The sequence below is a fragment of the Grammomys surdaster genome, unplaced genomic scaffold (assembly GCF_004785775.1).
Source record: "Grammomys surdaster isolate TR1022 unplaced genomic scaffold, NIH_TR_1.0 164, whole genome shotgun sequence".
Classification (NCBI taxonomy): Eukaryota; Metazoa; Chordata; class Mammalia; order Rodentia; family Muridae; genus Grammomys; species Grammomys surdaster.
The window spans coordinates 3,097,866-3,167,871 of record NW_021604612.1 but is presented as its reverse complement, the minus strand read 5'-3'; the positions used below and the strand labels follow the sequence as shown (position 1 = coordinate 3,167,871).

The 70,006-nt window shown below is 49.8% G+C and overlaps 2 protein-coding genes across 4 annotated transcripts; both read left to right on the top strand.

Annotated features, from left to right (window-relative positions):
* The first annotated feature begins 14,408 nt into the window (after positions 1-14,408).
* On the top strand, positions 14,409-39,383 carry Cabp1 (calcium binding protein 1). Of its 3 annotated transcripts, XM_028765436.1 has the most exons (7): positions 22,516-22,612; positions 27,751-27,930; positions 32,951-32,981; positions 33,528-33,671; positions 34,410-34,519; positions 34,619-34,766; positions 38,922-39,383. In XM_028765436.1, exons 1-7 carry the CDS (start codon positions 22,568-22,570, stop codon positions 38,945-38,947), a joined length of 684 nt encoding a protein of 227 aa, XP_028621269.1. In that variant the 5' UTR covers positions 22,516-22,567; the 3' UTR covers positions 38,948-39,383. The 3 variants fall into 3 exon arrangements, with proteins under 3 accessions (XP_028621268.1, XP_028621269.1, XP_028621270.1); XM_028765435.1 differs by lacking the exons at positions 22,516-22,612; positions 27,751-27,930 and adding an exon at positions 14,409-15,135; XM_028765437.1 differs by lacking the exon at positions 27,751-27,930.
* Positions 39,384-49,248: 9,865 nt separating this feature from the next.
* On the top strand, positions 49,249-64,137 carry Mlec (malectin). Its single transcript, XM_028765467.1, has 5 exons — positions 49,249-49,611; positions 56,279-56,457; positions 56,981-57,157; positions 57,235-57,292; positions 58,992-64,137. Exons 1-5 carry the CDS (start codon positions 49,383-49,385, stop codon positions 59,219-59,221), a joined length of 873 nt encoding a protein of 290 aa, XP_028621300.1. The 5' UTR covers positions 49,249-49,382; the 3' UTR covers positions 59,222-64,137.
* Positions 64,138-70,006: the final 5,869 nt, after the last annotated feature.

Here is a 70,006-nt window from a genome sequence, read left to right as displayed (position 1 = left end):
AGAAAGCAATGGAATACGTGTTTATTTTCAGGGTTAAATGTGCCTAACAGATGCAAATTGCTTCCAGTTTTCTGTGTGGTCTATAAATGGTAATTTCCTTTATCTTTCCTCTAAATTCCATTTCATAATTTTTGCTATTTCAGGAGCACGGAAGGCGAGCGATCCTCCCTGCAGACTGAGGATAAATTTCACTAGAAGGACAAGTCAATGTACCACGTGATTTGATTGGTTCAGGACATCAAAAGGTGCTTCTTTGGGGCTGTAGAGTTGGCTCAGTGGTTAAGAGCCCTGTCTGCTCTTCCAGAGGTCCTGAGTTCAATTCCCAGCAACCACATGGTGGCTCACAACCATCTGTAGTTGGTTCAGGACATCAAAAGGTGGTTATTTTACTAACTTATTATAAAAGAACAAGCCCTTCCTGATCAGGAAACGTACGGTTCGGTTTCTACAAATGAAATTTGCATCCAACTTTTTAAAAAATATTATTTCTAAATTCCGTGTGTTGGCGATGTGTGTGCATGTGAGTACAGGTGCCAGAGGAAGCCCAGAGGTGTCGGCACCTCTGGAGCTGGTGTTATAGGGCATCGTGAGCCATCTAACACAGGTACTGGGGCCTGAACTTGGACCTTCTGCAGGAGTCCTCGCCGTGAGCCGCCTCTCCAGCCCCAACTTTTTTGGTTCTAACCTTTTGAAACACAGGGTCTCATTAGGTTGCCCACCCAGGCCTCGAACCTGCATTCTCTGTGATTCAGGTGTCCTGAGTATGGGAGAACCTGTTATACATCCTGCTATAGTGGGCCCCGTTTTTTTTTTAAACATTTATCTGTGGGGGCAGGTTTTGGGGTATGTGTGTCATAGCACACCTGTGGAGGTCAAAGAACAACTTAAGAAGGTCAGTTCTCTCCTTCTGTCTTGTATAAACCTCAGGCAGTCAGGTTTGGTGGCAAATACGCTTACCCACAGAACCACCCCACCAGCCCAAATTCACCCTTTTCAAAGTCCATTCATTTCATAAAAATAAAACCCACTCCCACCCAGCTCGTGTCTGTGATAACTCCCAAAACCCACCGGCCAGCCACTCAGACTCTAGATTATTTGTTAGGTTGATTTAAATACTGGAATATATTTTCTGTTAAATCTTGACTCGGGGGCATCAGTTCTGGAGTTTTCTCTTTATAGTTGTGTTAACATGAATTCTGATGGCACGGAAAAGCTTGTTCTCAGAATTATATTTAGCTCACACAAACTCCACTGCACAAGTATGTTGTAAAGAGGGTTTAGACATTCTCCTTACGTTGTTATCATTGCTTTGGGGAAAGGTAAATGCATAGACTGGCGATATGAAGTCCGTCCATAGCCGGCTGTGTTGTTGGCTTTGTTTTTGAGTTTAACGAGGTGCAGGGTCTAGCACAGACTGATATGACCTGGTGGGTGTGTCACACAGGGTCTCTAGAAGAAACAGATGGCATGCTCAAATTAGACTATCAGAGGAGGATTTAATAAAGGGATGATTTACAAGGTTTGGGGAAGGCACAAAGAAACCGAAAGATGGGTATGATGTCCAAGGAGGTAGAACGAGCCGCCACCACTCTGAGATGTGACATCTGAGGAGGAAATTACAAAACTTAGAAAGGGAGGATTCTAGGAGCCAGGCTTCTTTGAGGAGGGACAGCCTTCCATCCAAAGAGGCCACCAACCTGAGGCTCGGAGGCGGGGAGGGAGCTGGGGGCATTGAGTCACTACCTTTACGCTCTTTCTGTTCTGTCTTCTGCTGCTCCCAAGAGCTGGAGATTGAGGAAGCACAACCCAGGACAGAGAATAGCGTGAAGAAGAGTAGGAAGGTGGATAGGATGGGCTGGAGGGGTACAGGGCAAAGATCCGGTGTTGAATAAAGATGCTTGGGGAGAGTACCAAGATGGCTGGCTCCATAGGTGACAGTGGTTGCTGCCAAGCCTGATGACCAGAGTTTGGTGCCCTGATACATGGTAGAAGGAGAGGACCAACTACCCCACCTACACACACACACACACACACACACACACACACACACACACACACACACACACAGAGTTTCCCTAGCCTCTAAAGCACTTTCTAGAGTTCTGAATAGTAATACGACCCTCCATTGGTTCCAAGATGAGATGTTGCTTCTCTGAAAGCAAGCAAGAAGAGGTCAGACAAGAGCTGGCAGGTTCTGAAGCTGGGGGTGGGGTGCCAGTTACGTTCCTTGCTATGGCTGTGCCCTTTAGGTACCGGCAGGACGGTCATTTCTCAAGCAGAGAAGCCAGAAAAGGATTTGCCAGCACAACTTTGGAAATGGACTTGTTTTTATGAATGGATTATGGTCTTGCATGTATTTATTTCTCGGCGGGTGGGGGTGTGCACTTGTGGGGGTCAGAGGACTGTTAGCTGAAGTTGGTTCTTTTCCTCAACCACGTGCATCATCCTGGCTCCGGCCCAAGCGCTACCGTTAGCATCTGAGCTGACTCGGTGAGTCCGGGTCTCCTATTTTCTGAGGGTGTGAAATCACTCCCCTCGTGGATGAGATCTTCCAGGAAGACGAGGGGGGACCGGTCTCCTTTAGTGACATGACTTTGACAAACAAATCAATTCGTTCCATTTGTCTCCTTCTTGAAAACAAGCAATCCTCCAGCTTTACATAATTGAATCTTCATGGCTCGCTGGTCTGTTCTGTCCTCCTGAGGAATCGGCAGATGGTGCCAAGGCAGAGACCCGCGCGCGCACGCCTCGCCAGCCTCCCGAGAGCCGCTCACAGTGTCTGCCTCAGCTGTGGGGTCCCTCGCTGTGTTTGTTTCCTCTGGATCAGTTTGCACTTTCTCATTCCTTAGGCGCCGCTGGGTTCTTGCCTTCAGCGACCATTAATTGAAAACGCTTACAGATGATAAAAAGAAAAAAAAAAAAAGCAGAAAGTGAAGTCAGAAGAGCTCCCCTCCCCAAAGCCCTCCTCCTCCGTTTTAGCTAGAGGCTTCTGCATCCAGCCTAGATCCTGTGTAGTCTGGATTGTTAAATTTTAGGAGGGTAGAAACGGGGCTGCCTGAACTCAGAGGGTAAGGAGATCTGTCCAGGGACATGGCGTCTCAAAAGTGTATACCAGAGCAAGTCACATCCTCGTGAAATGATTGTTCCCTAGATAGGGCGGTTGCCTTAGACCAGTGCTGTCCCCTTTGCTTAGAAAAAATGATGTCATGACTCTGAAAGGTGAGAGGCCTCCCAGCTAGGCCTTCAGACGGAAGCACAGTATTTAGACGTTCTCGCAGAGGCGCTGCGGTGTATGCCAGCTCTCTGAAGCAAAGGCGCCCAGCTTTGCGCGCCTTGCCCAGAGGTAAACACACTTTGGAGAACTCCAGGTGCCTCATCTGATAGATACTTCAGTCTGTTGAGAGGCTCCAGTTCTAGGAAATTCAAAGCCTATCTGCTTTTCCGTGTAGTGCCGTGGGCTTCTTTGTTATCAAACCCACTCTGTTTGCAAGCCATGCAGAACCACTAAGTATAGGGCTTCTTGATGCGGGGCCAGGCACAGCTCCAAGCGCCACAGATGTAACCACCCTGTTCCCAGACCTCAATGTTGGCTGACTCTGATCATGGGTGGAACCTTCCACCAGCGTTTAAAACACAGAACTCTCCTGACCGTGGCAAAAACATAGCTGGTCCTCGAAGGTCATCTGTACATCAATGGTTACAGGCCACTCAGGGTCCTGGCTGTGTATACAAAGGAAATGACCTGTCTGAGAGAGAGAGAGAGAGAGAGAGAGAGAGAGAGAGAGAGAGAGAGAGAGAGCTGTGGAGGCTTGTCTTTGCGTTACTATCCTCTACTGGATCTAAGCATAGGAGATTAATTCTTTTTCATTCAAGGATAATCTTGAATTCCTGATCCCGCTGCCTCTCTTAGTGGATGTTGAGGTTACATGCATGCAGGCCATATCACACTCAGGTTTATGTAGGCTGGTGCTGAACCCAGGGCTTTGTGCGTGCTAGCCAGTCACTCTACCTACTGAGCTGCATTTCAACCCCCAAGACTAATTAGAATTTTCTATAACATCTTTTTTTTTAAACACACACACACCACATATACACACACACATACACATATACACACACATACACACACATATACACACATACCACATACACACATACACACACACACACACACACACACACACTCAATCATGTAGCTCAGGTTTTCAGCTGGTTTTGAACTTGTTTTTGTTTTTTGTTTTGTTTTGTTTTTTTGTTTGTTTGTTTTTGTTTTTCGAGACAGGGTTTTTCTGTGTAGCCCTGGCTGTCCTGGAACTCACTCTGTAGACCAGGCTAGCCTCGAATTCTTGAACTCAGAAATCCGCCTGCCTCTGCCTCCCAAGTGCTGGGATTAAAGGCGTGCGCCACCACTGCCCGGCCTGGCTTTGAACTTGTTAGCTAGCCAATGATGACCTTGGACTATATGGAGCTACCCACTTCCGTCTCCCAAATGCCAGCCTTACAGGTGTTCTACGACCACCACATTCATTTTGACTCCTTTTTATTTGGTACTCTCTCACTAAGTGAGAGTTGATGAGACAGCCCAGAGAGTGACATAGCCCCAGAGACGCTGGACAACCTGCTTGATTCCCAAGACTCACACGGTGGAGAGAACCGACCCTTGAAAGTTGACCTCTGACCTCTGAATGCCGTGGCATGTGCTCATGTGTACACGTACGCACTAAATAAATTAACCTAATAGATTTAAAAATCAGTATGAGGGATAGAGAATGGCCGGACAGTTGAGAGTGCTGGCTGATCCTCTAGAGGACCCAGGTTCAATTCCCAGCATCCGCATGGCAGCTCACAACTGTCTCCGGGACATCTGATACCCTCACACAGGCATACCTACAGGTGGAACACCAATGTACATAAAAATAATTTATATATAAAAAAAATCAGGTGAGTGTCTATGATGCCGTTAGGATCTTTGTGCTAGGAGTTGGGTTGAGGGGGCCAGCTGTGATTGGAGTAGGCTTTCTGAACTTGGGTTGCGTTTTATCAATGGAGACTGGATCGCTCTCCATTAATGTGACGGTGACTTGTGTGTTGTGTGTGTTCTATATGCTTGGTGGATAGACCACCGGAGTGTATGATATGGTTAGGGTCCAAGAACTGCCGAAGAACGATACCCCAGACTCAAATTGTATGCAAAAGCAAAGGGTGTTTCTTCAGCTGAATTTCCAGCATGCCGGGGTCTGTCTCCCCATTTGGGAATGGAGACCTCTCGAGAATCACAGGCTCGGCTTTTATTGTCTGTTAGGGGAATTCCAGGATGGGGTATCTGCTCTTTTACCTTGATTGGTCAGCTCTATCTCTGGGCGGGGGGATCTAACTGAGTTTTATAATTGGTTAGGCTCTGGAGACATCCCAGGGGGTGGCTCACTCATTCTAGCTACCTATTCTACTTCAGGCTAGCTGCCTGAGGTGGTGGTTGGCTGACCACAGGTTCCTGGATCTGGGTTCTTGCTTCTGTGAAACAGAAATTTAGGCCTAGTCTCCCAAATGGCCAGTTTGCAGCCTGTCATGGAGTCAGTCTGGCTCTGGCCGACTCAGTTCAACATCAGGCTTGAAGAATTAAGGAGCAGGGAATGGTGGTGCAATCTGTAATTCCTGCCCTTGGGAAGCTAAGACCTAAGGGTTGTGAGTTCGAGCCCAGCCTGGGTAATAATATGTCACAAAAGGGCTGGGGCAGAGGAAGGCACTGGGGACTGTCATTTCCTGAACCAGACAAATTTCTCCTTAGGGAAAGAGGCGTATGCAGAATGGGACAGGAAGGTGGTGGTGTTTCCTGGCAGCTGGAGATCGATCGGGCAATGCTGGGAACGGGACCCGGACCCCTTGAGTGCCAGACAGACTTTCTACCCTCAAGTCACACCCACACCTTAGATGCTCCATTTTTATGAAAAGAGACCCAGTGCCAGCAAAACGGCCCATTGCTCGATCGATGCCGTGCCCAATGAGCTGAGTCCAGTCCCCGGAGCCTATGTGATACAAAGACAGAATGGACTTCAGCAAACTAACCTCTACGCGCATGCGTGGTGTGTTGTAGCCAGTGTTGACCCGGAGTTGTTTATTTTTAGGTGTATTCAAGCACAGCGCAGTCGGATGGAAACCATTTTGGGGGGCAATTGTTGTGCACTCAATCCGGAGCGAGCACACAACAGAACGTGCCTAAATCTCTCTGAGGAGCAAAGCGAGCCCAATGCAGATCAGACCCAGAGACATCAAAACTCTTAGTAAAGCCCATGGGACGCCGTCCGTAAAGACAGACTCTATAGATTGAGGAAGACAGGCTTATGGGCTGGATAGAACGTCCTGGGGCACACAGACTGCATAAAAGTCACCAGGTGGCTGGAGAGATGGCACAACGGTTAAGAGCACTGACTGCTGCTCTTCCAGAGGTCCTGAGTTCAATTCCCAGCAACCACGTGGTGGCTCACAACCATCTGTAATGGAATCCAATGTTCTCAGAGCAACAGTGTACTCGTATACATAACATACATAAATAAATCTTTAAAAAAATAAAAATAATGAGCCGGGCAGTGGTGGCGCATGCCTTTAATCCCAGCACTTGGGAGGCAGAGGTAGGCGGATTTCTGAGTTCGAGGCCAGCCTGGTCTACAGAGTGAGTTTCAGGACAGCCAGGGCTACACAGAGAAACCCTGTCTCGAAAAACCAAAAATAAATAAATAAATAAATAAATAAATAATAAAAATTAAAAAAGTCACCAGGTTAGATAACACATCTACTCCAGCCATCTGGGCAGAAAATGGTTTTTTTTTTCATTCCTTCCCTTAAAGGAACAACGGAAGGAACCATCCTGTGCGCGTGACATTCTGAGTTCCCCTACTGCGTGATCTGTAAGCACAAAGGCCCTCCCCCCGTGCTCCCTACGATAAATAAATAAACATGTAAACAAATACATAAATATAATGTAAGAAAAGAAATCAATACTCAGTATGGGACGGAATTTCTCTCTCTTTGGTAAGACTGTTTTGCTTAAGCATGGAAACAAAAAAACAGGCTTCTCTTTCCTTCATCCACGTAACAAATGAGTCTTGATGCCGCCATCTTGAAAACCACAGTTTATATCCTAAGGCTGTTCCAGTAGTCTGTTCTTGTCAGTATTGATTATTTTTGCTCAATTTCTCCTGTTTGTTTTGTGGTTTCTGTTGAATTATTTACGTATGGTGATGTGCTTGCCCTTAAACACGCCATTTGGTTTTGACCCAAATATGAATTCTCATAGCCTGACACTGTTTTTCATTTTACTTGGAAAATCTTTAAATCCTCTTAAGCCACGAACACTGATGGCCAAAGGCAGATTTTTTTTTTTTTTGAAAGAATCTTCTATTTAGTACCCCGACAGTCCCTTCCGCCTCCCAGGAGAAGATTCTCCTGCGTTCACCAATGAATGACCTCAGAGGACTTAGAGTCCCCAGAACAGTTTGTAATCCCAGATTTCTGAAACCTAACAGAGAGATTTGTGTGATCTGAAAACAAGGGGGAGATTAAGAGCAGAATTTGATTCTGACAACAGAGAGAAGCAAGCAGAGATGAGGCGTCCCAGAGAATTAATCCAGGCACCACTGTGTAAACGCCGGGGGCAGCCTTGAAAGACTGCAGCAGCCACCAGCCTGTCTCTGAAGGAGCTGGCTAGCTGCATGTCATCAAACAGCGGTGTTCCAAGAGAGATGGGCGCATGAACACGTCGGGAATGTGGCCTTCTCCTGGCCAAACTCCTTTGAGAGTTTTCTTGAGTCTTAAGACAGCCATACGCAATTCCTCTGGATGGATGCCATGGTCCAGCCCCTCTCTCCTGTCTCCGTGCCCTTTCGTGATGAGGAGGTTTCTTTCCAGAATGCCAAAAGCAGTTTTTTTTTTGTACACCTCTCACCTGGTGGGTCTCACAGTCAAATGGCGGATCGAAGTGTAATCACTTAACAATTAAAATATAGGTAACACCTAAGGCTGTACACAAGGCCTCATGGGTAACACCCAAGAGTGTCTGCAAGGCCTCACGGGAAAGTACTTTGAAAGCTAGAGAAGTGTGTGTATAATCCGAAGGGTTACTTGAAAATGACTTCTGCTGGGCAGTGGTGGCGCACGCCTTTAATCCCAGCACTTGGGAGGCAGAGGCAGGCGGATTTCTGAGTTTGAGAGTTCGAAGCTAGCCTGGTCTACAGAGTGAGTTCCAGGACAGCCAGGGCTACACAGAGAAAATCTGTCTTGAAAAACCTTTAAAAAAGAAAAGAAAGAAAGAAAACGATGTCTACATGCAGGGTACTTCATAGTAACTACATTTTCATTACATCTCCACACCACCATCTTCTCTTCTCACACCTATGCTTTTCTATACCTTAATAACACGTCTGCAATCTCCCTAAATTGGAACTCAATTCTTCATTAAATTGACATTACTTGTCTGTCAGACTTTTAAAAATCCATGAATAAACTAACTGAGGTGTGGTTCGTGATTGTCATCCCAGCTCTCAGGAGGCTGAGGTGCACGGATTGCTACAAGTTGGAGACCAGACTGGGCTATAATTCAGAGAATAACAGGCCAACTTGCCTATGGCATGAGATGCTGTATCGAAACAAAGTAAGCCACAGGTAAAGGCACTCTCCTCTGAGCCTGACAGACTTGAGTTCAACATCCAGGAAAATGGTGGGTGCCTTCAGCTTGACCTTTGACCTCCACGCGTGCATCTTGGCTTGTGTTCCCTCCCTTCATATAAATAAGTGAAACGTGGGGCTGGAGAGATCTCTTAGCAGTGAAGAACACTTATTCTTGCAAAGGGACCCAGATTTGATTCCCAGCACCCACAAGGTGGCTCACAACTGCCTATAACTTCAGATTCAAGGGGACCTGATGCCACTTCTGATCTATCCCACCCCCAGACTCCTATATGTATGTATGTATGTATGTATGTATGTATGTATGTATGTATGTATGTGGTGCATTCATACATTCAGACATACACATGGAGTAAACATGTTTTTATTTTATTTTTATTTATCATTATTTTTTTCTTGTTGCTTTTCAAGACAGGGTTTCTCTATGTAGCCCTAGCTGTCCTGGCACTCACTGTGTAGACCAGGCTGGCCTCGAACTCAGAAATCTGCCTGCCTCTGCCTCCCAAGTGCTGGGATTAAAGGCGTGTGCCACCACCGCCCAGCTAACATGTGTTTTGTTTTGTTTTTTAAAGATTCATTTATTTATATGAATACATGATCCCATTACAGATGGTTACGAGCCACCATGTGGTTGCTGGAAATTGAACTCAGGACCTCTGGAAGAGCAGCCAGTGCTCTTAACCCCTGAGCTATCTCTCCAGCCCAACTAACATGTTTTTAAATGTAAAAATCAAATACACTATCTATGAGGAAATGCGTGATATTTATTCCCAGTGCTTGGTGGCCAGTTGGGCATGCATGAATGCTTTGTTGTGGCTGAGTTTTGGGCATCTCAGTAAAAGTAATTTTTTTTTTCTCTTTGGGAACCAAACACTTGACATTTGGAGGTGTGAACTGGCCTTTAATGGCCGAGGTACCTCTCCAGCCCTTTATTGGCCTTTTGGAATGTAACTTTTTTTTTTCCTCTCGGGAAGAGTGATCCTATCATGCTGGAGCCAGCGTGTTGCTGTCTCTCTGCTGATTCTGTTTGTCCTCAGTGCAGCTTATCCTGTGCTGCTTCTGTGTGGTGAGGAACCTGACTTCCCGAGCTCCACGCTGAAGTCCAGGCCATAGACACCAATGCCTGGGTCATACTTGATGCTCAGATGAGTCTCTTTGTGGGTCCCCACATCAAGGCTTCCTGTGTCTTATTCTTTCCTAACTCATACTCCGAACCTTTGGACACTCCTCTAGGATTTCTTCCTCCCCCACCTCACCCCCGTGCGATATAAGCAGCAACCATCTTCTCTCTCCTGACGCCAGTTAATCTAGCTTTGGAGAACACGGTGGGTGGGTGGGGTGTCTGGTCCATGAGCTGCCAGGGTCTGTCTGTCTCTGCTATCCCCCACATAGACATTAAGGCAGAGCTGCCGGTTCAGAATTCCGGCATGGTTCTCCCTTTCACCCCAGTGGGTCCTGATGAAGGCGGGGAAGCTCAATCCATGAACTCCCTCTACTGCCATGAACCTAGTTGATCTAACTGACCTGGTGTTCCTGTCTTTCTAGTCAAATCCCCCAAAACGGTTGCTTAAAACAAACAAACAAAGCCGGGCAGTGGTGACGCAAGCCTTCAATCCCAGCACTTGGGAGGCAGAGGCAGGTGGATTTCTGAGTTCGAGAGTTCAAGGCTAGCCTGGTCTACAGAGTGAGCTCCAGGACAGCCAGGGCTACACAGAGAAACCCTGTCTTGGAAAACCAAACCAACCAACCAACCAACCAAACAAACAAACAAACAAAAACAAACCAAAAGAAAATAACAACAAATAATGCAGTTCTGTTAGCATTATCCCCCCCCCACACACACACCCACACCCACAGCTTCTTCAAGGATTCACCATCACTTGTGGGATAAAGGACAATCTCTCCAATGTCACATCCCAAACACCTTCCCTGGCCTGTGTCACAACCTTCATCGTGGCCTCCTCCTCAGTGGCTGGGCACTTTCCCAAGTATACTCAGCCATCCATGTAGGCAACATCCTGACATCCCCGTGTGGAACCACCTTCTCCTGACCCTCTTCAGTCAGTTGATAGAATTCACTCGCCCTTCAAAGAGGCAACTCAAATGTCACTTCTCTTTGCAGACTTCTCTAGCTCCCTGAAGGTTCTGTTTTGGGGCTTCTACAGAACCCAGCCTATAACTCCCTAATTGCCTGGTCCCCTTATATTGCAGTTGTCTTTCTCCTCGATTTGCTTTGTGTGTGTGTGTGATATATATATATGTGTGTGTGTATGTGTGTGTATACATATACATATACATATATATATACACATATATATATATTTCCTGGAGAACAAAGAACAATGATTGGCTCTTACATTTCATTTTGTTTGTCTTGCTTTGAGTCAGGGTTTCTTGTAACTCAGGCCCGTCTTGAACTCTGTGTGGCCAAGGATGATCTCCAACCCCAGGCCTCTCCAGTGTCAGCCTCCAGAGTGCTGGGATTTCAGGGGCTGGGATTTCAGGCACCTGCCACCCTGCCTGGCTGGACCTTACCATTCTTTAAACATTTCTTTCTTTTTTCTTTCTTTCTTTCTTTCTTTCTTTTTTTTTGGTTTTTCGAGACAGGGTTTCTCTGTGTAGCCCTGGCTGTCCTGGAATTCACTCTGTAGACCAGGGTAGCCTCAAACTCAGAAATCCGCCTGCCTCTGCCTCCCAAGTGCTGGGATTGAAGGCGTGCGCCACCACTGCCTGGCTCTTTAAACATTTCTTGAATCTCACCCCTTCCTGACACCTCCACCATCACCCCAGTCCTGGTCTCGTCACCTCTCACCTGTACTTTGGGGCAACATCTGCTGTTTTTCCACACTCATGCCAATGGTGACCTGGCTGTATTGTTATGAACAATCCTATGACTCAAGGTCGTGAAGTACCTGGTCCCTGCTTTCTCTTCTGCTACCTTCAAGCTCACTGCAGCCCTCCTTGTCTGGTGGCTTCTATTTTTTTTTAAATATTATTTATCTATTGTTATTTATACCAGTACACCGTTGCTGTCTTCAGACACACACCAGAAGAGTTCATCGGATCCCATTACAATGTGGTTGCTGGGAACTGAACTCAGGACCTCTGGAAGAACTCTTAACCGCTGAGCCATCTCTCCAGCCCAGTCTGGTGGCTTCTTGAACACAGCTAGCTCTCCTTTCCTCCAGATATTTCAATCTCTCTGCTCTGTCAGATCCATCTTTTTTTTTTTCAGATGAAGACATAACTCTTTTCCTTTCTATGCAGAGATGCCCCCTCTAATGTCCGATGACACTATCTGGTTTCGGGCACAGTGCACTGGCAGAATGGTTGCCCCGCATATGCTAGGCCCAAGCTCCAACCCTTGTACCTCTTGGCACAGGCAGGGACAAGTATTCATTGAATAAATGAACACATATTTATAGAGCAGATGTGAGGCACAACACCTGGTTGCATACATATGTATGGGATACCCAGGAAACTTCACAAATGTTACAAATTCCAGCCCACCTGCAGGATCATCTGAGATGTGAATACAGATGGCTCATCCATTTAGCCTATGAGCATAATTCTGATTTATTTCATTTGTGTTAATAACTGTGCGTGAGATAACCAGCCTCTTTGGGTTTCCAAAATGAGCGGCCGGCCGACAGAGATTTGTCTCAGGGGTATGTAGGCTTCAGGAAGGTTAGTGAGCGGCAGGCACAGCGCGGATTTACAGTCAGCCCCTGCTGCTTATCGGATTCCACTCCGTTCTTTATCTCCTGAGGTTTATGTTGCCTGTACATTGTCTTTAATCTTCCAAATGCTAGTTCAGTCCCTTGTTCATTTTCGTTCTGTGCAATTGCTTTCCCTGGCCATCCTGGGGTTTTTCGTTTGTTTGTATTTGTTGATTTGCTTGCCTGCTTGCTTTGAGATGTAGCCCTGACTGGCCTATAACTCTGGAGATGGCCTTATAGAGATCTGTCTGCTCTGTCTTTTTTTTTTTTTTTTTTTTTGGTTTTTCGAGACAGGGTTTCCCTGTGTAGTCCTGGCTGTCATAGAACTCACCCTACAGACCAGGCTGGCCTCGAACTCAGAAATCTGCCTACCTCTGCCTCCCAAGTGCTGGGATTAAAGGAGTGAGCCACCACTGCCTGGCCTGCTCTGTCTTCTGAGTGCTGGGATTAGAGATGTGTGTCACCTCACCTGTTCCGTTTATTTATTTATTTATTTATGTGACAGGGTCTCATGTAGCCCACCCTGGCCTGAAACTAATTATTCTAACCCTCCTGTTTGCAACTCCCAAGGGACTATAGACATGTGCCACTGCACCTAGATTCCCCCCTCCCCTCCCCCAAGGGTTAGAATAGTTAAACACGGTCTTACTCTGAAGCCAAAGCTGGCCTCAAGTTCACAGTGATCCTGGTTCCTCCACCTACCAAGCTCTGGGATTGCAGGCGCCTGCCGCCACATCCAGATCTCTCTCTCTCTCTCTCTCTCTCTCTCTCTCTCTCTCTCTCTCTCTCTCTCTCTCTCTCTTTCGAGACAGGGTGTCTCCGTGTAGCTCTGGCTGTCCTGGAACTCACTCTGTAGTCCAGGCTGGCCTCGAACTCAGGAATCCGCCTGCCTCTGCCTCCCAAGTGCTGAGATTCAAGGCCTGCGCCACCACTGGCCGGCTTCCATCTTTCTTTCTTGCACATGTGTAAATAAAAGTCCACCGGGGAGAAAAGAAGGCCCTCCTCGAAGCCCCTGTAATACTGGGAGTCTGCCCATCTATCCTGATGAGGCTGAGCAGTTAGCAGTTTGTAGGGTCAGAGCATGAGCAAAGTCTAGAACAGGGAGGGCCTCACCTCCAAATCTTAACTCCCCTACTACTAAGCACCTTGGTACAAGGGCCTCAGGAGGTGCAGACCGGAGAGAAGCAGCTAACCGCATGCGTGTGTGCTCTGTCCCAGCTCCGGCTCGGGTCTTTCGTATGTGCACCATGTCTTCTGATGTCGCCAGGAAATTAGTTTGGAAGAATCATTTGCATTTCACAGAGGAGGGGAAACAGGCTCAGGGAGGCTGATGACACTTGCCCAAGCTTCCCAGATGGCAAGCTGCAGAGCTGGGATTTGAGATTGAAACCAGCCCAGTGTGACTTCCTGGCTGCCTACCAAGGGCAGGAGTCTCTCCACAGCTAGAAGGGCAAGAGGTGGACGGATGGAGAAACCAGCATAGCAAATGGGCCCTACCTGGAACTTGAGCACCACCAGGCACTTCCGGGACAGGTAGCTGCAGCCAGATGCCACCTGGATCCTCTTCTGTCGTGTCAACTGTAAATTCCGTGGCTGGCTTGCCGGGGGAATCCTAGTCGCAGTACACTCTGTGGAAAGGTGGATGAACGATGCATAGATACGCTCCTAGCTTTATCCTTCCAGGTCATCTGGCTCCTGCGTTTGTCTGGGTGGTGTCACAGAGTGCCTGCATCCTGGCTGAGTCGCTAGCATCCTGCACCCCTTTGGTCCTATTGCCAAAGTTGTTCTCTCTGGAAAGTATAGACCCTTGCTTGACTTTGGGGGCGACCGGCCGATCCCGGGCACCGAGGGAATCCTCCGGGGGTGATGATAAGGGGGCTCCGCCAGTCTCCTTGGGGGAGGTTAGCCAGCCCCTTCCCTCCTGCTCATGTTCAGTGCCGCAGCGCCCCCTTGGCCACCAGAGGCGCCCGGAAGCGGGACTCCCTGAGCGCGGGGCGGGGCGAGGGGCGGGGCGCGGCGGCACCTGGGCCGCGGGAGAGCCGGGGGTGGGCTCTCGGGGGACAGCAAGCTACCCCCCCCCCCCAGATCTGCAGCGCCGGCCGCCGGGAGCTCGAGGCTCCGGGCGCAGAAGCTGCGCTGTCACATGGGCGGCGGCGACGGGGCCGCATTTAAGCGGCCAGGGGACGGCGCCCGCCTGCAGCGCGTCCTCGGGCTCGGCTCCCGCCGGGCGCCCCGCTCCCTGCCCTCCGGGGGCCCCGCGCCACCCCCGCCGGGCCATGCGAGCGCGGGCCCCGCCGCGATGAGCTCGCACATCGCCAAGAGCGAGTCTAAGACGTCGCTGCTCAAGGCGGCGGCGGCGAGCGGGGGCAGCCGGGCTCCCCGCCACAGCTCCGCGCGGGACCCCGGGCTGCGTGGCCGCCGGCTGCCCGGTCCCTGCCCCGGCTCGCCTCCACCGTGCGGGGACCCCAGCTCGCGGAGGCCCCTGTGCCGGCCCGTGCCGCGGGACGAGGGCGCGCGCGGGAGCCGGCGTGGGCTGCCCCAGGCGCACTGCAGGCCCCGGGAGACGCTACCGCCGGCCCGCGGGCGCGATGGGGAGGAACGGGGACTGGCGCCGGCGCTCGGTCTACGGGGCTCCCTGCGATCGCGGGGTCGCGGGGACCCGGCTCCCGCTGGCACCCCCGAGGCGGACCCGTTCCTCCACCGGCTGCGCCCCATGCTCAGCTCCGCCTTCGGTCAGGTAAGGGCCGCGCCCCTCGCCCGCGCTCGGGGCACCGGCGCTCGGGACCCTACGGCGGCGGCGCGTCCCCGGCCCTGCCCGCTCTGCCCAGTCGGGGCGCACCTCGGCTCAGCCTGTCCTCCCGCGGCCCTGGCGCTCCGCCACCCCCGTGTCTGATTCAGCACCCCGTGCGCTGTCCACACTCCGGGCCTCTTCCCGGGCGCCGCTCCGCCGAGCCTGCCTCGCACCTGCACCAGCGACCTCCGCAATCCTCCGGCAGATTTTTTTTTCCCCCGGGGTCGTGAGCAGCGCTCGGAGCAGGCGGCGCCAACCCGCTCCTCTGGCCTCTGGCGACCCATAAGAGCGAAGGGTTTGGAGTCTGAGCGGCAAAGGGGAGGGCCTGGGAGTACCCCGAGTTGTTTGCAGATGATTTATACTAACTGTGACTTAGAGTGTCCTCAAAGGTCTGGGTAAAGTTAGGGGATTGGAAAAATGGGGAGGAGGAGAGATGTCTGGGCAGGGATGAGGGTCTGTCCAGGGCTACGACTCCATCTGGAACTTGAGAGTGTTTTTAAGAAAGATGGTATTCCAGGGATGCCATCTGGATGGCAGTCAGGCAACTGTGGGATAATCAAACCCAGAAAATCCAAGCCTGAGTTGGTGTGCCTTCTAGGGTCAGGAAGGCCACTAAGAGGTCACCGGTGACTCTGTTTTTTTTTTTTTTGTTTTTTTTTTTGTTTTTGTTTTTTTTTTTTTTTGTTTGGTTCCTCGCACGCCTTTGCCCGCAAGGATTTCCAGTCAGCCAGACATTCATAAGCAGTTCAAGGCTACCGTATGGGATTGTGTCGCAGGGGAGACAGGAACCCGTGAACTTCTGAGCAAAGCCAAGATTTCCTCTAGTTCCGAGTCTGTGATCGAATCGAACTCACGGAGTCAGCTTCTGCGGTGGCTCGGTCAGAACGCTGGCATGGTTTTAGACGCAGGGGTTTCCTAAGCGTTTCTGTGGTAGGATCTAGCGCAAAGATAACCAACCGCCTCAAGCTCCCGGCTGACTGTGCGGGATCAGGAGGCCGCGTGTGTTTTTGCTTCAGATCTGCTCGCTTCTTTTCAAAAATACTACTCTTCAGTGGCTAATGCAGGTGGGGCTCTGTCATCAAGGCAGCTGCACGCGGATCCGGGTTGCACGGGACCGCTGTGATGCTGTGACGGGGGCCAGCGGCACACGGCTTTGTTCCTGCAGGGAGTCCTGTTAGCGGTACTCCGGAGTAGAGGTTTGGACGCAGAGCCCTGCGAGAAAGAGCCTGGCTACGTGCCAAGGGAGATGCTCACTGCAGTGGTTTGTGTGCTACCCGGAACCGAAGCGTGTTAGGAGTGATCTGTGGGTCTGGACTGGGTTGTCGCTCGAATGCTGTACTGCTGTGAGTGGGGAACTGGCGATTCACTCAGTCAGCAAGCGTTTCTTGAACACCTACTCTTCCCAGGCATTTGGTCGCACTGGGAAGGGAGAGGTGGGAGAGTCAAGATTTAGGCTGTTTTGGAGCTTTTGACCTAGCAGTTTGAAAGGTGCCCAGTCACCAGGTTGATTACTCGGTTTGCCAGTGATCTGGCGAAAGGACCGTTGCTTCCTTCCCCCACGCTTGCAGCCTTTCCTGCAGAGGCCCCTAGTCTGAGCTCAGAGCCTTTCAAATGGCCTCTTCTAACTTCTCAGCCATTAAGTGGAGACTGTTCTCCAGCCCCAGGTTCTGAAATGTCACAGGGTCACTCGAGTCACGAGGAGCTGGAAGGTCCTATGAAATATTTACTGCCTCCCTCTGGAAGCTCTTGCTTCTCCGGAACCGCAGACCTTCTCCCCCCCCCCCCCAAGCACATTCAGTTTGAGTTTCCTGGTGACTCCTCTAAGAGATAGATCCATGTGAATGAGAAAACAAACCCGTCTTGGGGGGGGGGGAGCGGGGGGGGGCGGGTCGTGTTAGAGCTTCCGGTCTCCTTTGACTAAGAGGAAGTAGAGTTTCTTTGACATCTCTTTCCTGCATTGAACATTCTGTCTTTAGAGACAGGGTGGGGACTTAGAGAAGGTAAAGTGGGGTCCTGAACGTAGAACTTTCCAGATGGATCCACTTAGGGCAAAGTGTATTTTGTTCCTACCCTTATTTATCTATTTTTTACTTTTTTTTTTAAACCTTAGGTGAATTGCTTTATCTCATCGGGACTTAGAATCTGGGATGTGACATGATTTGTGCAGGCCTAAGGTTATAGAGCTTGGTCCACTGTGTGCCGCCAGGCCAGGGCTGCGTCTAAGTTGGCGTTGCTGAGGCTGATCAACTCAACTATAAGGCTCCATTTCTTCTGCTTGTAGAGAGAGCCAGGATTGGGTGCACTAGAGGTATCCAGATAGACTCTCCACGCTTGGGGAAATGGGAAGTAAGATTCTCCCAAGCGACAACCCGGAGGTTCCCTGCTGCCTGTAGGGGGACACTGCAGCTTCAAGGCTGAGGTGTGGAATAGTGGCCAGGAAAGGTACCAGATCCCTAGCTTCCAACTTTGTCACTTTGTATCTCTGTAACCTTGGCACCATTTCCTCTCTGGATCGGTAAGCTTCTTCATCCAGGAATGAGACTGAGGAAAAACTGCCTTGCAGGGTTGTGACGAGGCCCACAGGAGATGAAGGATATCAGAGGCCCGGTTCATAGCGCTGGCTAAAGAGCAGCCAGCGTTCATGTGACTACTGTCATTAGTGGTCATTAAAAGAGCACCCCCCCGAGGAAGTGCTGTGCGGGGGACGCTGCCTCCGTGCCAGGCAAGCAATGGGCGCAGAGCTCAACATCAGTGAACTGTCTGTCCCTAGCTCTATCAGCTAAGGATATGTCATGTCACCCAGATGGGGCGTGAGACACGACCTTGAGTAGGCACGATATGAGGATTTGGGTCTTGGAAGACTCTGGTATGAACACACCTGCTCTTGCTTTAAATCTTGAAAAGAGACTAATGGTCCGGTCCCATCCTAGAGAAACATCTCTCTTGATCTGGAGGGACCAGCCCAGTGTCCGCACAACACGCAAAACCATCACAGTATTCGTGAGTGACTCATGGGGTTCCTCGTTCCTGTGGTACAGATGAGGAGATGGGCCAAGGTCATGATGGTCAGAGTAAGCTGCATCAGCCCGTGTCTTTAAGATGAGCATCGGTTCCACATGCTCTTCTCCATTGCCTTTCCTCTGAGGCCTGGGATGAGGGAAGAGAAGGTCAGCCTGTGGTTTGCATCAATCACGACGCTAGGAGTGGCTAGTCAGTGGACGAGCGTCCTCTGGGATGTCTGGATGTCTGTGTTTGGCTCCAGCTGTTTCCGGTAATCAGCAGGGGTACTCAAAACCTCAGTCAGTCGAGAATCCACGACAACATTACCAGAGCCTGTCCTTGGAGGGTTGGCGTCAACATCCCCCATCTTTGAAACGAGGACACAGGCTCCGGAGAGGGCGGTGCCTGCCAGAGATCACATAGTAAATAAATGGTAACACCTGTCACCTGAGTGACACTGGGCTGGCCAGGAAGGGAAGTCGTCAGAAGTGTCCACAGGACATCCCTCATGCTGGACCCCAGCCCAGCTCTCTCCCTGAGTGTCCCAGCACTGGGTTGTCACCCAAGTTCATATGCTGCTGGTCGATCTGGTCAAGACCTAAGTCCAGCCCCCCTCCTAATCAGGGATAACAAGTGACGGCTCATCCTTCTCACCCTCTGATCCTATTATTCTATTCAGAGTCCAAAGCATGGCTTCAGAGGCCCAGAGACTCTCAGGGGATAAGAAAGGTGTACGTCACAAAGTGCTTGTTGCTTCTTAGAGAAAACTCCCAAACTTCAGCCTTCCTGCATTTTTAAGGGAAGGTCAAACCTTCCGCCCACTGGCCAGTTTAGTTTCAGGAGGCTCTAAAACCCCATATCTGGTCCTTCTGGATCCCTAGCCGACCTTAAGCCTTAAGAATGCCAACCCCACTCTTACCCCAAAGCAGAATGGGCCTTGAACTTTTCTACACTTAGTTATTAAAAATGTGTGTATGTCAAGCATGGTAGTGCACACCTTTAGTCCCAGCCCTTGGGTGGCAGAGACATGCATAGTTGTGTGTGCGAGTGTGTGCGTGTGCATGTGTGTTTGTGCGTGCATGTGTGCATGTGTATATATGTGTGTGTACATGTGCACAAGTGTGTGTATGTGTATATATGTGTGTTTTTGTACGTGTGCACAAGTGTGTATGTGTGTACATGTGCACAAGTGTGTGTATGTGTATATGTGTGTGCGTGTGTTTGTGCATGCATATGTGCATGTATATATATGTGTGTGTACATGTGCACAAGTGTGTGTGTATGTGTATATATGTGTGTTTTTGTACGTGTGCATAAGTGTGTGTATGTGTATATGTGTGTGCACGTATGTGTGTGTGCATGCATGTGTGTGCGTGTGCTTGTGTATGTAGGGTGTAGTCAGAAAACAGCTTTCAGGAATCGATTCTCTCCTCGTACCTTGTGGGTCTCAGGAATCCAGCTCAGGTTACGAGGCTCAGCAGGAAACACTTTGACCCGCTGCTCAATCTTGCTGACCTGCAGAATGGGCTTTCTTTAAGCCTATGATTGGTTTTACTGTCTTCTGTTTCTAGTTTCCAAGGACAGAGGCATACAAAGCCAAGGTCGACAAGCACCTGTTCTATCTGAGACTGGCCTGCAGGGGGCAGGAGTCACCAGGACTGAAAAACTGGATAAGTCGATGCTGTATCTAGCCCTTTAAGACCAGTGCTAGGCAGAAGAAGGGGACAGGTTTTAGGTGCCAGACACTGGGCGGGGCCTCTTGTATTGTTTCATTAACCACCCATAAAAGCCCAAAGGAGGTGCTCTTAGTATCTAAGAGACAAGCTCCAGAAGTCCAAAGTGAATCAGATCCATCGCAATCCGTCTGACTGTGCAGACTATCCTCGGTATGTCTTTTATCTTTTTTTTAATTTATTTACCTATTTGTATTTTATGTGTATGAGTGTTGTTGTTTTTCCCCCCTGCGTGTATGTGTACCACACGCGTGCCTGGTGCCTCCAGAGCTCAGAAGAGGTACATTAGATCCTCTGGAACTGGAGTTAATCAGAAGGTTGTGAGCAGCCCTGCGGGTGCTGGGAACCAAACCTCGGTCCTCTGCAAGAACAAACAAAAAGCGCGCAGAACCGCTGGAGCATTTCCCCAGTCACTCTCCTGGGTCTTAGTGAGAGCTACAGGTTAGAGCTCCCTAGAGAGTAGACAGTCTCTGCCCTCAGCCGCCTACATCCGCTGCACCGGGGATTTCGGGGCAGGTTCCAGGCGTTTCTGTGTTACTCTTTCTTAGAGTTTATCTCAGATATAGTTAAATAACTGTGCTCCCACCTGCGAGGATGTAAACTCCGGCTGTTGTCTTGCTCCTCGTCATTGTTCCCAGAGCCAAGCACAGCACCCGGCACATAAACGCCGGGCAAACGATACTTCCTTCTTCCACTTGAATAATTACTTATCAGCGCCTATTATGTACCACAGGCTTTCCTGTATGCGCCGTATTAGCCAGACAGGGAAAGTCCCGTTTTCTAACGGAGGAAACTGAAGCTCGGGAATGGAAGGCGATCACAGACAGAGCCGGAGCTCAACCTTAGACCCCAGATCCTTTGCCCATTCATCAGAGGCCACTGACCCAGACCCCTGGACCAGCGGAGTGCTTCCTCCTGGCTGGTTTGCATTTCCGTTAGCTGTCCGCCCCGCCTCAGCTCTCTGGCGTCTTGACCTAACTCTTTCCTGCCCTTTAGCTGTTCCCACCCAGGCTCCTCCTTTTGTGCTCGGGGAGTGGCCTCTCCCTTTCCCCCTCCTCCAGGAGTATGGCCCAAACAAGGCATCAAGAAACCGCCTTGGCTAAACCATTCCCCGCTCTGCAGCTACACACAGCACCACAGCCATAGTGAACCAGCCAGCGACCTCTTTTTTTAGCCTCGTAAGAGGAAGCCTGTGCCACCCACTGAGCAAGGCACCCAGCCATTTTCCCTAATGAGATTTCTGACCAGACATCCCAATGGACAAAAGTCCCTGGGAGAGGAAGCAGTCTGGGCCGGTGTCTGCGGTTGCATCAGGGGCCAGGGAATGGGTCAACCTCCTGGTCCATCTCTGGTGCCCCCTGCTGGGGAAAAGCTGTCTGCACGGAGACAGGAGTGCTTCTCTGGGTACCCGCCTACCACATTGCCACGCTCAAACCGGGACATCTGAGGCATGAGAAGAATTCTCTTGCCAAAGCAAGAATTTGGAAGGACAAAGAACATCCAGTCATCTGTAGAGTTCCAACTGTAGGACTTCGAGGACCATTTTAAAAAGGCAGCCTCCCTGTTCTGCACTCCAACGAAGCCAGTGAAAGACCCTCGGTCAGGATTGGGTAGAGTGATGGGAAGGACCAGAGAGACCTTGGCCACGTCCTCTGCGCCAGCACCGCCTTCATTCGGCTCCCCTCAAGGCCATCGCTTGGCTTCTCAAGGGTCAGGGAGCCTTTTACATGGCAGAGGGAGCATAAGGGAGAAGCAGATGACAGCTGCGGGTTCAGCTGTGCTGTCAGCCCTGGAGCCTCATCCCATGTCAACGATGAGGCAAGTGCGAAAAATGGAGCGTAATAGAGACGTCACAAGATCTCCCAGGCCCTCAACTGAGAACCACCTTGCTGTCCATCCAGCTGGAAATGCCAGCGGCTGATGAGGCACTCTCGTCCGGCTCAGTGCTCTTCAGACAAGGCGTACATCTCCCTGGGGTCCTGTGTGTGCACGCATGTGTGTGGTTAGTGTGGTGTGTGTGTGTGTGTGTGTGTGTGTGTGTGTGTGTGTGTGTCCACCCGCGCATGCGCATGTCAAGCTTTGCAAGCACCCTGGCTTTGGGGGCCCAAACTAGCCAGCTTTCCCCTTCTGGATCTGCTGGCCTAATTCCCAGCTGCAGCTGCCACCTTGGGTCCCCCTCCCCAAGGCCATCTCCCTGCATATTTGACAGCATAGGAAGGAGGGGCTCAGGGAAGCAGAGAGACACAGAGAATGGACTCAGCCCTAAAGCTCTAATCTGACGATGATGATCCGAAAGACTCCCGAGCGCCAATGCCCTCTGTGATCTATTCTCCGGGGGATTTTTTTTTCCGGTGCTATGCACTTTTTCCTTCTGCCTTTGGCTCCTTAAGAAACTGACCAGAAAGTTAAACCTAGATACACAAACGCACATACAAACCACCAGGAAGAAAAAAAAAATCAGCGGGAGCAGGAAGGCAGGCAGGCAGACAGCCGAGAGCGCCCGTTCCAGTTCAGCTCTGTCCTGGAGGAAGAGCGGCACCGGCAGAGTTGCTGGGGTTAGCAGTGACCCAGACTGAGGTCGTCTGCCCCCCCAGGAGCCTCCTTCATGGACCCAGAGACAACCAAAGGGACCGTGTCAGTGTAGGATGGGTAACTGCGTCAAGTCGCCACTGAAAAACCTCTCAAGAAAGGTATGTTTTTGGAAACCCCCCCCCCAAGTCTTGGTACTGGGGTTGGGGACATCTTGCTGCCTACCCCAGCGGGGATGAAGGGGGTGGGCATCTGATGCTCTCTATCCTTCCCAGGGTGTCTGTCCAAAACTGTGTCCCTGTTCCGACTTCAAGACACCCTCCATCAGCAGATTCTTATGTTCTAGGCAGGCTCTGAGCGAAAGTTAGGGTTCAAAAGCTGCGGGGCTTGGGGGTGGGAGATCGTGGGGTCCCGGAAGGCCATATTTGGGATTCATGAGAGAGGTAAGAGAGAAATCATGTGACTCTGGGGCTTCGGGGCTGTAACATGCAAAGTGTGGATTTGTAGGATGTCAGCGTACATGTACCTTAGAATCTAAAGAGTCAGAGATCCTTCAGGACCGGACCCCAGGGCTCAGAGGGTCTGTACTCTTCAATGGTAATCTCTAAGGCAACCTTCCTAACGCTGGAACCCTTTAGTACAGTTCCTCATGCTGTGGTGACCCCCAAACTATAACATTATTTTTGTTGCTACTTCATAACTGTAATATTGTTACTGTTGTGAACTGTAATGCAAATATTCACAGAGATAGAAGTTTGCCAAAGGGGTCATGACTTACAGGTTGAGAGCCACTGATCTAAGTTTTGAAGGAACCATGTTAACCAAGGACATTTCCCCCTTTCGATTGTATTTATGGTAACACTTGAGTCAGGCGAGGGAGCCAGGACTATTCCGTCTTAGAACCCAGGAGAGCTTCTTTTGAGAAACTCGGTGCCCAAGAGGTATGTGGTCAGGATTGTACATGTTTCTTTTCAGGGTGGATTTACTGCTTGTGTGCTAGGACTTCTTTTGCAAGAATTCCTTTGAGAAGGCGACACTGTTCTCTTCCTCAGGCATCTTCAGGAAGGTCTGGGTTGTGTCCACAGGTTTGTTCTGCTTGGACTATGCATATATTGCTGGCTGGCTGGAGTCAGGTCGTAGACTGATAAAGATTTTTGCTTCCAGTGTTTTCATCCCCCCCCCACCCCAATAAGAAATGTGATTGCCAATTAAGGGGGCGGGGATTGGAGGGTCAGGTGATTCACCGAAGGTCTTGGATTGGCTGATGGAGCTTTCACTCAGGTCTCACCTCATCGTCCCCATTAGGTTTCTGACCTCTCAATTTAGGACACTTGGGGCTTTTTAGCCTGTCGCCTTCCTCGTTTGGTTAAGCGGCTCACATCAAATTCCATTTAATCTTCGACCGTTCCTTGGGCGGCTCGGGGGTCTGACGTTTCCATTGTGCCTCGGGGAGGCTTCTGCCAGGGAGGTGATTTGGGGAAGCAGAAGCCGATCTGAATTAGAGCATCACAGGCAAATGCTAACGCAGAGGATATGAATTTAAGAACGAGTCCTTTCCTCTGCCTCCTACCTTCATCCCTTCCGCTGCCGAGTGCTTAAGTCAGACCACACGGGTCTCCTCTTTCTGGTCCTGTGATCTTAGACAAATGACTTAACTTTCCCAGACATAGTTTCTTTCCCATCAATTGGGAGTGCTAATGCCTAGGTACCTCTTCCAACATGTGTATCAATGGGGACCAAACTCAGATGCTACACGGCCCAGGCCTGATATGCAGCTCTCCTTTGTTTGTTCTGTCCTGCTTACTAGAAACAAGGACTTACTCTGAAAACTGGGCCTCTGCATCTTCAGTGCTGGGATTATATGCGTGAGCCAGTACAGCTGGTTCACAATACTTAAACTTTTTTTTTTCTTTTCTTTCCTCTCTCTGGTTTGGTTTTTGGTATGGTTTGTTTTGAGACAAGGTTTTACCATATAGTCATGTCTGGCCTGAAATTCACTCCGTAGACCAGACTGGCGTCAAACTCATAGATTTCTTACCTGAACGTCCAAAGTACTAGGATCAAAGGCGTGTGCATCAACCCTACTCAGCCCCCACTATTTAACTCTCCAAATGATTGTGTGCTGTGCACAGCGCCAGATGTATAGTACCACACATGTGTTAGGATTCTCACTGTCATCCGAGGTAAAGGATGCAGTATAAAAAAGCAGAAGAGATTGGCGATTGTTACCACTGCTTTTGAGATGAGGCTTCTGTATGCAGCCCAGGCTAGCCTGGAACTCAAGATCCTCCTGCCTTAGCTGCTGCATCTTAGAAATATAGTATAGATTTGAGCCATCACACCCAGGTAGACCTTATTCCCAGAGCCTCACACACGCCGAGCCCTGTGCCTCTACCACTGAGCCGCAGCGCAGCTGGTGAGGTTCTGAGTCCTCCCGGAGAAGTGATCATACCTCTTAGGAATCCTTTCTCCTCTTGGATTATTTACAACATATCAATCATCTGCCGTCTCACTCCCCCTTTTCATCTGAATACTTCTGGCTAGTTTGCAGAGAAGGGAGCAGGGCCCAGAGATAAGGATTTCCGAGGTCATTCTGTCGCCAGCAAGCAAAGCTGGGGATTTAGAGCCTCTGCTGTGTAATCCCGGGGCTGGTATTCTATGCATGCCTTTTTCTTCCTCCCAGTACCAGAAATGTTACTCATAAATTCCAGAATATGACCTTCGAGATTGTCTAGTTCAACTATACTCTGTAGGGCAACATACCCTCTCCTATCTCACTAAGCACACACCCGTCTCATTCTTGTTGAGCAGGAACAGACCTGGAGATTTGACCCATGTGCCCTCGGGCAGGTTGTATTGTTAGAGCCAGAGGTGGGAGGTCTTGACACTCTCTAATACTCTGGCTGCTCCTGGTTCCAGGCCAGGCATTCCTGGTCCCTGGCTTGGCCACTTGAGTGGAAGCTGGGGAAACGGACATGGTGATAGGTAGCCTGCTTCCGGCCCTGTACTGGGCAGGACCAGCCTGTCAGGTGCCATCAGTGCTGGCTGGGAAGAATGGCTGCCTCCTGGGGCAACGTGGTGCCAGGCAGAGTTATACTCAAGAGACACAGTGGAAATTCCCAGCCACCACTGGCTTACTCTTCGTGGGAGCAAATTCTTCACCATCCTTCTCATTTCTTTGCTGACTGGCAGATGTTCCCTCACTTCTCCTGGAGCCAGAAGTAAACGCCTTCTGGCTCGCAACAACTCTTAACTTGCTCCACCAACATCACTGACTGCATGGTTGCCGTAACTACGGCAACTTCATTTATTTGGCTCTTACTGTGTTCTAAACGCTATGCAAAACACTCTGTAGGCCACGGCTTATTCGTTGCCTCGCAAGAGCCTCCTGGATACAGATAATTAACCCCCAAGAACGTAGAGGATGCTGGGGCACAGGGGGATGAAGGGAGATGCACAAGGTCACACAGCGAGCAAGTGGCAGAGCCAGAGTTTTCCCATGACGGTGTCCAGAGCCAGTACGCTAAACACTCTGAGGATTCTGTGCCACCTGCCTCCCCCTCCTCCTCCTCCTCCTCCTCCTCCTCCTCTGTCTGTGCTTCTCCTGAGCCAACACGTGTGAGATTCAGCCAGAAACAGAAAGTCTGCTTTTCGGCAAACATCTCCAGTAAGATTGCTTCCTGGAGTTACTCCTCCACTGGAGTTAGTCCTCCATCCAGTCCTAGGCTTCTCATGGACCCCTTCCTTCCTAGAGGGAAGGGCTCTCTGGTCTTTGCCATTTCCAGCATAGGTTCAGAGGGGTGAGTAAATGGAGAACAGATTCAAGCTAGAATGAACCTTGGTCTGTGGACATCCCTCGTGTTCAGAGATTTCTTACAACTGACTCTGGAGCTTTGGTCTGAGTCTCCTTCGAAGAACTCAAATACTGTTCCTCCTTCTCTAGGTCTGGAAGGGGCTTAGGGTGTTGGTAGAGGCTGGAATTAAGTCTCCATCAACAGCCTCCCCCAAAGATTTGAGGGAGAAGCATGAGAGGACAGGATGAGGGAGGTTCCAACAGAATAGGCTGTCCCTGTCTATACTTGTGTGTGTACTTAGCTAGAGGCAGCTAGTTAGAAGAGGACTAGTTGGGATGTCAAGTACGTAGTTCTGTGTGTTTCAGACAAGACAGCTCTCTTGGGAGTCCAGCTATCCCACTGTCCTTGGGAAAGTTCTGCTACAGGCTCCCACACTGGCGAGAGGCTGTCCCTCACTGGACCTGGAGAGGCACTGGGAATTCTGGGAGGCCTGGGTGCAGCCACATCTTGTGTCTGGACACTGCTACTACTATCCTAAAGGGAAGGTCTGTGGGGGCAATGCTGACTTTTTATAACTGTGTGGGAATCTTCAGGCTGGCTGGGGCCTGAGAGCAGAGCTATATTTGGTCAGATGGCAAGGCCCCTGCCTCAGCCTCTAGAGCTCAAGGAGGCCAGCCTGGGCATGGAGCCAGGGAAAGAGGGCGGATAGGAAAGGAAAATTGCTGGCAGACTGCCCAATTAGGCCGGCAGGAACAGGTGATGCCTGGGCACAGGTGGTTCTTGTTTGACCCACTGATGCTTTTTGAACCAGATTTGGCACCCGTGGGCTGGAGCCTACTGACTCGTGCCACCCATTTAGAGTGACCACACAGCGTCCATCTTGCCCCCTCCCCCTCCCACCACTCATCTGCCTTATTTGTCAGCAATGGCATCAGTTTGTGACTTCCAGTTATCGGACTTTGTGGAAGCTGTTTGTTCTCTGAGTCCCCAGCTCTGTACCACTCTTCCGGAGGGGAGGGCAGAAGGGGAGGAGGGCATCCAGCTAGGGCAGCGTCTAAGTCTATCAGAAGCCTGGGAGACAGGATGTAGGTCCCAAGGTTGAGTTGGGACAGTGGGAACATTTAGTGAATGGACGTGGTTCTGTGTGACACTCCTGAGTTAGGGTATATTCCTCTCCCTCTGCTTCACTTTGAATGTCACGCACACGTGAGTGGCTCTCTTTATACATGTGTGTGTGTGTGTGTGTATGTGTGTTTGTGCGTGCCCACAGCCTACTTCAAGAATCACAACTAGCTCTCCATGGGACATTTCAGCCAAAAATTGGAGTCTCCAACAGTTGGATTAATTAGATGTTCACCTTTGTACGCATTTAAACGGCAAGGTGACGTCATCACGTGACTTTCGAGGATCTTCTAGAATCAACAGCCAGGCCGGGGCTGGGAGGGCCCAGGTGGACAGGAGGTGACGCCTCACCTCTCTTTTTATTTGCTTGGTGCCTGCTAAAGATGCGCCAGGAGGAGAAGACCAGCTACATGGCGGTGCAGACAAGTGAGGACGGGCTGGCGGATGGCGGCGAGCTCCCTGGACCACTCATGATGCTGGCCCAGAACTGTGCCGTCATGCACAACCTGTTGGGTCCTGCCTGCATTTTTCTCCGAAAGGGTTTTGCTGAGAACAGACAACCTGTACGTAAGTTGACCCGGTGCAGCCGGCCCGAACCTGGCTTCTCGTGGCGTGAGGAGGTGCTGGGAAGAAAAGGGGTTTTGTAACCTAGCAACCCCGGCTCTGAACTCCTCACCTTGTGAATCTGATTCTTGAAGTTTTCCCGCTCACTCGTGGCTCCAAAGTGAGTCTGTATCAACCAGAAATGATCAAAGCAGGGGGCTGGTGAGATGGCTTAATGGTTAAGGGCACTGACTGTTTTTGTAAAGGACCTGGGTTTGCCTCCTAGAACACACTTGGTGGCTAACAACCGTCTGTTACTCCGGGATCCGATGCCCTCTTTTGACTTCCATAGGCACCAGGCATGCGTGTCATACACATATAATCATGTAGACAAAACACTCATACACATACAAAAATAAAGTAAATCTTTTTTTTTGTTTTGTTTTGTTTTGTTTTTCGAGACAGGTTTTCTCTGTATAGCCCTGGCTGTCCTGGAACTCACTCTGTAGACCAGGCTGGCCTCAAACTCAGAAATCCACCCGCCTCTGCCTCCCAAATCCTGGGACTAAAGGCGTGCGCCACCACTGCCCAGCACAAGTAAATCTTTAAAACAAAAAGTTTTAAAAATGAAATAATAAAATCAGAGGCTGGAGAGATAGTATTTATTTAATAAAGGGTCTGAGTTCAGCTCCCAACGCCCACTGAAAAGCTGAAGATGGTGACGGGTGCCTGTAATTCCAGTGCTGAGGAGTCAGAGACAGGAAAATCCCTGAGGCTCACTGGCCCCAGGGAGAGAGACCTTGTCTTAAAACATAAGGTGGATGGGGAAAGGGATGGGCTGGCCGGGCAGCTCAGTGGTACTGCTCTTTCCGGGTACCTGGGTTCAGTTCCTAATCTCATATCAGGTAGCTCTCATTTGACTCTAACTCCAGCACCATGGAGATCTACTGCCATCTGCTGGCCCCAAGGGGACCTTCACTCGTGTGCTCATACACGTACAACCCATAATTAAAAAAAAAATTTTTTTAGAAAAATAAGGTGGGAGCTGGTGAGATGGCTCAGTGGTTAAGAGCACTGACTGCTCTTCCAGAGGTCATGAGTTCAAATCCCAGCAACCACATGGTGGCTCACAACCATCCACAATGAGATCTGATGCCCTCTTACAGGGTGTTTGAAGACAGCTACCGTGTACGTACATGTAATAATTAAAAAAAAAAAAATAAGGTGGAAGTCTCCTAAGGATCAATGTCTAAGGCTGACCCCCATCCTCCACACACACTGCGTGCACACGCCTGTGCATGCGTAGATAAGTAAGCATACGTAATTCCTTGAGAGCCTCACGATGTGCCCAAGGCGTGTTCAGGAAGCCAACACTATGTTAAGTCTTTTGGTGAATTGCCTCCCAGAAGTCCCAATTCCCAGAGGCAGGGGCTTTTCTTGTCCTCAATTCCCCAGTGGGGAGACTAAGTCTGATGCAGTGACACATTTGAAGTCACCCTAGCAGGCGTCAGAGGCAGGATTCAAACTCATACAGCCTAATTCTGCAGTCTCTGAGCAACTCTGTGTCCTCAGATGGTCCCCTGGTATCCTGAGCTGTGATAACCAGTGTAGGACCACCTATCACGTGCGACTGTTGACCTCTAGGGACGTGGCTAATGAACGGAATGATTGATATTATTTTATTTTAATTAAAAGCCCTGTTTTGGCTGAGGGTTGAGCTTGGGGGTCTTGCATATGCTAAACATGGGTTCTATCCTGAACTATATACCCCACCCAGCCCTCTAATTCAAATAGAAGTAGTCACGGGTGGTTAGTGGTTAGTTAGCCTCCTACAGGTGTCTTGAGTTGTCACCGGGAAGTTATCCCCAGAACTCTCACATGGTAGAAGGCAAGAACTGACTCCTGCAAGTTGTCTTCTGATCTACACACACACACACATCACACGACACCACATAATAAAGTTTTTTTAAAAAAGATTTATTTACTTATTATATATGAATACATTGTAGCTGTCTTCAGACACCAGAAGAGGGCATCAGATTTCATTACAGATGGTTGTGAGTCACCATGTGGTTGCTGGGATTTGAACTCAGGACCTCTGGAAGTGCAGTCAGTGCTCTTAACCACTGAGCCATCTCTCCAGCCCCATAATAAAGTTTTAAAGAGGTTGTTATGGATACAAATATTTGTAGATCACATTGATTTTTTTTTTTGATCACATTGATTTAATCTCACATGCTAAATACATGTTTTGAGGAACGCATGCAAAATCCCTATGAGGTACACACTGGTGTTCAACCATGTTTCAGCTTCAGAAGCAGGAATGACCATCAGCTAGGAGATAGCAGCTGCAAGCTTTAAACCTGGGTCTGTCTGACTCTAGCTTCTGAGGGCTTCTCCTAACTGCACAAACTGGGAAGGAAACACGCATGTTCTCAAGACTGCCTGCCCTCCCCTAACCCCAGGAGCGGTACATATACCAGTATATAACCCTAACTACTCCAGAACACGATACGTTCTCCCACTGACCTGCATGGGGCTAGCCTAGGGGTCAGAGGGTGACCCAGGGAACATCCACCAGGGCTGCTGTTGCCGGCTCACTGTGAAGTAGTACCTTGCTTTGCCTCCCCTCGGAATCTGTGAACACGAATGGATGGGTCTGTGGGGAGAGCCTACAGTGTGCTCATCCTTCCCAGACCTGCAGAACTCAGCCCCAGGGGAGTGGCAAGCTCAGGGCCTGGGGGGCAGGAAATGACTAATTCTAGTTAAGTAGCTGACCCCCACTGAGTATACTTGTATACCTGTGCATACAGTCTATTTCCCTTCTTCCTTGTGTCCCTGCCTTTGACGATACAAGCAACTGTGGATCAAAAAGTAATATTTTAAAAACTGGCATCTGAATCTGTCCAGATGGCTCAGCAGGTAAAGGGACTTGCTGCCAAGTCCAAGGACCCAAGTTCGATCCCCAGAACTCTCACATGGTAGAAGGCGAGAACTGACTCCTGCAAGTTGTCTTCTGATCTACACACACACACACACACACACACACACACACACACACACACACGACACCACATAATAAAAATTTTAAAACTTTGCATCTGAGGCTGGAGAGACAGCCCGGATGTTAAGAACGCTTGCTGTTCTTGCAGATGACATGAATTCAGTCCCCAAAATTCACCTGGAATTCACAACTGTCTGTAACTCCAGTTCCAGAGGATCTGATGTCTCTTCTGGCTTCTTAGAGCACCAGGCATGCAGGTGACGCCCATACGCACGAGCAGCAAGAACACTCATATGCATCAAATAAAAACAAGTCTTTGAAAATGTTTAAGTGAAAAAAAAAATAAAACCTTGCATCTGCCCTGAAGACGCACAATTATTATTTTTTATCCTCCTTTCCTAAATAATACAATGTAGCAACTATTTGCATAGTATTTTTTGTCCTCGTTTCCTAAATAATACAATGTAGCAACTATTTGCATAGTATTTGCATTGTATAAATAGAACCAGTCATTTCGAGGTGATTTGAAGTATACTGGAGGAGGTATGTAAATTATATGCAAATCAGCATGCCATTTGCCGGAAAGGACTTGAGCATCTTTGGATGCCGGCATGCCTGGGGTTTCTGGAATCGATCCCTCACTGATAGTGAAGGATGACTGTACAATTATTATCACTTACTGATGATATAATACTCGGAAATATGTCTTTTTGGCCACCCAGAAATGTCCAGGAACCTGTATTTCTGTCTGGGAACAGGAGTGACCCTTGTGCCGTGTACACTGGGCCAGCCTCTGATGGGGGATTGGGGGGGGGGAATCTCTGCAGCCATGTCACGTCACAGAGACAAAGTCCCTTCGGGCAATTCTTTTCCCTCATCTAGAAATGCCCCCCCTGGGAGGAGCTGAGACGTCTCCCAGGGGGGCATTTCCAGCTGAAGGGAAATGTTCATTCCAAACTCCCATACACTCTGAACACTGTCACACCCCTTCCCTTTGGACATGATCCTCAGACTGGGTGCCTGTATCTGGGTGCCTTTGTCTCCAGGCTGCGTGGCCTCTACTCGTCTTGGCTTCACTGACCGAAACAACCTTTGTGCACAGCTGAGATATCCCACACACTCCCTATGGCATTCCTATGTGCCCGTGTTAACGATATGGGAGCCAGTGCCTCCTGTGAGCCTCCTTAGGGTCGCCAGACCTACCTCATACTCTCCCCAGCCTACGGCAGAGAGCAGGAACATGGCACCCATACCTATGCTGAACCAGGAGTTCCTGGGCAGGCCTGGGTGATGGCCATCACCATCAGGGGCCTACCCCACGTTTCCTCTAAACTCATTTTTTGGAAACTTCTCTGGCAGAAGTTTTAATGCCAGGATCCAGGGTTTCTTTGGCTTTCTATGAAGATAACCAGGCCCTGCTGGCAGCTGCAGATACGAAGCTTTTGGACACTGGCAGCCCTCAGTCCTATGCTGAGTCTTAAAATGGCCCGGGTAGGGGCATGGGGGGTCATACTGGAGAAAGATGGGGCAGTGCCCAGGAAGCTGGACACAGCTCCAACTCTTCCTCACATATCCTGAGCCCCTTTTCTCCTCTTGGGGTTGCCTGAGTGGCCTCTGCCTGCTCTCCTCCTGAAGCAGCCCCCATCTCCTATCTCGTGTTGCCAGGCTCCTCCTGGTGTTGCTGGGTGGTCTCTTCCCTCTGTGGTGACTTCCCCGGGGCCCTATTTTATTTACAGGTTTCTGCTGCTGGACCAGCTCTGTTCCCAACCCATTCTTGTGTCTGGAGAAGGGAACAGCTCTTCGGCAGCCCAGTCTTTGCAGGGGCTCTTGGGTGTGGGTTATCTCTGTCAACTCTCTTCTGGTCCTAAGACTTGAGAATTTTGTATTTTTCCCTCAAGGTCCAGACAGACCTCTGCTAACCTCCCATCACCTCCCCCTGCTACTGCCTGCTGCCACTTGGATGTCCCCATCAGATGGGCATACTGCAAACTCTAGGTCCCTTGCTGCTGCTAATGTGACATGTTCTCTTGTTTCAGGACAGATCATTACGACCAGAGGAGATCGAAGGTAAAGTCAGGCCCTTAGGGGAAAAAGATACCCAACTCCCTTAGTGTGGGGGTGGTTTTTTGGTTTATTTGTTTGTTTGTTTTGTTTTGTTTTGTTTTTCCAGACAGGGTTTCTCTGCATAGCCTTGGCTATCCCGGAGCTCACATTGCAGACCAGGCTGGCCTCAAACTCAGAGATCCACCTGCCTCTGCCTCCCAAGTGCTGGGGCTAATGGCATGCACCACCCCACCCAGCTGGCTTGGATTTGTTTTGAGACAGGATTTCTCTACGTACTCCTGGCTGTCCAACAACTTACTATGTAGAATAGTCTGGCCTTGAACTTAAAAAGATTCACCCGCCTCTAGGTGTCGGTGGGAGGAGAGGCAGACTCAGCTTGGAACAGTCCCTAGCACCAAGCAGGGATCATTTTGTAGAGAGCCTTGGGCAAAGCCAGAGGCCTAGGGGACTCCAGGGTCTACCTCTCTGAGCTGGCCCTGGGGCTGTCTTTGCTTTAAACATTCTTTGGGCCCCATCTCTGACCATGTCTGTCCCTGCTCCTTTCCCCAGAGCTCCGAGAGGCCTTCCGAGAATTTGACAAAGACAAAGATGGGTACATCAACTGCCGGGACCTGGGGAACTGCATGCGCACCATGGGTTATATGCCTACCGAGATGGAACTCATTGAGTTGTCCCAGCAGATCAACATGAACCGTGAGTTGCTGCCCTCCCGGTTAAACAGGCCTGGGATCCATCTTTGTATCTCGTTCTGTATGGCCCAGCACTAACTGCTTGTCTTTTCTGGGCCTCAGTTTCCTTCTGTATAAATCAGGGTTGTAACAAGACAATAGAAGTTAAGTTAGGGCCGGGCGGTAGTGGCACACGCCTTTAATCCCAGCACTCGGGAGGCAGAGGCAGGCGGATTTCTGAGTTCGAGGCCAACCTGGTCTACAGAGTGAGTTCCAGGACAGCCAGGGCTACACAGAGAAACCCTGTCTCAAAAAACCAAAAAAAAAAAAAAAAAAAAAAAAGGAAAAGAAAAAAAAGAAAGTTGTAGCTAGCAGACAGGTGCCCTACCTCCTTCCAGCTGCTGAGAGCCACTTGGAAGTTGAGTTTGTGTTTGCACAGCTCCAGTAAAGTAAGGCTTGGGGGCGCATAGGCACAGGTACCCGGAACTTCTGTCCTCTCTCCTTCCTCCGAGAGCGTCTTGGCTTCTTCATCTTTGACATTCCTCACCCGGCTGCTCTGTGGCCTGATGCTTCTTTCTCCTGTGTTTCCTCCTGTCCACTTTGTGACTCTTCCCTTTCCCACTCCCTGGCCACCCTGAGTCGTTTCCTGACAAGCCCCTTGTCTGTGGTCTGACCTCATTGGCCTCGGTCACACCCTGGACCTGGAGATGGAGGAGACGGAGGAGCAGGCTGCTTAGTGAGAGGTCCCTTCTTTTTCCTCCAGTGGGTGGCCACGTGGATTTTGATGACTTTGTGGAACTGATGGGCCCTAAGCTCCTGGCGGAGACGGCAGATATGATTGGTGTAAAGGAGCTGAGAGACGCCTTTCGGGAGGTGAGTGACAGGTGACAGCAGACAGGGGTGGGCCCGCTCAGTCTTGGGGTCTTCCCGCTCATCCACGAAGCCTTCTTTCCCCCTTTTCACACTCCCCAGTTTGACACCAACGGTGACGGGGAGATAAGTACGAGCGAGCTGCGAGAGGCCATGAGGAAGCTCCTGGGTCATCAGGTGGGACACCGGGACATAGAGGAAATTATCCGAGATGTGGACCTCAATGGAGATGGACGAGTGGACTTCGAAGGTAGGCGGGGCTTGAAAACGGGTGCGAAGCGGGCCAGCCACGGAGCCCTCTGAGCGCAGGCGCACTAGGAAATCACCAATCCCACTTGTCTCTGTGCCTTGCCCCAAGGCACATCTTATCTCTGTATATGCTGATCCACGCCCATCCCTGTCCCTGTGTCCTCCTACCTGTCCGTCATTCATACTTTACACCCGTTCTTATCTTCATCCGTCCGGGTGTCTGTTCAGTTTGTCACCATCTCTGAAAGCCATCCGTACAACATCGATCCATGCGTTGATCGATTTATTCTGCATCCATTCATTGGGCTAATATATCCCACCCATGCGTACATCTCGGTACCTGGGCTCCCAGTCACGTCTCTCCCCTATGCCTCTGTGTTTTTGTCGTCACACACTTCCTCACAGTCATTGGTCTGTCTGTCCCGTCATTTTCCCATCGGGTCTGTATCCAGCCATTCATATATACGTCCACCCTTGTGTCGGTCTGCCCCAACTGTCTCTGTTCACCCTCTCATGCTGTTCCTGATCTTAGGCCTCTGACATCTGACCACAGCATCTATCATTCCTTCACTCTGAACTGCCTAAGACATGTGACCCTGCGAGGCCTTCCCGTGAATATGCTGTCCTTTGCGTCAGGTGCCTTTTTCCCACTTGGGATGAATCATTGAAATTGCATGTTATCTATCTATCTCAATTATTTATCCAGCGTGTGTGCTTGCACACACATTCCGTGAGTGTGGAGGACAGCCTGCAGGAGGTGGTTCTTTTCTGCCGTCAAATGGGTCCTGGGGATCAAACTCAGGTCTTCGGTCTTTGCAGCAATCATCTTTACCCCTGAGCCATCTCACCCACCCTTGAGTGAAATTCTACTTATTTTCCAAGACCCAGTAGGAGACTCTTTCCCCACCCCTCCCTCTTCTGCAGACTGAGCCTCCTCTTTTCTGACCTCCAAATCACTTCAGGTCCACCCCTGTTTCTCACCCTGTACATGACGGCTGCCCTGATTGACTCGGACATTTGAGAGAACAGTAACTCTGTGTTCTTTGTCCCAACATTTCCTACACGATAAACATTTTACACATAGATAAGATTCACTAGACAGTTTTCTTTCTTTCTTCCTTTCTCTTCCTTTCTTTCTTTCTTCCTTTCTCTTCCTTCCTTCCTTTCTCTCTCTCTTTTTCTTCCTTTCTCTTCCTTCCTTTCTCTTTCTTTCTTCCTTTCTCTTTCTTTCTTTCTTTCTTCCTTTCTCTTTCTTTCTTCCTTTCTCTTCCTTCCTTCCTTTCTTCCTTTCTCTCTCTCTTTCTTCCTCTCTCTTCCTTCCTTCCTTCCTTCCTTTCTCTCTTTCTTTCTTCCTTTCTCTTCCTTTCTTTCTTCCTTCCTTTCTCTCTCTCTTTTTCTTCCTTTCTCTTCCTTCCTTTCTCTTTCTTTCTTCCTTTCTCTTTCTTTCTTTCTTTCTTTCTTTCTTCCTTTCTCTTTCTTTCTTCCTTTCTCTTCCTTCCTTCCTTCCTTTCTTCCTTTCTCTCTCTCTTTCTTCCTTTCTCTTCCTTCCTTCCTTCCTTTCTCTCTTTCTTTCTTCCTTTCTCTTCCTTTCTTTCTTTCTTCTTTTCTCTTTCTTTCTTCCTTTCTCTTCCTTCCTTCCTTTCTTCCTTCCTTTCTCTCTCTCTCTCTTTCTTTCTTCCTTTCTTCCTTCCTTTCTCTCTTTCTTTCTTTCTCTCTTTCTCTCTTTCTTTCTTTCTTTCTTTCTTTCTTTCTTTCTTTCTTTCTTTCTTTCTGAGACAGGGTTTCACTCTATAGCCCTAGATGGGCTGGAACCAGGGGGTCGAATGATTCTTTCAAAGGGGAAATCCCGCATATCAGATTTTTACATTCCAATTCATCACAGGACCAAAATGACAGTTATGAAGGAGCAACGAAAATAATTTCAGTAGGAGAAATTATTAGTTGGGGATCGTCAGAACAGGAGGAACTGAGCTAAGGGGTTACAGCATTAGCAAGGTTGAGAACCACTGGTGTAGACCAGGCTGGCCCCAGAATCGGGAGATCTACCTGCCTCCGCCTCCCAAGTGCTGAGACACACCCACACTCACTCCCAAGTGAGTGGACACACCTGCCTAATCAACAAGCATTTTTAAAGGAATCCATAAAACTCCGGGCAATCCTTTATTCTATGTGCACTGTGTGCTTGTCATAAGTAGCTTTATACGTATGCCTCTTTGTTCTCACGATGCTATGGCTGGCCCGAACTTCCATCACTTCCCATTAAACACAAGAAAACATAAAAAAGCCAGGCAGAGCAGCACACGACTTTGATCCCAGCACCGGGGAAGCAGAGGGATGTGGATCTCTGTGAGTTCAAGGCCAACCTGATCTACATAAAGAGTCCCAGGACACCGAGGGGTAGGTAGGTACATAGAGAGACCCTGTCTCAGAAGAACACACTTGCCTAGCTGTCGGAAAGCAGAGTTGGGATGCAGACCGAGATTGGTGTCATCTGTGAACGGCTCCGTTCTTGGCACTGTGGGAGGCAGAAGGAAAAAAATAATATTCATCCTATACTCTAGGAACTTGCCTTCTGGGTGGAAAGCCAAGATGAATGTGTCCTGGCCTGTGCCCAGAACACAAGGGTCAGGAGGTCTTCTCTGGGAACAGCCTGCCTTCAAGAGAAGAGAGAATGGCATTGGGGGGAGAGGATCCTCTAATGGTCAGCTCTAGAAACTCTGCTAAGTGCTGGGAAGATTAACCCTGCCTGCTGCCATGGCAGAGGGTCCAGGTTGCTAGCACGGACATTCCATGCCCCACAGTTGCCTGTAACTCCAACTCAAGGGCACCTAGTGGCCTCCTTTGCCCTCGCAACATGCATACACACTCACAATTAAAAAATAATAATAGCCGGGCGGTGGTGGTGCACGCCTTTAATCCCAGCACTTGGGAGACAGAGGCAGGTGGTGGACGTCTGAGTTCGAGGCCAGCCTGGTCTACAGAGTGAGTTCCAGGACAGCCAGGGCTACACAGAGAAACCCTGTCTCGAGTCTTGAAAAACCAAAACCAAACCAAAACAAAACAAAACAAAAAACCAAAAATAATAATAATAAGAAGAAGAAGAAGATAAGGGCTGGAAGGATGGCTCGATGGTTAAGAGCTGTCTGCTCTTCCAGAGGTCCTGAGTTCAATTCCCAGAAACCACATGGTGGCTCACAACCATCTGTAATGGGATCTGATGCCCTCTTCTGGTGTGTCTGAGACAGCTACAGTGTACTCACATTTAAAAAAAAAATAAGATAATTTTTTTTTTTTTAAAAAAAAAGAGGGGTATCTATCCCAGTGAGTTGAAGGTACATGTCAGTGTAAAATCCCAAATATAGATGTTCGTGGCTGTGGGGTTTTGTTTTTTTTGGTTTTTCAAGACAGGGTTTCTCTGTGTAGTCCTGGCTGTCCTGGAACTCACTCTGTAGACCAGGCTGGCCTCAAACTCAGAAATCCTCCTGCCTCTGCCTCCCAAGTGCTGGAATTAAAGGCCTGCGCCACCACTGCCTGGCATTTGTGGCTGCTTTCTTAACAGTTCCCAAAACGTGGACACAGCCAAGATGGTGCTCTGTAAGCGAATGAATTAAAACACACACACACACACACACCAAAACAAAATAAACAAAAAACTTCAACCACAAGAAATAAAAACCATAAAACTGCCCGGCGGTGGTGGCGCACGCCTTTAATTCCAGCACTTGGGAGGCAGAGGCAGGTGGATTTCTGAGTTCGAGAGTTCGAGGCTAGCCTGGTCTACAGAGTGAGTTCCAGGACAGCCAGGGCTACACAGAGAAACCCTGTCTCGAAAAAAAAAAACAACAAAAAAAAAACAAAACAAAAAAACAAAACAAAACAAAAACAAAACCATAAAACTGTGATAGGCCCAGGAGACTGCGCTGGAAATATCAGGCTGGATCAGACTGGGGAGCACTGTGAGGCCACCCCACCAGGGAGGAGTTAGGGGGATGTCTGCAGGGGTCAGACATCAGCTCCCAGAGCTGTCTTACAGAGGGTGGAGGAGGTGGGAGACACTGCAGCCTCAAAGCAGAGGGGGGTTGAGGACGGGCCTGGCCACAGTGTCCTTTGCCTTCTCTGATTGCCTCTGTCTCCACCCCCTCCTGTCCCCTCCCAGAGTTTGTCCGGATGATGTCTCGCTGAGGCCGCCAAGGGGCTCCTCCAGGTCTGCCAACTCCCACAGGCGGGGAGAAGAGCTGAGCTCGCCTCACCCCGCAGTAGCTGCCGAGAGACCAGGATGTACTGGCGGATGGGGCCTGCCTGCACCCCGGGGAGGTGCCCACCCCGGACCCCCACCCCTCCGCACTGTGAAAGACTCACAACTCCTGCAACTGGAAAAGGGGGCGCCCGCCGGCGAGGAGGCCACAGTGCCAAGCCGGTAGAGGACATGCAAGGCGCCAAGTGCTATGTGCCCAGCCACTGCTGGCTGGGTGGGCCAGGGAGCCCGCCAGCAGACCCCACACAGCATGTCTGCCCCGGGGCAGAGCCTTTCAGCGCCCTCCTGATGCCCGTCCCAGCTCGCCTAGCCCTTTGATCTCAGAACCAATAAAAAACAAAAAACCAAAAAAACCGAGAATGACAGAGAGGGTGGTCTTTGCTTTGCGCCTGGTAAAGGACAGTTCACCTTTCCCCAGAACCTTCTGCACGTCCAGAACTGGGTGGATTTTCTTGCCCGCCACATACATTGACTGAGTATTCTGTACCCAGCAACTTTCATTCTCGTATATTACATAGGCCGGAAATGTGGCAATTTGGGGCTGGGGGTGGGGGTGGGGGTGGTTCTCAGCATAGCCCTGACTGTTTTGGAATTTGTTCTGTATACCAGGCGGATTTCAAACTCAGAGATCCACCTGCCTCTGTCTCCTGAGTGCTGGAATCAAAGGCCTGTGCCACCACTACCCTGAAAATGTGGCCTCTTTTAAGCAGGAGACTGCTGTGGCTATTTAGCTGGGCAGCTGCTTCAGGTAAGATCTGGTTCTTCGTTTCTCGGCTGAGTCTCTAGCTGGCCTCTCACCAAGCCATGAATAACCTTGAACTTTTTTTGTTTTGTTTTGTTTTGTTTTTCGAGACAGGGTTTCTCTGTGTAGCCCTGGCTGTCCTGGAACTAACTCTGTAGACCAGGCTGGCCTCGAACTCAGAAATCCGCCTGCCTCTGCCTCCCAAGTGCTGGGATTAAAGGCGTGCGCCACCACCGCCCAGCAACCTTGAACTTTTATTATTATTATTATTATTATTATTATTATTATTTATGAGCGCAGGTATTTTGCCTATGTGTATGCCTATGTACCGTGTACATTCCTGGTGCCCAAGGAACCAGAAAAGGGGCTGGGTCCCCTAGAACTGGAGTTATCACACAATTATAAGCTGCCACGTGGGTGCGAGGAATCGAACCCAGGTCTCCTCTGCAAAAGCAGCCAGTACTCTTAGTCTATCAGCCATCTTGCCAGCTTTGGCCTTGACCATCTGATTTTTTACACACACACATACAACACACACACACACCTACCTCAGGAGGGCAGGTGTTATGAGTACATTATGACACCTGGTTATGCCATGCAGAGGATCAAGCAAGGATCTACCATCTGAGCAAAATCACCCTTATTTCCTTCTAACACAGAGGACAGGAGAGACAAGGGTGTCTGAAGAGAAGTTGAGGACTAGGGAAGGAAGCACCTAGCAGGGGCTGGACCTCCTCCTGACTGCCAGGAAGCTCCAGACTGATCAGGGAGACAGACATGCTGGAAATATTTCAGATATAATTACAGAGCGTGACCCTGCACCGAGGGAAGCAGACCGGAAGCAGAGCCTGCACAGACCGGAAGCTGGGCATGAGGAGGCCTGGCGAGCCCTAGGGAGATGAGAGGAAGTGGTGTCAAGGGCTTTGCTCTGGAGGAAACCCCCACTGTGTGATGAGCTGAGAGGGGCAGCCACTCGGTGGGAGTTAGGCCTTGGGTTTGTTTACTGTGTGACTCTGGGTAGTCGTGTGCAACTGTGTGCCCTCTCGGAACCTGTTTTCTGTGTGTCATGAGGCAGCCAGTCCACACTGGGGGCATTGGCTTTTGTATCTTTAGGGACTGTCATTTGCAGACTGTTATGGACTTTTTGCGACCTGGCAAAATAGAGCCACTGTAATCAGTGGCTCAGCTTCCAGAACTGTCGGGTTGAAGGATCTCAAAGGACATGTTTGTGAGACTTTGTTTGGTATCTTGGGCAGGCTGGGAGCACACTTGAGCAGACATATGGGGATAGCTAGGGTCCTCCAAGCCTTTATTTCCCTCCTTCAGCATGTTAAAGAATCACCTCAAGGATTTTAAAAAATATTACATGTGTTTATTCATTTCGTGTGCATGCCTGTGGGTGCGTGCAGGAAGGCCAGAGGATTGCGTTTGGGAGTCAGCTCTCTTTTTCTACTATGTGGTTCCTGGCCCTCAAACTCAGGTCGTTAGGGTTGGCACCAAGAGCCTTCACCCGTTGAGCCATCTCTCCAGCCTACCTGAGGATTCACTAAGTCACCCATTTGGAATCCACCCCGACTTCTGATGCCATGCTTAGGGTAAGGTCCGTGATTTTCCATCCTTAACCAAATCTCAGAAGATTCCGATGCTGACAGTCTGTGGCCCACAGAACTCCACGTTAAATTCCAGCTACATAGATGTAGGTGTGCTTCCAGGCACCTGAGGCAGCTGGGAGGGCTAAAGGGGAGAGGGAGGGAGAGGGCACTCTGTGTCCCCAGGTGTCACATTAGAGGGAGGATACTTGCTCTTAGACCTGGCAGGAAATGTGGGAAGGTTTGTGGGCCCCAGCCAGACGCCTGGGTAATCTCCATGTCCCAGAGGCCAGCAGGGCTGGGAGCTCCAAATTCTAATAATCCAATTCTGAGACTAAGCCCTTGGCTCCATGCCCCACTCGGCAGGCCTACTGTTCTCCTACTGGCTTAGCTCTGCCCAGGGACTTCAGATCAGTGCATTTCAGAGATGCTTGTAGGGCAATCTGAAGAGAAAGGGCCTCTGCAGACAGCTCCTTCGTCAGCAGGCAGGGGGAGCCCTCCAGAAACCGGACAAGGAGAGAGTGGAGCACACAGTTAAGCTAGTTATACCTAGTGTGTAGCCTCTTAAAGCCATAAACACAACAGCTGTGACAAAGGGACTTGAGAAAATAGTCAGGCCCTGCTGAAAGGACTGTGAGCTCTTAGGCAAGAAGCCAGAGAGCTCCTCTGACGCCTGGGGCTCCTCCTCTGCATATTAGCCCCGCCCTTGCATCTTAGCTCCGCCCTTGCACTTTAGCTCCTCCCACCCACCCGGATATTTTAAGGATTAGAATTCCGTGTTTTCTAGAACCAAGATGCATTTCCCTGGGCTCCTTCTGCTACCCAGAGCACTCCTTTAATACCCCTCCTGGGGCAGTTCCAAGTGTTGCCTTAGAGCTGGGCCTAGTGGCACAAGCCTGTAATCGCAGCACTCAGGAAACGGAGAAGGGAGGACTGCGTATTGGAGGTCAATGTAAACTATATAATCACACACGCGCACACGCGGACACACACACAATGCACGCACGCACTCACGCACCACCACCACACATGCTCACAATCTCTAAATAAATAAAAGAAAATGTAATTTCAAAATTAAAACTGCTAGTGTGTGGCTTAGTGGTTAGAGGGGGCTTCCTTAATATTCTCAGAGGCCCTGGGTTCATGGATTGCTTGCCACCCCCAATTCTTTAAAACAAAACAACAAAAGGGCTGGTGAGATGGCTCAGCTTGCAAAGGCACTTGCCACTGAGCCCGGTGGCCTGAGTTAATCCCTAGGAAAGAGCTGACTCCTGAAAGTTGTTTTCATCAGCAACAACAAAAAAGAAAGTTGTTTTCTAACTCCCTCCTCCCCCTCCCCATATGTGAGATGGCGCCCCCGCCTATCACAATACTCTCTAAAAACAACAGTAACAACAACAAAAACAAAACTATAAAATAAAGTGCATAGGTTAAAAATATAATAATAATAATAATAAATAAAAAACAAAGACGTAGGAGCTGGAGAGACGGCTTAGCAATTAAAGAATTGGTACTGTCCTTCTAAAAGACCTGTGTTCCGATCCCACAAATGGCTCGCAACTGCGAGTAACTTCAGTTCTGGGAGATCTGGTGCCCTCTGCTGGCCTCCACAGACACTGAACTCGTGAGCACAACACGGAGACACATACACGTAAACCAGTGACATTTTACACAAGGGACTTCAGCTTTCACGAATTCTGCTATGGGAGCGGCAGGTTCTGAAGCTCATCCTCTTTGGGTACTGGGGGAAGACGTGTATCCATGAAGCCCTTAGGATTGTGCCTGCAAGCACACCTGGTGGCCCCTGTTACAGCCTTTTTATTTTTATTTTTATAGGAACGATCTTTTATTGGGGGAGGGTTCATCAATCCTTCTTGGTCGCCGCCTTCCTCCTGACTGCCAGCACGTTGCTCAGCTCCTCCCGCTTTCTCTTGGCGCGGATGTGCGAGCCCACCCTCTTCTTGATGCTCTTGAGTGCGCGCTCGTCCTTGGACACTTTGAGCAAGTCCATGGCGCACCCCTCGTAGGGCACGAAGCCACACACCTCCCAGATCATGTCCCGCACAAACTTGCTGTGCTCAGTGATATGCCCGGGGTGTCGGCTGCGTCTTAGTCTTGCTGAGGTTCTTTGTCACCTTGTGGCCCTTGTTGAGGCCCACGGCCATGGGGTAGCCCAGGCCACGGTTGCTGCTCTCCGATGGCGGCCAGGCCAGGAAGGGCTGGTACAGCTTCTACCATTAATTCTGTACCTTCAGCTATGTTTGGCTCCTCCGGAGTGCCTTCTTGCCTCAGTGTGATTTCCTGTTGAGGAAAAAGAATGGGAAAGACGGTCATGAAATTCACTTTTAAAGATTGATTATTTTTTTAAAAAGATTTTGTTTTATGCATTTGAGTCTTTGCCTGCACGTGTGCATATATGTATAGCGTGTACATGCTTGGTACAGTCAGAGGCCAGAAGAGGGTGTTGGATCCCCTGGGACTGGAGTTATAGAGGGTTGTGAGCCACCATGTGGACGCTGGGAAGCAAACCCAAAGACCTTGCAAGAGCAGTAAGCGCTCGTAACCACCCTCTGCAGCCTTGATTTTTAAATTTTTTAAAATTATATGTGTGTATGTCAGACTGTGTGCGTGCATAAGGGTGGGATGAGGGTGTGGTCTGTGCAGGTTGTGGGTGCTGTACCCACAGGGCCCAGAAGAGGGCATCAGATCCCCCGAAGCCGGATTTAAGCTCTTGGTTGGGAGTTGTCTGTGCTAGGTGCTGAGGACCAAAACTCAGGACCTCTGTAAGAACTGCAAGTGCGCTCCTCACCGCTGACCCACCTCTCCAGCCCCCGTGGAATTAACGTCCGAACAGGAAACTTCCGTTGACAGTGATAAACTCATCTTCACCCAAATCTGGGCTCTGGCTCAAATTATCTGGAAGTAGTTCCCTGTGCCTCAGGGTCCTACAGGGTGCCCCTGGTCTTCTCGTGCCTGGCAGGCTCAGATTACGGACCTACACTGTCCCCTCACTCCTTGCGGAGGTGTCTGTCACCTGCTCCTGCCTTCAGCCCACTATCATTTGTAGAATGAGGACCGAGTTCTGAGTTTGGGATGGAATAGAAAATGCTCCCCACAGGTCCTGGGTGCTTCTTCTGGAAGTGTTGTGAATGGGGTGGGGGAGGGCAGGGCCACAGGAAGTAGTTCAGTGTGGGGACATAGCCCGGTTCTGTATTCTCTTTCCCTGCCTCCTGCTTCTGCCACATGGTGAGGATGCTTGTCAACACCATGTTTCCTAAACTATGATGGTTTCCCAAAATTTGTGGGGCTAAGCAACCATGGCTAACCCCCTGAAAGCACGAGTCAGCCTAAACCTTTTCTCCTTGGAGTTACTACGTATGTCATTTTGGTCACAACTATGCCAGGGGAAGTAATATGCCTTCCTTTAGCCTCATTCTTGACTATTAGCCATACCCAGCTTGTGGGTGGGTGGTCACAAGGAACTAGCTCCTTTAGGGCCTGGACAGATGACTCCACAGCTAAGAGCACTTACTGCTCTTATACAGGACCTGGGCTGATTATCCAGCACCCACATAAGGATTCACAACTGTCTGTAACCCCAGTTGCAGGGGATCCAACACCCTCTTCCGACTTCTGAAGGCACCAGACATGCATACCTACACTTACGCGCAGGGAGAGAAGGAAGGAAGGAGGGAGGGAGAGAGGGAAGAAAGGAAGGAAGGAAAGAAGGAAGGAGAGAAGGAAGGGCCAGTAAGGGAGGCAGAAGCAGGCAGATCTCTGTGAGTTCCAGGCCAGCCAGGGCTGTATAGTGAGATCCTGTCTCAAAAAAAAAAAAAAAAGTAAAAGAAAAAGAAAAAAGAAGAAAGGAAGAACAACAGCCCATGCATGGTGCTTAGAGAGTGTGGCTCAAATCCTTTACACATTCAGTTCCCTCTGCCTGTGATTTTCTTTGAGATAGACTTAAGACTTAAAAATCTCCCTATTCCCTTAGAAGGACTGAAGCCCACAGCACAGCTTTAAGGGAGTGTCCTGTGGCACTCGACAGAAGGGACTGGTGACAGCAAACTCCTGTGATCTCGGCCTGTAGGAGGCTGTGCATTAGATCATAGGTTCCAGGCCAGCCTGGGCCGCAGGCAAGACCCTGCCCCCAAATACAAAGCAAAGCAAAGCAGACTGACCTCTGTGCCGAGTATACAGACCCAGCTCGGTTGGTCAAGGTGCTTGATTAGCATTCTCAAAGCGCTGGGTTGCATCCCCAGCACTCTGGAAACCCAGCGTGGTAGAGTGTGTTTGCAATTCCAGTACTCCAGAAGTGAAGGCAGGAGTTCAAAGTTACTCTCAACTGCAGAAAGCTGAGTGGGGAAGCCCAAGGCCAGGCTGACGGTAACCTTTTCTGTCCTCATCCCTAGTCCCGCTGACCTATCAGCTTCTGTGAGTTACACCATCTGCAGGGAAGCAGAGGCCAGCCAGCCCAGCCTCCTTTATTAGTGTGTTGTCCCCACCCCCACCCCCCACTGACTGAAGGCTGAGGTGCCATGGGCATGTTCTCTGCCTCTCTGGGTGGCTCTGATCCCTCTTCGATGTGGCTTCAAGAAAACCGAGGTGAAGAAACTTGGCTCTGGGGAGCAGACCACCCACCTCTGCTTCAGAGGACTCCGAGCAGGAGGCAAAGTGGCCCCCGCCCACCTTCTGTGTTTTCCCCTCTTGAGCTTTTATTGTGAGCTTATCCTTCAGGGGGAAATTATCCCACTAACTTAAAATAGACTGCGCTTAATTAATAGCACGCTTTGTTCTTAGGATTCTTATCTCTACCGGAAGACACGCCTCTTTTCGGGTTTGTGGGTCAAGGTGAAGTTGCCTCTGGGGACTCTCGAGCAGCTGCTCTGGTTTTCCACTTTTGAACTCTGGTTCCTGTTAGCTTTTCCTTCTCTAGGGTAGAAGGGTTTTTCCCAACTCGTTAGCCTGGGGTGTTCACCAGGGCCTTTTCTACTATTAGATTGCCAGCATGACATGTTATAATTATTTCTTCTTGTATGATTAATAGCTACTGTGTACTAAACACTATCTATGAGCCAGGCCCTCTGCTAAGGGTTTCTGAAAGTCCTACATGTGGATATTCTAATTACAACTATCGGATGGGGAAGCTGGGGTTCCGAGGGGGAGAAAGGACTCCCCAAGTTCCACATAGCTCTAAAAAGTAGAAGCAGGCTTTGAACCCATGTCTCTGTGCCCCCCAAAACACTTCAGACTTATTGACACAGCCATGTGCTTCACGGTCACACAATGCTCTCGGGTTGGCAAGGTAGCCCAGCAGATACAGGGACTGGCTGCTGTCCACAGCTATAGACAGCTACCTCCTGAGTCTGAGGCTGGCCTGGCTTCATCTAAAAATAAAAAAGAAGAGGCAGTGAGACAGCTTAGGCTGTGCAGGCACTTGCTGCCAAGCCTGACGACCCAAGCTGATGATGAAATTCACTGGCTCCTGAATGTTCTCTGACCTCCACACCCCAAGCTGTGGCGTGTACCTATGTGCCTCCCCCAGACCCCCTGCTTACAAATAAATGACTTTTCGAAAAGCTTTTTTAAAAAATTATCTTCCCTTAAAATATATCTCTTTTATGTCTCACAGTCTTAGGACAAATGTACGATTATTCTGTTTCAGAGAGGGGGAAACTGAGGCACAGAGCAGTGAATTCCCTTACCCAGGTAACATAAGTGACTACTGGTAGGGCTGTTCATTTGCATCAAATATGGTCTCATAGGTAGCCAGCCTCACTGCTGTGTAAGTGGGTTAGAAGCTGAAGGTTGTTGTGTGGTTTTACACAAATTACTTAACCTTCTTCAGCTTTTTAAGTTTCTCATCCATAAAACGGGGGACAGTTCCTGTTTTTCGGCTTCCTGAGGTGGCTGTGAGATTCAAATGTGTGGGAACGGATGGCTGTTGAGAACCTGTGGTCAGGCCCGTCTCGGCTACAGTCCTAATCTTGTCTTTGGATGGGTGTATGATCCTTTTTCAAGTTCCCTTCCGGGTTTGCCTGTATTTTTTTTTCCATGAGAAGCATATTTGTTTTAGCTGGGCAAGGTAGCACAGGCCTGTTATTTTAGCGACTTGGAAGGCTGAGGCAGGAGGATCATGAGTTTGAGGCCAGGCTAGACAGCTTAGCAAGAGACAGACTCAAAGAAACTAATTGAATCCTGGGGATGCACCTCAGGGGTAGAAGGAATAGTTGCCTGGCACACACACACACACACACACACACACACACACACACGCACATACACAGTATTCAGGTCAACCCCAGTTTCCCAAAGGAGAGAGGTGCGGGGCTAGGAGGAGAATTTTCTGAGTGGATGGTGTCATTCCCGTTTTGGGTCAACAAAAGCTCAAAGCTCTAAAGGGTAATGGAACTGGGAAGCCACCAAAAAAGGAACTGAGCCCACCTCGGGCTCAGCCCCAAACCGTAGCTCCTGTCACTCTCTGAAGACATCTGTCCTGAGAGAGTGCTGCGGACTTAAAGAAAACTTTGACCTGGGCTTTGGCAATTCCAAGCAGGGGCTTTAATGCATGTATGTCTATGCGTCCCGGATACACAGCGAAGGTCAGAGGACCGAGACCCCATCCTTTGAACCCATCCTTAGCAGCCATGTGAGGGCTGGGAGCAATGCCCACGTTCTCCGCCAGAGCAGCCAGCGCTCTGAATCCCGGAGCCATCTCTCCAGCCTCCTGTTTATTTCTGAGACAGGATCGCGCTCTTAGAGGTCAAGCTGGCCTTTAAAACTCCTGGTAATCCTCCTTCTTCAACCTCATGAATACCAAGTCCTGAGAATACAGGAACGTGTCACTTGGTGTCACAGTACCCAGTGTTGTTTTATTTATTTTTCTTAACCTCAAGAAAAAAAAATCAAATTTAACCGGGCTTCCTATGTTTTGTCGGCGTAATCTGTATGGACAGGATAAGTACTTATGGAACAAATGATTTCACTTCCCCCCTCCCCGCTTGGCTGTGTCAGAAAAATGGGAGTCTAGGCAGATATACCCAAGGGCACGGACGCTGATGTAGAAGAGCGCTGTCACCGGCGGAGCTCGGGTCGCGCCAGCGCCAGGTAGTCCAGGTCACCGGTGGTCACCGGGGGGAGGAGGAGGAAGCCCTAGCTGCACTCAGGTCCCCAGGCCCGCCAGAGACCGTCGCCATGGAGACGCAGGCATCCTGGCGCCCCCTCCCCTAACGGCCACGCGTTTCCGCTGCGTTGGAGCATTCTGATTGGACGGCCTCCCGGACGCTACCACACACCACGCGCCCGCTCAGGGGTGAGGGCGGGACCTTATCCTCGTGGGACTCGCGCGCTGCCACCTGTACAGATGGCATCTCAGGGAGAGACTGGCTCCTGTGCCCCACGCGGGGACAAACCACTGCTTCTCCCGCTAGAGCCTGTGCTCTTGCTTTCGGAGGATAAAAAGGAGGTGGGGGAGGAGGATGGAAAAGACGGCACCGCCCCCTTCTGAACTGACTCGGTCCCGAGATCTAGAGCACCGGAAGTGTTGGCGACGTGTCAGTGCGCCCTTCTCTAAACCTTCCCCGCCCAGGCCACCTTTCCTATTCTGATGTAGGATTCCGGGGCGGCCTGGGCGCTGCACCCGCCACTTCCGCATGGAACCGCCGCTTCAACCGAACTCCCTCCCTCTGCGCGCGCTCCCTCTCGTGCCCGGTGGTTGGGCCGGAGCCTGGGTGTGGCCACGCCCCTTTCTGAGCACCCCGGCCAATAGCCTTGCCGCTCTCGGCGGGGTGGTGGGTAATTAATGAGTGCTACGCTCTGATTGGCTGAAGCGTCCAAGCTGAGGGCTGGGCGGCGGGGTAGGTTGTTCCCGAGGTGGGAGGCGGCACCCGAGGCTTGAGAAGGAGGCCCGAGAGCGACATGTCCCGGGTTGCTGAGGCAGAACGGTCCGTGGCGCTGTTTTACTGAGTCGGGGGCGGCCTGGCAGCCGGCCGAGGACGAGGGTCGGCAGGGGCTGCCCCCGCAGTGCTGGCCGCCATGCTGAGGCCCCGGGCAGCTGAGCGAGCCGCTGTGGCCCTTCTCCGGCTGCTGCTGCTGCTGCTGCTGTTACCGGAGCTCCGGGATCCGGGGCTCGGCGTGGTCGGCGCCGCCGGGGCCGGACTGCCAGAGAGCGTCATTTGGGCAGTCAACGCGGGCGGCGAGGCGCATGTGGACGTGCACGGGATCCACTTCCGCAAGGACCCTCTGGAAGGCCGGGTGGGCCGAGGTGAGAGCCCCTCGGCCGAGCCTCGGGATCCGTGCGGCCTGTGAGCAGGGCGCAGCTGCGGGCCTCGAGCCCCTTCCTCTCGACCGCGAGACCACATCCTTAGAGCGAAGTTTCTCTCTGCAGTACCCCCCCCCCCCCAGGGAACCGGCCAGAGCCCGGGGCCTAGCCCTGGCTCGAAGCGACCAAGAGCCATCGAGGCATAGAGTTGGCGAGAAGTTATATTTAGATCTTTCTCATCCTGCGGTTTTCTCAGCCCCTCATTCCCACCCAAGCTGGGAATGTAAAGACAAGGGTGGCCTTTTCGCCTGGCGCCTGGAGGCCTTCCAGGTTGTAGGTCATCGACTCCACTGCTCTGCTGTGGCGACGACTCCCTATAGATTGCCTTGCCCACCCACAGAACACCCGCTTCCCGTGTGCCCTTTCTCCGGGAGTGGGGCTTGATTCTTAGAACAGCAGAGAATCTTCGAAGGGGATAGTCCCGGGAAAGTTTGACTGTGGCACCCTCGCCTACCTTCCTTTGCAATTTGTATGCTTAAAAGTAAAAGCCACTCGACAGGTGTCGGTATATTGAAGGCCATCCTGCCCATGAGGTCAACCTATGTGAGATTTGAATATTCCAGCGACCCCCCCCCCCTTCCCCTCCCCGGGTGATCGTAAGAAGTATGATTCTAGCTTAGGGGGAAAGTGGTTCTTACAGAACAGCGGCCAAATGAGAATTTCGAGGGGAGGTGGTTAAAAATACAGATTCCTGGGCCCGACTGTAGACCCAGCAGACAAACTTTTTTTCTTTTACCCAGCTAGCTGGGAATCAGGTTTCTGTCCCAGGCGCTTCTGTTATAGGTTATCCCCAATCCATTCTTTGGAGAAAACTGCTCTAGATTCTTCTGTAAGTAGGATTGAAAAAACAGGTTTAGAAGGAAATTCGGGGATTGACGAGCTGGCTCTGCGGTTAAGAGTGTCGATTGTTCTTCCAGAGGACACAAGTTTGATTCCCAGCACCCAGATGGTAGCTCAGGACTGTCTCTAACTTCATTTCCCAGGGGTCCATTGCTGCTTTCTGACCTCCATAGTCACCAGGCACACATGTGCACAGACAGACAGACACACAGACATAACACTGTACACATAAAACTCTTTTTAAAAGTTTTTTGAGAAAGGTATTCCTTGTTTCATGTTCTGGGAGGTTGAAGCTGTATGCTGGCTGCAGAGGCCACCTAATTGGCAAAACCTTTCTAGACAGAAATCTTTTTTCAGTGTCTGTGTGTGGTTCTTTTAACTTTACTGAAGGGTTCAACTTAGTTTCTCCCAATTTCTGTGTCCTGATAGTTATTTTGTGTGTGTATTATCTGGATGTGGTGGTATACACCTATAATCTCAGCTCTTGGGATGCAGAGGCAGGCAGATCCCTGATTGTTGAAGGCGACTGGTTTACATAGGGATTTCCAGGTCAGCCAGAAATCCAGGGCTATATTGTGAGAGCTTGTGTCACAAAAGAAACCAGAATTTATTGCTTTTATACATGAGAGGTCTTGGCACATGGGGCTGTTTTCTGAAGTTCTGTGTCCTGGAATTCATTTAGACTGGCATGTAGGTCCCAGGAGCCTGGTTTCCGCTGAGTCAGGGCTCCAGGTTGTGGCAGCCAAAGCCAGACGTTGTAACAGCAGGTCGTTACTGCCTCTGTTGCTGGTGTTCCTCTTTCTTCATGCTTGTGGGCAGAGAGGAAGGAGCTACTGAGGAAACTAGACAGTTGGTGGACTTTGCCTCTTGAGATAATGGTGGTGAGGGCAGTGTACAGCTGGTTTCTTCATTCAGATACCCAGCTTGACACTGGCTCCATTGTCCTGCTGTTAGGTCCCCAGTGCAGAGGATAAAACCAAGACTGCCGTCGGTAGTCCTCTGGTAGTCAGTAGTCCTCTGGTGCTGCTTCTAAGTTGCTGGTGCAGGTGCTTTACTTTTGGCCTTGTCGGTAGCCAGCCAGGCTCGCTTGTTCTTGGATTGTAGTTCCCTGGGGGGCCAGAACGCACGTGTGTGTGTGTGGGGGGGGGGGCTGGGTAATTGTAGCAAATACAAAGTGTGTGTGTGAGGCCTACCAGACGCCTTCATCGAGGAATCCCATTTTGGACACTAGAAATGCAGGTCTCCTGCCCCAGACTGCTTGTCTGGGTGTGGCCAGCATGAAGGCATGGATAGAAGAGTTGGGCATACTACTGTGGTGTGGACTGTGTGTTTTAGTGCTCACTAGGTTCCTGAGAGTAGTGCTTCTTGGCATCAGGTCTGGGCCCCAGAAGTCTGAGCTTCCACTTAGCAGTCGGGTTTCTCATTTTTTTTCTGAGCTAAGGAGTCGGCACCGCCAGGGGAGGAGCAGCTGTTCACACTGCTTCCCTTCTCTGGATCAGGGCGCACCCCTTATTTGGAGACCCTTGTCTCATGCAGCTATTTATGCTGAGGGCAGGAGCACCGTGCTTCCCTTCTGTTTCCACACGGTTGTGATCCTGTTTGCAGCCCGCTGAGGAAAGTTCATTTTCCGCTGAGTAAATTCAGATATCTGTTGGCAGCTTAGTCCAGATAAGGGTTTGGCCTGATTTTGAGCTTCTACATTCTTTGTAGTTCATCATTGTTGTAACTGAGTGGCGTGGGGTACCCAATGGCTTATGCTTCTAACAGCACTTGATAACATGTTTATTGACTTTGATTTCTGCCTTGGGATAGCGAGTGTTCCCAGCCTGGAATAGGCCTTTTATATCTGTGTGCCTCAGTTCAACAGACGGAAGCAAGCACTACTGTAGAAAGTGCGTCCTGGCATACTGTGCATCCTGGTATACTGTGCGTTCTGGGGGGGGTGTGGCTTTGTTGTTGTTGGTTTGTTTTGAGATAAAGTTTCAGGTTGCCAAGGTTAGCCCCAAACTTACCATGTAGCTTTAGGATAACCTCGAACTCTTGGTTATCCTGCTTTTACCTCTCAAGTGCTGGGATTACAGGCGTGTACCAGACCTGTCTTTCCAGACTTTTGATTTGGTTACCCGTGGGGACTAGACCCTGGCATTTAGTATCTGATATATTATGTATCAAGGTGACAAACGGCTTGGTTGGTTTAGGGGACACTCTTCCTTTCCTGAGGAGATCCCTTATGGAATTTATGGCTTGAGGGCCTTGCTTACTGCCCTGCGCCTCCATCTCCTTCCCAACAGTCACACTGTCATGCATCAGAGCCTCTAAGAGGGCTGCTGTCCAGAGGGGGATAATAAAGCACTACTGTCTGTCTTTTCTTCCCCGCTTAATGCCCTTTTAACATGAAATTAAAAGTAGGTCAGAACATGTGTCAAGAGGGGAAAAGTGTTGTCTGGAGACCTTACTGTTTAACCTGAAAGTGGACCCTTTTGGGGGCTGCCTTTTGGCAAAGGAAGGACTTAGCCTTGAGGTAGGAGCTTGGTAGACAGCGTGAGGGAGAAGGCAGGTGGGCGAGCCTTGGTTTGCTTATGGTTTGTGTGGAGTTCTGTCCCTGTGGTGTTTCCTGCTAGTGGGAACGTTTCTTCTCTGGGCCCTCCCAAGTACTGGAGGTTTACAGGTAGAGGATTTATGTCATACGTTTCTTTCCTCTATCATTCATTATAATTTATTAGAAAATAACCTCACTTGAAAAAGAAATGATTGAGAAAAAGAATCTAGTGGTCAGGGAGCCAAGAGGAAGCAATTTGTTTATTTGTTTTTAAACAGGGTCTCATTCTGGTCCAGACTGGCCTTGAATTTGTGGCACCCTCCTACCTCAGCCTCCTGCATGCTGGGATCACAGGTGTACTTTATGGTGGGTCCTACCTACATGTTTCTGCTCGCTGCAGATTTTCCTTTCAGCTATAGCTTTCTAATTCATTTCCTTACCTCCTTTTAATCTGTTTTCATATTTATGTATGTATGTATGTATGTATGTATGTATTTATTTATTTATTTATTTATTTATTTATGTATTTACTCAGACAGGAACTCATTGTGCAGCCCTGCTTGCCTGAAGCTAGCTCTGTAGGCCAGGCTGACTTGCAGCTCCCAGCACTCTGCCTGCCCTGCCTCTTGGTGCTGAGGTTGCTCCCCTGTTTTCTTTTTTTTTTTTTTGGATTTTCGAGACAGGGTTTCTCTGTATAGCCCTGGCTGTCCTGGAACTCACTCTGTAGACCAGGCTGGCCTCGAACTCAGAAATCCGCCTGCCTCTGCCTCCCAAGTGCTGGGATTAAAGGCGTGCGCCACCACCGCCCGGCGCAGAGGTATTTTCTTAAGTGCTTATTGTGCGTATCTCTGCCCAGTGGGCATTTCTACATGTGTATCTTTTGTCTGTCTCCATGTGTGATGAGCTGCTAAGATTTTTCCAGGTGTCTGGCTATCTCTGCAGTTCTGTGGCGTGGATGATGGCTCCAGATTGTAGTTGAGAAAATGGACCTAAAAGAAACAACTAATTCAGCACTGCTTAGTAGGCGGAGGATCAGGGTTCAAGTCCAGGCCTGTCTTACTCTGAAGCCTGACTGTCCTGGGAGCAGATACAATGTAGGGCCCTGGCCTTCTTTTCTGTTACCTGAGCTGTGTTGGGCCAACTTCAGCAGTGTGTGACTGTACACTTGTTCTGTGTTGAAGAAGCCTGTTTAGCTGTCCCTGTATAAAGGCTAGTAAGGGAAGAAAAGTCCGTTTTTTGCTGTTCTCTCTTGGGCCTTCGAGGCAGATCTCTTAGGATAGCCACTTGGCTTAAAGGGAAGCCAGTTAACGTTAATTCCAGATTGTTTAAGTCCTGTTCACTTGGCAGTGTTCTGAGCTGTGGAACTGAGGCTGCTGTAGACAACAGTGTTTTGGTTTCTCAACTTTTCCATTCAGTGGGGGCGGGGGGTCCACACATGCACAACATTTTCTGTGGATCGATAAATGAAATCTAGTTAATGTCCCAAATTTGCAAGAGTCTCATCCCTCTTGGGAGAAGGAAACTCTTAGCACTCAGTTGGAAGAGAAATAGCCTTTTAGGCTGCATAGGTGTACATCCTGAGGCTTTTGAGCTTGGGAAGGACTAGGGTGTGTTAGCCCCACATCCTTTGTAAGCTGTGCGTCTTTGATTTCCTGAGGAGATACAGGGAGAAGAGTCTGAAGACAAAACTACAGTGAGTTTCCTGTCCCATTGTCTCTTATGTGCAACTGATCACAAGGCTAATGTCACTTACAGGAACTGTTAACAGTTGTGTTTATTTTTTTGAGGGCTTGACCTTAGCCATTGGAACTTTGAGTTCATCTTTCACCTTTTGTTGGGTCCTTTCCTTTGAAATGATGGTGATCTGGAGGATAGAGTTCTAGGGATATGCGCTTAGGAGTGAGTCAGAGGAGCTCAGACGCGGTCCGGGTGGCGTTCGGGGCGCTGTGGTTGTGGCCGATCTGCCCATCCGTCAAAGGATCCAGGTGTCGGGTGTCTTGAGGGTTTAAAGTCTTCAGTTCGTGCTGAGAAAAGGCACACTCCTAAAGTAGTTTGGGGAGGATTCTATGGAATGTTGATAAGCCTCCTGTGTGTGCGCTAAAAGAGTCCAATTCTTCTTGTCAGGATGCATGAGTAGACATCTCTTAGGACTGGAGGGTGGTATATCTTTGGAAAGACTCTAGTTTAGTTTGTTTTATGGGGAAAAAAAACCACATTTATAACTTGTTACCAAGAGGACTGAGGGCTGTAGAGGATTTCCTTTATCCTTGTTGTCAGTGCTAGAAACGGGGAGGTGGCTCTCGAGACGAGTGTCTTAAGGCAGGCTCTTAGACAGGGTGTTGTGCTCCTTGTCACCCCGACCCTGCCACTGCCACTGTACAGTGCTTTAGTCTCGTTTCTGTAGGAGCTGCAGCAAGTGGCTCCTGAGCTGAGCCTGGGTAGAACATTTCTCCTGTTGATTTAACTGAGGCAGTAGCGAAGAGGGCGGCGGAGGTGAGTTCTCAGTCTGTGGCATGTAAGATAGTTGCAGCAGGAGGGACTTGTGGAACATCTTCCTCTCTTATAAAAGTTTTTCTTTGCCAGCTTGTTAACTTTTGGAATAAAAATTTTGAAAAAAAAAAAAAAAACCTAGCCGGGTGGTGGTGGCGGCGGCGGCGCACGCCTTTAATCCCAGCACTTGGGAGGCAGAGGCAGGCGGATTTCTGAGTTTGAGGCCAGCCTGATCTACAGAATGAGTTCCAGGACAGCCAGGGCTACACAGAGAAACCCTGTCTCGAAAAATCAAACAAACAAACAAAAAACAAAACAAACAAAAACAAAAGTGGCTTCCCTGACAGGTAATCCAGGTGCTTTAGACTGAAAACATTCATTTGAGCTGATGAGAGTTGCTGGTGTTCACTGGTCTCAGAGGTTTTCTCTGAGACTCCGTGAAGAGCTCTGCGGCATCTCATTCCCTCTGTGTCAAGAACTAGACTCACCCGTTCCCATTCCCACCCTTCCCAGCATGCCCAGGAACTAAATTTAAAGTTACTGTTTGGTTTCTTTGATGTTTCTCCTCCCTGTCAGCAGCTATCTGATTCTTGTCTTTGTGTGATCTCTCTGTGGAAACAGATGCAGAGGGAGCGGCCCCATCTACTGGGGGAGTTGCTGGAGTCCTGCTCTGGAAATGCCTCTGGTAGTTCTCTACTCTTGCCTCGCCTCTGACGTGCTTTCTTTCTGTGTTTTCCTTAGCCTCAGACTATGGCATGAAGCTGCCAATCCTGCGCTCCACCCCAGAGGACCAGATCCTGTATCAGACCGAGCGGTACAATGAAGAGACCTTCGGCTACGAAGTCCCTGTGAAGGAGGAGGGTGACTACGTGCTGGTGCTGAAGTTTGCTGAGGTCTACTTTGCGCAGTCACAGCAGAAGGTGAGGAGGGGTCAGAGGGGTCAGGTCCCTGCTGGACCAGGGCCAGACTGCTGCTTTTGAACAGCTCAGTACTCTGAGGCCATTGTAGAAACCTGTGAGCCTCCTCCTAAGGGAGGAACAGTGAGCTCCGAGGGAAAATTGGACCTTCCCACCCTGGAGGAGCTGCGTCCCTTCCCACCCTAGAGGAGCTGCGTCCCCTGCCATTGGCTGTACTTGTCTTGGGGTTGGTAACAAAACTGGTAGGAACCTCCTGCTCACCCTCCTTCCTGGACTCTTAGCAGCTTGTCCCCTGGATCGTTTCCCTGGTGTTCTCTGTCTCCTTTCTCCCCTGTAAGGCCAGCATGGAGCCTAGGCAGTAAGGGGTCGTGGTCGTGTTTTTGTTGGCTCTGGTGAAGGACTACAGCTAACTTGGAGTATATCCAGGGCCGTAACTTAAGTTATGAAGCCCAAGCAGGCACACACTGTCTAATGTCTTGAAGGGTTTGAAGCTGGCGGTGTTGACACTGTCTTTTAACCCTGAAAGGTGTTTGATGTCCGATTAAACGGCCACGTTGTGGTGAAGGACTTGGACATCTTCGATCGTGTGGGGCACAGCACGGCTCACGACGAGATCATCCCTATGAGCATCAGGAAGGGGAAGCTGAGTGTGCAGGGGGAGGTGTCCACCTTCACTGGGAAGCTCTCCATCGAGTTTGTCAAGGTAGCAGCCGCTCGCCTCACAGCCCAGGGGTGAAGGTGTTGGCTGCCCACGGCTCACGGTGCTCTTCCGTTTCCTAGGGTTACTATGACAATCCCAAAGTCTGTGCGCTCTACATCATGGCTGGGACGGTAGACGGTAAGTCATCATTCTTCCTTCTGCTTCCTGACGAGTGCTGAAGGCTATGGTTGAGGAACGCTTGAGATGATATACCTGGTCATCATTTTGGAAATATTTAAAGCCAAATTATGGGAACTCCAAGTCAGATAAATAGGGACAGAGTGTCACATGATGCTGGCCACAAAGGGTTAAAGTCAGGTCTGTGTTCATCCCTGCCTGTTACTGTTTAATCAACAGTCAGTCTGTGGCAAAATCTTTTCTTCTTCCTCTTGAGATGGAGTCTGTCTAATCCCAGCCGTCCTGGACCTCACTGTGTAGACCAAGCTGTTGTCCTTAACTCAGAGATTGTCCTGCCTCAGTCTACCCAGTGCTGCAAGTAAAGGTGTGACCCCACACCCTGCCTCTGTGACAATTTCTAAACTGCTCTGTGCATTGAGATTAGTGATGGCTCCTTTTGGGATGCCTGCCCATTATTTTACTCAGTGAGAATTTCCTGAGGACTGGCAGGAGGACCCATCAGGAAAGTCACGTGCTGCTAAGACCGTTGACTGACTATTCCCTAGGACCCACGTGATAGACGGGAGAACTGATCCCACAACTTGTCCTCTGACCGCCACCAGGGCTTGTGTGCATATGTGGGCGTGCAAATGTACACACACACGCACGCATGCACGCACGCAGAGTAAATATAATAGAATTACCTGAAGTATGTCTAAGTTCCATTCTCGCGTTGGGCTTTGGTCTTTTGGAGAAAAAGACAAAAGCAGGAGTCCCTGTGTGTTTGGTAGGCACTGCTCCAGTACCCGAGACAACCATCAGTGTCTCCTTGACCTTGATGTATCTCTTGCCCAGGGCTTAGGTTCCTCTAGCTGCCAGCCTCCTCGCTGGTTTCTGTAGGGAACACTTGGTGTCTTACTGGGTTTTCTCCTCCGTTGATTCTCTGTGCTATTTCGCGACTTGTCTTGAATACATGGAAAGTCATATCCTTAATGTTTTTAGACTTATTTTATGTGTATAAGCATTTTGTCTGTGTGTGTGCTTATGCAAGTGTGTTATGTGTGTTGTGTATGCACCACATGTGTAATGTTCTCAGAGCTCCAAAGAGAAACTGGAACTGTGGTTATGTGGTGGTGGCCGTGAGCCGCCATGTGGGTGCTGGGAACCGAACCTAGGTCTTTGACAGGAGCAGCCGGTGCTCTGAAGCACAGAGCCGCCTCTAGCCTTGCTTCTCTTGCCCTGATACCTTCCCTCCCGGCCCAGTGCTGACATGTGTCTTCTAGCAAGGTGCTGCTTTACCCCAGGCTCTGCTTGGGTTGTGTAGGAGTCAGAACAGTCAGCCCTACAGTCAGCCCTTCAGTATCTGTATCAGAAGGAATGTGGACACAGAGAAGGAAGAGGAGGACTTTGAAATAAGTTTTAATTGTCATATCTCTGTCCCTGCCTACTGTAGGCCTCTTGGGGCTTTGAAGCAGTGAGGTAGGAAGGGGTGATAACCTCCCTGTGGGGAAGGCCCTGTATTACTCTTTTAGTAAAACCTGAGTCTGACTACTGTTCCTGTGTTCTACTGTTTAGGTTAGAGATCATTTCTAGCCCTCCCTGTGGGCCCTGGCTCGATCACAGAGGTGTCTCTCGTGTGACTCACCTACTGCTCTGAATGATCTCATGGGTATGCTCTGGGGCTTAGTGTACTTAGAGGGTATTTTCTTTTTTCTATTAGATGTACCAAAGCTGCAGCCTCATCCAGGATTGGAGAAGAAAGAAGAGGAAGAAGAGGAGGAAGAATATGATGAGGGGTCTAATCTTAAAAGACAGACCAACAAGAACAGGGTGCAGTCAGGCCCCCGCACACCTAACCCCTATGCCTCGGACAACAGCAGCCTCATGTTTCCTATCCTGGTGGCCTTCGGAGTGTTCATTCCAACGCTCTTCTGCCTCTGCCGCTTGTGAGAACAAATAGCCATCCTTAGCAGGGTGGAGGGGAGTGGGAAAGAAACCAGACATGTTGGTTTCTGTATTCTTCACAGTGTTTAACAAAAGAGAAAAGAAATCAAACAGCATACACACACATACACACACGTGCACCATGAGCGTGCACACATACACACACACACACACACACACACACACACACACACACACATACAAAGAGATAAGCAGAGTGAGTGGGGTCACCTCACCAACACTGGCCGCAGAGCTGCTCAGTCCTGCTCTGCCTAGCTGGCCCCCAGCTCTCCCTCTCTCTGGGGTACTTAGGTGAGGGGAACCCTTCCTCTCCAGGGGTCCTCATTATACACCTAGTAGAAAGGACTCTGAACTCAGAGCAGTCACAGTTCCTGCTGTTTGTAGGTTAGACATTAACAAACAGCAGAGAAATGTCACAGTAATCTGGAAAGACCGAACTGGGAGTTGGGTGTGTTCTGAGTTTCTGTCCAGATGTGCTTTCAGAAGTCATGGTATTCCAAGTGTGTGTGTGGAGGTGAATAAGTTGTACAAAGAAAAGAGCAAAGGCTTGGAAAAGAAAGGCAGGGCTTCTTTCCTGGAAGCGTTTCTGGGTTAACCTGTTGATGTCTCCACCTCACGTGTCTCCCTTGTCATCTCTCATCTTGTGTGCCAGTTCGAGGGCTGTCTGGTCTCCAAGACGACCAGTGTATGTCAGGTCCTCAGATTGCCTACAGCTTGTTACGACAACAGATCGTTTTGATTTTAGTGCCTGTTGAGGACTTGATTTCTTCTTGATTTTTCTCTTAATCTGGTTCATTTGAAATTTCTCTCTTCTTAACTGTAGAGCTAAGTTATTGTCAAAACTGGGCAGGAGACAGGAGATTGGAGTTCTCTCTGCTGGGGTGTCTGACCTTCCACCACCTCACCTTGTTGGTACCTCCCTCCCTGACTTCCTGAGCCAGCAGCTCTTCCTGGCCCCTCCATGGGTCTCGCTGCCAGGGGACAGGGATGCTTTCCAGCCTCAGCGACAGAGCACTTGACCTTAAAAGTCTCTTCTAGTCTTTGGATTAGAAAAGGCTCATGTTAGCAACCTCAGAGACTTGAGCCCTGCTAAGTAACTGACCACTGTTTCCAATGTCCAGAATCTGATGTCCATCTGTCCCTGTGGTCTCTCCTCTGTCAGCTAGTTTAGGCTATGCCTAGAGTCACCCCAGTGTTAAGACTGGCTGCACCAGCCCAGCTGTTTTCCCATTGATCATAATGTGCGCTTTCCTGCCCTCTCCCTCTCCCCATTCGAGTACGATGACAGGACTCAGAGAGTCCTAGTCAGCCGGGGCTCTGGAGGCTCTGAATGTCTAACTTTAGCATCAAAGTGTCTGTCTCAAATTCCCAGTAAACACCTCTGTAGGGGATGAAGTTTCTGTGTCCCCCGTCTTTCTTTTGGTCACCTTCGTCTGTTTGTAAGTTAAGACATAGTGAGGGACAACCCAGCTGTGATAAAAGGGATTTTCTAGGTCAGAAGCAGCAGAATTTGCTTCCGCTTGAGTTGGAGCAGTATAAGTCTCAGGCCAGGCCCATATTTCTGAATGTGTTTAAATTTTAAGTTTGCCTTATCAGACATTGAGCTGTGTGGGACACAGCAGCAGCTCTTGGGCCAGTCTTGACTGTGGCTCCTAATGACGACTCCAGGCTAGCACTTAGTCATTTGAGAACTGTCTTCTGTTTTCTCTGTGACTTAGGCTAGCCCTAGGGTACTGAGTTGGCAGCTGCATAGTGAGCCCTGAAGTTGCTGTCAGGAGCACTTCTTGGGGTGCTTGCAAAGGTCCTGTAAAACAGGGCGAGGTACTACGGTGGTCTTAGGGACTACCTGCCTAGGGCAACAGGTGTGCTGACTGACCAGGCTTCTGACAGTGGCTTTGGTTCCTGACCCGTTCCTATTTACAAACCTGTGGGCCCACTGTCAGCACATTAAACGAGATGGAGGACAGCTGCCTCCATGTGGCCTTGTTTGCCTGGGTCTCTGAGCAAGGAGGGGTACAGCTTTCTCACCCCAACTCATCCCTTTGGTGACTCAGAGTCTCAGAAGGAAACCCTGACTCCTGGGGCCGTTTCCTAATGGTACTGTAAGCCAAGCAGCTCGCCTCTGCCTCTGTTTCCAAGCCCACCCCTTCCCGGAGGGATAGGGATGGGTGCTTTCCTCTCTAGTTGTGTCTGAACGGAAGGAACATCTTTCTGTAGCTAACAAAAACTAAAAGGGAAGTGAGGAAACAGAAGGGAAGGAGTATGCCAGGGGCTGGGGGAGAGTCCCCTAAACCAAGCCTGCCCAGCTAAGAGCTGCTTCACAGTGAACTTGAAAGCTTTCCCTTCCTCTGAGATGGTGTAGGTACTTGAGGTTTGGGTTAAAGGGGTTGGGTGGGGCAGCTTTATTTTTATTTTTGTATTGTGTGTGTCAAGAATGACTCCATTGTTCATGTTGCTTTTTGCACTGTTTGTTCCCCTCTGTGTTTTGAGCTAGAACAAGGAGTTGCCTGGGATCTGGAGCTGTGAGTGGTGCTGTCAGGGGGTGGGGCAGGAGAGGCCCAGGTTTTCTGTCTTGAGCTATGCTCGCACCCAGGATTTTAGAGCCCACTGTTCCAGCAGTGGAGAGAAAGATACAAGAGCAGAGTCTGGTTCTGTTCGTGTCTTGGGAGGATCGAGCAATGACAGCTGAGTTGAGTCTGCAAGTTCAGTGTGGTTTAGGTCAGTCTGACTGGGTTGCTTTAGGTCTTATTCAAACTATCTTACACATTGTGCCAAGACATGATTTGTGGGACTTATGTCCCTAACCATTAAATCTATTGTCTGCAAAGTCCACAGTCCTGCGGAGGAGCTGCCCACTAGACACCCACAGATCTGGCAGTTTGAAAGGCAGCCTTCAGATGCCCATCGTGTGAGAGGCTCTGCCTGTTGATGAAGTATGTGACTTTTTCTCCTGTTCCTGCTGAATAGGAGATCCCAGGGTCACTTGCGCCTCAGTGAGCTGGGTAGAGTTGTTTGACTCCCTCCCGCCTTGTGTGCCTAGGAGCAGTTTCAGAACTGGGGTTTGATTTTTTCATTTTGGCGAGAAGCTTCTGTTTTAAGGAATTTCTCCTTGTCTCGTTCCTGCCTCTCCTGGGAAGGCCTGGCCCTGGTCTAGAGTCTTAGCAAGGATCTGAGGAACAGCGCAGTTTTCCCTTCTCTTAGTGCTCAGAGCCCCCTCTCCTTAGAAACTGGCCCACCTTTCAGAGTCCAGGGAGGAGTCATTAGGGAGTCCTTCGCTCTCCTCCCTGGGAACTGGGGAAGGACCCGCCCCGGTCAGCACAGTGCCTTTTCCTCTCTGCTCTGAGTCAGGTGGGCATCCTCTCTAGATCCAGGTCTGGGCAGGGGTCCGATAGTCCCTGCTGTGGGCTGTCTCCCTATCTCTCCCCTTCTTCGATGGCCTACTCTGACACAATTCAGGTGTCTTCTTACCTTGAGGAACCTTAATGGAATTGTGGCCACCACGTGTGACTCTTCTAGGAGACTAGAGACCTGGGAGAGCACGTGAGCATTCTCAATGAGACACTAACAGATGCTCCTGCTGTGGCCTCTGAAGAAGGTGACTCTCAGCTAAGACAGACAAACCGCAGACACCCAGGATCTGCTCGGAGATGGCAGAAGAGGTCGGCCTCTCTTATAGGGAAGATGTAATTAGGGATCAAAGAGCACTAAGAAAATTGCAAAGAAGCCTTACTGCTTATACCGGAGAGTTTGGGCAGCTTTATCTTCCAGGTGGAACTAAAACTGTCTGGGTTGGACTTCCCTTACACAGGAGAGGGCAAGGATCGATTTCTTCATGGTGGTAGATGACTAGCATGGTACTGGTGGTCAGCTGCCCAGGGAGGGCTGCATTCTCTGTACGCATATGGCTTGCTGCCCATCTGCTCTGTCTTTCCCGGGCTGCTTTTGCCTCATTTCTCTAGGTGGACAGACCATCTTGATAAGAGCAGATCTGGGGACTGGTTGCATTGGCAGGAAAAGAACAGAGTGCATGTCTTGGGATGGGCTTCTCTCAGGAGTGTAAAAACAAGGGGCCAGGACTGTGCTGGCAGCCGGGGAGACAGGAGTGCCTGTGGGAGTTGGCAGGGAAGGCCTTGGCACATTTGCATCCAGGCATCTTGTGAGATGGAAGCACAGAGCATCGGGAAAAGCAGAACTCTATCCTCACCTCTATTTTGAGCTTAGTGCTTTATTTCAGTATGAGGAAAAACAACAACAAACTGAAGTGTGCTTTCCGTCCTTTCAAAGGACAACTGTCAGGAAACGGTTGAGGTGCCAGGTGGGAGGGGAGACTTGGCAAGGAGAGATGTCGTGGCAAAACTAGAAAAAGAGACATTCTTGGCTCTTCTTTCCTGGTGTGCCATGATCCAGGGAATGAAAAGAGATTTGACCCTGGGTTAGTTCCTTCGTTGGAGTTAAGGAGCATTACCTTTTCACAAAGTTCCCCGGGATAGGATGGCTGTCCACTCTAAGCTCAGGGTAGCCTCTTCAACCACTGTTGGCCCAGCCTGGTTTGTGAGGAAACCAACCCCATCCCTCAGTCTTGAACTCGGCTCCTTCTGTGGAATGCAGTACTGGAGAACAGGCATCAAGTCCTAGCCTTTATAGCTCGTACTCTTTCCCGTTTTCCCTGTGAGACCAGACTGACTCTGGCCACACCGTGCATTCACAGCAGTGTGGCAAAGTATATTGAGGAACCTTGAACCTGGCTGGCCAGGGAAGCAGCAGGGGTCGTTGTTCCTTCTGGGCTGTCTCCATCCATCTCTACCCCTTCCATGCCCCACCCCACTTCCACCAAAAAGTAAAAAATCAGGATGTTTTTCACTGTCCATTGCTTTGTGTTTTAATAAACAATTTGCAGTGATGCTCTGTGTTGAGATTCAGTTTAACTCACAGAAAGTGAGGGTGCGCCGGCAGCGGCGGGGCACACGCTTGGCTTCCCAGTGCGGGTGCATCAGGAATTGAAGAACACATTCAATTAAATAACACTCAGTTCTATTGTTAGTCTGGACTCCCCGCCCCCACCGCTGAGAGAGGCCAGTGAGATGGCCCATCTGCCACCAAAACTGATAACCTGAGCTTGATCCTGATCATGGCAGGGGAGAGCTGGCTTCTGCTGTGCTACTTCCCCAATAGATTTGTAAATGGACCCCTCCTCAAATAATGGAAGCTAATGTAGGGGAAGGGGAGGGAAGGGAGGCCGTGGACTAATGAAATGGCGTTCTTGCCTCAATTGGGGCTGGTGAGATGGCTCAGACAGTAAAGGTCCTTGCTACCAAGCCTAAAGGCTTGGCTTAGATCCTAGAGCGCACACAGGGAAGGAGAGAGCCAGTATTCCTACAGGTTGTCATCTGACCTCCAGGCACAAAGGGTACACACTTCTTCACACTTCTTGGCCTGACCACTTCAACCAACACTCCAGGAAAAATCAAGTCAGTGTGTTTTGTTTGAATCTGACTGGAATATGCAGCCTTAACTTCTGTTGAAAGGCATGTCAGGCCTCAAGCTGTGTCTGTGTTCTGTACCCTCTATTGAGAGGCTGGCTACCTGCAAGTGAAGCCATACAAGAGTTCTCTCGCTTTCCCCTTCCCTGGCAGGTGGAAGGCCAGAATGCAGGAAGGAATTTTTTTTTCCTCCCTAAAATTTATCAGCCCTGTTTTAAAGCAGTGGTACAGGAAGCTCAGAATGTCCGTGATTTGCCTCAGGTTGGTTAGTAAATGGTCAAGCCATGATTTGGAGGCAGTCTTTTCTGCCACCAGTACCCAGACGCTTCCTTCAGCTATACCTACTCCAGCTACCCTCAAGGGAGCCTTTGAAATGGGCTGGCCACAATGCCAAGTACTTCACAGATGTTAGTTACTCTGTTTCCCCTTGGAGAGTGACTGACCATGGCAACATAGCAAGAAATAAAAGCAACAAACTGGGTTCTTGGTTTATTTGTTTACTTAGTCTCACTAAGTAACCTGGTTGACCTAGAACTCAGGTTGTAGAGCAGGCTGGCCTCCCACCCATGGAGCTCTGCCTGTCTCTGCCTCCTGAATGCTGGGATTAAAAGTTAGAGCCACCACGCCTAGCCTTCCATTCTGGATCTTGGTGATTACTCTCTGTGGCCTTTCATTTCCCCGAAATGTTGTGATATGTCTCCAGAACATAGCCACGGTGGTTTCTCCAAACAGGAATGGACGTTTCTGACTTTGTGAAGGATGAGTTTGCCCTGCCTGCTGGGTCACCCTTTCAATGGTAGAATTCAGTACTTAGCTCTAAGAATAAAGCCTGTGTTGACAGAGTCTGTTCTGAAGACCTGTAGAGACTCTGGCTGAGCCCTCTCAAAGGTAAAGTTCTTTACTAATTTCAAGGTAGGTGTTACTGTTATTTAGCATAGCATCAGTGACCTGCCAGATGGGGATGGGACCTGAAAAAGCACTGCCCTAGGGACTTAAAGGGAGGGAAACTCTCTAACAGAAGAACACAGGCCAAGTGCAGCTGTTGGGTTGGACCACTCTGTGGGTCTAGATATTAATCTTACTTAGGAAATCAGGCTCCGGGTTGGCTGGAGCCTGTGTCAGACCTTCCTCCATACTTAACTCCCCCTTACTCCCCGCCCTGTCCTCCACAGAGGGGGAGAGGTGATATTCTAACACTTACTGGAAAACATCTTGGAGCAAAGGTGAGGGGGTCAAGGCAGAAGGGGCGGAGCATGGAGGCTCTGGAATTAACAATCCCAAGAGTCTGGGTTTTTTTTTTTTTTTTTTTTTTTGGTTCTTAGCCACCTATAGTAGTAAAAAGCAAACCCCCTTCCTCTTTGGCTCGGACCTTGTACTAAAAAAAAAAAAAAATGTTTGAAGCTGTGTGGTAGCTCTGATTCCAGCACCTGGGAGGTAGAGGCAAATGGACAGATCTCTGCAAATTTGAGGTTCAAGGCCAGCCTGGTCTACATAGCAAGTTCTTGGCCAGCTAGGGCTATATGATGAGACCTCAATAAATAAAATTAAAGAATTGCTGCATTCCTGAGTGAGCTTCCTTATTGCTTCCATTCAAATCTGTTGTGTTTCCAAGACCTGGCCCCACCTGGTCTCTGCCTACCTCTAACTGATGGAGGTATCATCAATTTTCTCTCACACAGCTCCATATCTTCCCTCTGTCCTTGCAAGAGGTCCCTAGGTAAGGCCCACTCGTGAATGCTGACATAGGACTATTGCCCAGATTCTCCTTGGAATCCACATAGCACTGTTTTGTTGCTGTTTCTATTTTGTCTTCCTGACAGTTTGGGGTGTATGGTGACTATCAGTCACATCCAGGGACTCAGATTCAGGGGAGGAATGGCCTGCCCAAACTTCCCACGGCTGCTTACTGGCCAAGTGAACCTGGGATCTGAACTTTTTAATTTTTTGAGACAGAAATTTAACTGTGTAGCCTAGGCTGGCTTTGAACTTGTGATAGCCCTGGCTTCACATCCCAAGTGCTAGGTTATATAGGTGGATAATACCATGCTCACCCCAAACTTGTACTTTTATTTATTTATTTATTTATTTATTTTGGTTTTTCGAGACAGGGTTCCTCTGAGTAGCCCTGGCTGTTCTGGAACTCACTCTGTAGACCAGGCTGAACTCAGAAATCTGCCTGCCTCTGCCTCCCAAGTGCTGGGACTAAAGGCGTGTACCACCACCTCCCGGCTAAGCTTGTACTTTTAATGCCATGATAAAGTGCCTGTCTCCAAGTCTGAAAACCTTCCCTGGGACACACAAATTTTAAAACAAACTGGTTGTGTGCTTGCATGTCTTGTGTGTGTGTGTGTGTGTTTTATTGAGAGTTATACTTTGTAGTCCAGGATAGCCTGAAATTCACTGTATATCCATAACTAGCCTCAAATTCTCAGCAGTCCTGCCTCAGCCTCCCAAGTATAGGGAAATATATTTTTTCTCACCTAATGTAGTGACTATGCTTGGCTCATGGGAAGTGGCACTATTAGTGGCATTATTAGGAGGTGTGTCTTTGTTGGGGAGGTGTGTCACTGTTCAGGTGGGCTTTGAACTCCTATGCTTAAGCTCCGCTCAGGGTGGAATATTTTCCTAGCTGTCTGGAGAAGATAGTTCTTTTCTGCTGTCCGTCAATCAAGATGTAGAACTTTGCTGGGCGGTTGTGGCCCACGCCTTTAATCCCAGCACTTGGGAGGCAGAGGCAGGTGGAGTTCTGAGTTTGAGGCCAGCCTGGTCTACAGAGTGAGTTCCAGGACAGCCAGGGCTACACAGAGAAACCCTGTCTCAAAAAAAAAAAAAAAGGGTACTGCTGCTCTTCTGGAGGGCACAAGCTTGGTTCCCAGCACCCATCTGGCAGCTCACAGCCATATGTAACTCCAATTCCATGGGATCTGGTTCCTCCCTCTGGCTTCTGTGGGACCAGACATACATGGAGGCAAAAATACATAAACCAAATTTTAAAACATAAAAGAACATAAAAGGCATAGCAAGATAAGACTGTAATATGGGGGCTGGGAGAAAGGCTCAGTGGGTAATATGTTTGACTGAGAGCACAGGAGTGGAACTGTGAAAGGATGGCTTGGTTTCTGGTAGAGCACTGACTAGAAATGGCCCGGAGTTCGCCACATTCCCGGATTCCAGACTCCTGACACGCAGCCAAAGACCCCCATTGACCCCCGCCTTTCAGTCACGTAGGGCAATACAGCCCCTCAGGCCCTTGAGAGATTTCCATGTTAATAAGATACCTAAGGGCCAGAGGGCGTAGCCAATTAAGTATTCCTTCTTAGACCCTCCTCCCTCCTTGTTTAACTCAGGTCTGCCCTGAGTTTCGTGGGGGTACAGTCAGATCCATCTTCTTCCTACCATAACAATAAATCTTGTAAAACCATGGACTTCCTCGTGTCTTTTGGGGCCCAATGTGGGAAACCGTGGAAAAGGCCTTTAATGAGCTGTTGTCGCCACCGCTGCAGCTGCCTAATCTCCCGTCAAGGACTTCCTTGGGTTCTAGCCACGGGGACCACTAATTCAAGCAAGCTAGCCTGACTGCTGAGTCAGCCAATCGAGTACAGTAGCCAAAGTGTCTCTTTCCCCGCAGGGCACTGTCAGGGCTTTCTCTCTCCCTCGTTTCTCTTGCTTCTCTGTCCCAGTGGCATCTGGGAGCTCAAAGAATGGCAGGGTCCACTCAAGAGCCCTGACCCCCTCGGAACTTTAGACTGAGTGAGATCTCCCCATGCCTGGGCGTGAGCCCCCTCAGTGTATGCCTGGTGCAAAAAAATCCTGTGCTTCTGCTGCTCTCCGGAGTCTCAGGAACCACAACAGGATCCGAGCTAACCGCCCTGCACACAGGGACCTGATTTTTTTTTGGTAGTTTTGTTTTGGTTTTTGTTTTTTCGAGACAGGGTTTCTCTGTGTAGCCCTGGCTGTCCTGGAACTCACTCTGTAGACCAGGCTGGCCTCAAACTCAGAAATCCGCCTGCCTCTGCCTCCCAAATGCTGGGATTAAAGGTGTGCGCCACCACTGCCCAGCTCAAAACTTACTTTTAAGGATGGTTCTTAAAACACTTGAACCTCCCTTCCAGCCCACTATCTACCAGAGGTAATGGAAAAGAAAGGATGGGGCGGGGGGGGGGGGAAGTGGACCTGTTTAGAAAGGTTCTTAGGAGCAAATCTCATCTGCATTGTCAGGATATCAATCAGCAGTTCTCAGGTCAGCAGCAGCAGCTCAGTCGGTTTGCAAACAGTTCATTGCATACAGCAACAGTCCAGTTCGGTAGTGTCGGGCAGCAGACACAAATCAGCAGCGGTAGCACTACCTAGCAGAGACAGCCAGCCTCTGCCTCAGCATGGGTCAGCAAGAGGGACTCCAGGAGAAGTTCTCAGCTGTGCCTCTCTCAGCGAAGCGAAGATTGGTGAAAATGGGAGACCAAGAAGTGTTTAGCTGTGTAAGCAAGCCAAGCTCAGCTCCTTCAGTGTCTGCTGGGTCCTATTCATCCTCCCTCCAAACATCACCAGTCTGACTCAGCAAGACTCCAGTGAGTCCGTCTCAGCTGGCATCACTCTGCCAACCAGCCTGAGTCCGAGGAAGCAGGATTCTCTATGGAGTCCCAACAAATGGGGTTCAACTACACAATGTAAGGCGGACCAATACCTGCGTGTCCTTAGTGAAGACTCCTTCATCCAGCACGTCTCATGCCTCTTCATTCACTTGTGTTCACTTCAGGAAGACACCATCCAACACTTTCCAAAAGAACCCTTAAGTTTCCACTTCGGATACCTGATATCAAGCTCTGGCCTCCACAGACAGAAATGCAGAAAACCATTTTTAAAACAACATTGGAACAAAACAGGGAAATAATTTTTTAAAATTTTATCTATTTATTCACTGTTACTAGTGATTAGACCCAGGGCCTCACATGCACAAGACAATGTGTTTACCACTGCCGTATCTTCAACACCTGACCCCCTCACCCCCAGTAAATACTGCTTACCCGCATCCCTTTTAACATCTGCAGGACGGCCGGCACAGGTGACAGTTTCATTCCCATCTACTATCTGCTATGTATTTGCAATTGTGTACAGATAGTATTTTAATTACATTTAGTGTGCATCTATGTGCACCCACATGCACGAACAGGAGTGTTCATGTGTACACACCAGCTGTGCCATGCATGTATGTAGTAGTCAGAGGACTGTGTACAGGAGGTGGCTTTTTCTTCCTACCATGTTGGTCCTAGGTATTAAATTCAGGTCCTCAGAT

Coding starts and splice junctions, on each gene's coding strand:
- Cabp1 (XM_028765435.1), top strand. CDS start 14,542: ATGGGCGGCGGCGACGGGGCCGCATTTAAGCGGCCAGGGGACGGCGCC. Junction 32,982..33,527: donor ACGACCAGAGGAGATCGAAG/GTAAAGTCAGGC, acceptor TCCTTTCCCCAG/AGCTCCGAGAGGCCTTCCGA. Junction 34,520..34,618: donor TGAGAGACGCCTTTCGGGAG/GTGAGTGACAGG, acceptor CACACTCCCCAG/TTTGACACCAACGGTGACGG.
- Mlec (XM_028765467.1), top strand. CDS start 49,383: ATGCTGAGGCCCCGGGCAGCTGAGCGAGCCGCTGTGGCCCTTCTCCGG. Junction 56,458..56,980: donor TTGCGCAGTCACAGCAGAAG/GTGAGGAGGGGT, acceptor TAACCCTGAAAG/GTGTTTGATGTCCGATTAAA. Junction 57,293..58,991: donor CATGGCTGGGACGGTAGACG/GTAAGTCATCAT, acceptor TTTTTCTATTAG/ATGTACCAAAGCTGCAGCCT.